We start from the raw sequence: 70917 nt of genomic DNA on the forward strand, positions 1-70917 counted from the left end.
CCGCCGCTGTCCATGGTGCTGAATCTCATTTTGCTGCTTTTAGCCTGTTTGTTTACTTGAACAACATCGTACCTTTCTACACTCGTGACAAAGTTCACGAAGACTTAGCCCTATCTTCAAACACCAATATAACATGTAAGACTTATCCCAACCAAAATCCAGGCAGCCTTTAGTAATGGGCTAGCTATTATGAGGTGAAAATGCATCAGCATCTTCATTCCTTCGCATAGTGCAAAGGTTTGTTAGGGGTGATGTGATTGTCCTCCACCAAGTCTAAAGCAAGTAAATACAATACACCCATATTTATGTGCACTTGAGTCTTCAAGCTTCAGATCCAAGGGCATAGTGATTGTAGTTTTGTGGCCATCAATTATGGAATTGGACAGCAAAACCAACATTGATTGCATTTGGAGACTTCACAAGGTTTGACAGGTGAGTTTAGGGTTCTAACAAGTGTCATATAAAACTATTTTTACTTTTGTATACTTTTGGTTGGCATAACAAAACCCTTTACATGTTCGGTTATGATCCATCAGGAGCTAGTTCACTCCCACTTTGTTCACCTACAGGTTTACTCACTAACTAAGTGTCTGAAGGTTGTTGTCACATACAGTGCCTATCATAAGTATTCATCCCCTTGGATTTCTTCACATTTTATTGGGTTAAAAATTGGAATAAAAATGGATTTAATTGTCAACTATCTACACTAAATACTCTGTAATGTCAAAGTGGAAGAAAAATCAATTAAAATGTTTTATTTCTATTAATGAAAAATAAAACACTAATTTACTGTATCTCGCCCCCTGAGTCCATACATGATAGAAACACCTCTGGCAGTGATCACAGCTATGAGCATTTTTAGGTAAGTCTCTAAGAGCTTTGCACACCTGAATTGTTTGCCCATTTGCCCATTATTTTCTCAATTGTTCAAGCCGTGCCATAGATTTTCAAGTGTCGCCATAGATTTTCAAACAGATTTAAGTCAAAACTGTAACTTGGCCACTGTCTTCTTGGTAAGCAACTCTAGTGTAGATTTGTCCTTGTGTTTTAGGTTATTGTCTAGTGTCTGGTGTAAAGCAGACTGAAGCTACTCCCCAGTCTTTGCCTATGTCAAGCATACCCATACCATGGTGCAGCCACCACCATGCTTGGAAATAAGGAGGCAGTTACTCAGCGATATGTTGGATTTGCCACAAACATAAAACTTTGCATTTAGGCCAAAATTGTATTCCTTTGCCATACTTTAGCAATACTTACAGGATGGATGTTTTGGAATATTTGTATTCTGTATATTTGTATTTTTGTGGAGACACTACAATGTTGTTGATCCATCTTCAGTTTCTCCCATCACAGCCATTGAACTCTGTAGCTGTTTTAAAATTACCAATGGCCTAATAGTGACGTCCCTGATCAGTTTCCTTACTGTCCTGCAGCTCAGTTCAGAAGGACGACTGTATCTGGGTGGTTTAATATATAATCCACAGCATGCTTAAAGAGATATTCAATGTCTGATTTGTTGTTGTTACCCATCTACCAATCACTGCCCTTCTTTATGAGGCTTTCGAAAAGCTCCCTGATCTTTGTAGTTGAATCTGTGCTTGAAATTCAATACTTGACTGAGGGAACTTACAGATGTTGTATGTATAGTATGGGGGACAGAGAAAGGGTTAGTCATTAAAAAATCACGTCAACCCCTATTATTTCATGAGTCCATGTACATTTTACTCCTGAACTAATTTATGCTTGCCTAAACAAAGGGGGGGAATACTTATGCAACAACTATATTTTAGTTATTTAATTGTTGTACATTTTAATTTTATTTTCACTTTGAAATTATCAAGTATTTTGTATAGATCAATGACAAAAAAATATCACACAATGAAATATATTTCAATCAAAATTTGTAACGCAACATACTGAAAAAAACAAGGAGGTTGAATCAATCAATCAATCAAATGTATTTATAAAGGCCTTTTTACATCAGCCGATGTCACAAAGTGTTATACAGAAACCCAGCCTAAAACCCCAAACAGCAAGCAATGCAGATGTAGAAGCACGGCTAGGAAAAACTCCCTAGAAAGGCAGGAAACTAGGAAGAAATCTAGAGAGGAACCAGGCTCTGAGGGGTGGCCAGTCCTCTTCTGGCTGTGCCGGGTAGAGATTATAACAGTACATGTCCAAGATGTTCAAATGTTCATAGATTACCAGCAGGGTCAAATAATAATAATCACAGTGGTTGTAGAGGGTGCAACAGGTCAGCACCTCTGGAGTAAATGTCAGTTGGCTTTTCATAGCCGATCATTCATAGTTAGAGACAGCAGGTGCGGTAGAGAGAGAGTCGAAAACAGCAGGTGCGGGACAAGGTAGCACATCCGGTGAACAGGTCAGGGTTCCATAGCCGCAGGCAGAACAGTTGAAACTGGAGCAGCAGCAAGACCAGGTAGACTAGGGACAGTCTCTTAAGTGAATACTTATGATACCCACTGTAAAGGGCTCTACAAGTCTAAGCAAACGGATCCGACCAAGGTCCATTTGCATCGCATTCCAAAAATGCAGACACATAAATGTACATAGACTACGTAGAGAGTGACACAAAAGGACTCCGTCAGCTCTGTTTGCATGGACTGTTTAGACCACTTAAATATTTGCGATGTAAATTTACTCACTCTTGAAAAGCGACTGCCCACAGCCAGCCCATAAGTCATATTGGAACCTGTGATTGAACAATGCTGTATATCAGCGTTATACTATATCACAAAATTTATATTTTGATTTACAAGATACTTATAGATTTGAATAGCGGTGCCAATATAGCACTGTGTTTGTGTGTGTGCACATATTCGCTTGTGCTTGCATGAGTCATGCGTATGTGTGTCCTGCCTGTTTTCATTTACATGTTCAGTCCAGTAGAGCAATCAACGCAATTTTTTCACATTTCAATTTTGGAACAATAAATACAGTCGTTTTTTTATGCTCTAGCAAAGGTCACAGGTTAAAGTAGAGAGGTTGATCTACCAACACCTCCTTTTGCCTTTTATTGGTCACCTTGGAAACAGTTACCATGACATCTGGAGATTGTCGATTATGCAAGAGACCCAGGTGCAGAGAAGAGGCTGTGGAAGGGGTATGTAGGCGTTTCAACAATGGGGCAAATCCTGGAACAAAAGTGGAATACAGCTTGGGGCTTCCCCAATAGAGATTCATATCAAATCTAACATCTAATTGTATTTGTCACATGCTTCATAAACAACAGGTTTAGACTAACAGTGAAATGCTTACTTACTGGTCCTTTTCCAACAATGCAGAGTTTAAAAAAATAAGTACCGCAACCAAGTTGATGACTAGGCAACAGGATAGATAAGACAGTAGTTGCTGTGTGTGTGTGTGTGTGTGTGTGTGTGTGTGTGTGTGTGTGTGTGTGTGTGTGTGTGTGTGTGTGTGTGTGTGTGTGTGTGTGTGTGTGTGTGTGTGTGTGTGTAGTCAGTATGCATGTCGAAGCATGTGTGGGCATATGTAGTGTGTGTATGTTGGGGTGTCAGTGTAAGTATATGTGCATGTGTGGGTAGAGTCAGAGCAAGAGAGATAGAGTATAAAATGGTCAATGCAGTACTCTGGTTATCCATGTGATTAGCTATTTATCAGTCTTGTTTAGCATTCTTATGGCTTGGGATAGAAGCTGTTTAGGATCCTGTTGGTTCCAGATTTGGTGAACAGGTACCGCTTGCCATGCGGTAGCAGAGACAACAGTCTATTGCTTGGGAGTTATTTACAATTTTTTGGGCCTTCCTCTGACACTGCCTGGTATAGAGGTCCTAGATTGCAGGGAGCTTGGCCCCAGTGATGTACTGGGCCGTACTTACCACCTTCTGTAGCGCCTTGCGGTCGGCTGCCATGCAGTTGCCGTAACAAGCGGTGATGCAGCCAGTCAAGATGCTTTCAAAGGTGCAGCTTTTTGAGGATTTCAGGGCCCATACCAAATCTTTTCAGCCTCCTGAAGGGGAAGAGGCAATGTCGTGACCACTTCACAACTGTGTGAGTGTGTGTGGACCATGTTAATTCCTTAGTGATGTGGACACAGAGGAACTTGAAGCTCTCGACCCGCTCCACTTCAGACCCATCAATGTGGATGGGGACGTGCTCGCCCTTCCGTTTCCTGTAGTCTACGATCAGCTCATTTGTCTTGCTGACAATGAGGTAGAGGTTGTTGTCCTGGCACCACACTGCCAGGTCTCTGACCTCCTCCCTATAGGCTGCCTCATCGTCATCTTCTATCAGTCCTACCACCGTCTTGTTGTCAGCAAACTTGATGAGGGTGTTGGAGTTGTGTGGGGCCTCACAGTCATGGGTGAACAGGGAGCACAGGAGGGGACTAGGTTCGCACCCCTGAGGGGCCCCCGTGTTGTAGGCTGAGTATCTTGCACTGACCCTACGCACATTCACTGGACTTTATATACACACCATATACACACTCACACACACTACACTGTCACTCCCACACAAATCTCCCATATGCATAGCTGCAGGAAGATGTTTGGTGGTGGAGGGTGCTGTGAATTGCCTGCGCTACAGACGGTCCGCTAATACAGGACTAGTAAAGGCCCAGTGCCCTACTTGTCTACAACAACAAAAAAGGGTGCAGGAGGACCCGGGTGCTGTAGCACCCTCAGCACCCCTACTTCCCGTGGCTATGCTCACACATTCTGTCCATAGGACAACAATCAGTCGTATATTGCACAAATCTGGCCTTTATGGAAGAGTGGCAAGAAGAAAGCCATTTCTTAAAGATATCCATAAAAAGTGTCGTTTAAAGTTTGCCACAAGCCACCTGGGAGACACACCAAACATGTGGAAGAAGGTGCTCTGGTCAGATGAAACCAAAATTGAACTTTTTGGCAACAATGCAAAACGTTATGTTTGGCGTAAAAGTAACACAGCTCATCACCTTGAACACACCATCCCCACTGTCAAACATGGTGGTGGCAGCATCATGGTTTGGGCCTGCTTTTCTTCAGCAGGGACAGGGAAGATGGTTAAAATTGATGGGAAGATGGATGGAGCCAAATACAGGACCATTCTGGAAGAAAAGAAAAAGACCTGAGACTGGGACGGAGATTTGTCATCCAACAAGACAATGATCCAAAACATAAAGCAAAATCTACAATGGAATGGTTCAAAAATAAACATATCCAGATGTTAGAATGGCCAAGTCAAAGTCCAGACCTGAATCCAATCGAGAATCTGTGGAAAGAACTGAAAACTGCTGTTCACAAATGCTCTCCATCCAACCTCACTGAGCTCGAGCTGTTTTGCAAGGAGGAATGGGAAAAAATTTCAGTCTCTCGATGTGCAAAACTGATAGAGACATACCCCAAGCGACTTACAGCTGTAATCGCAGCAAAAGGTGGCGCTACAAAGTATTAACTTAAGGGGGCTGAATAATTTTGCACGCCCAATTTTTCAGTTTTTGATTTGTTCAAAAAGTTTGAAATATCCAATAAATGTCGTTCCACTTCATGATTGTGTCCCACTTGTTGTTGATTCTTCACAAAAAAATACAGTTCTATATCTTTATGTTTGAAGCCTGAAATGTGGCAAAAGGTCGCAAAGTTCAAGGGGGCCGAATACTTTCGCAAGGCACTGTACATACGTACACACACTCACACACACTTGGAACTGGTACTCCCTGTATATAGCTCCATTCTTGTGTATTTTATTTTATTTGTATGGTGTTGGTTAATATTATTTATTTAGTTTACTCTGCATCATTGGGAAATGTTTGTAAGCAAGCATTTCACTGTAAAGTCTATAACAGTTGTATTCGGTGCAAATTTGATTTGATGGTCAGCGTGGCGGATGTGTTGTTGCCTACCTTCACCGCCTGGGGCCGGCCCGTCAGGAAGTCCAGAATCCAGTTGCAGAGGAAGGTGTTCAATCCCAGGGTCCTGAGCTTGGTGATGACCTTGGAGTGGACTATGGTGTTGAATGCTGAGCTGTAGTCAATGAACAACATTCTTAGATAGGTATTCCTTTTGTATAGGTGGGTGAGGGCAGTGTGGAGTGCAATAGAGATTGCGTCATCTGTGGATCTGTTGCGGTGGAATGCGAATTGGAGTTGGTCCAGGGTGTCTGGGATGATGGTGTTGATGTGAGCCATGACCAGCCTTTCAAAGAATTTCATGGCTATAGATGTGATTGCTATATGGGGGCGATAGTCACTTAGGCCGGTTACATTAACATTCTTAGGCACATGAATATGATGGTCTGCTTGAAACAAGTTGGTATTACAGACCGGGTCAGGGATAGGTTGAAAATGTCAGTGAAGACACTTGCCAGCTGGTCAGCGCATACTCTGAGTACGAGTCCTGGTATTTCGTCTGGCCCCGCAGCCTTTCGAATGTTATCTGTTCATCTGTTCTTACTCACATCGGCTACGGAGAGCGAGATTACACAGTCGTTTGGAATAGCTGGTGTTCTCATGCATGGTTCAGGGTTGTTTGCCTCAATGTGAGCTTGTCTGGTAGGCTTGGGTCACTGGGCAGCGTCACTACTCCTTGTCATGTGTTGTACTTGTATCAATGGGACCTATGCTTACAGATCTATAACACTTTTCAGGGCAGGGAGGGAGCTGTGAGGACATCTACTAGAGGTGAGTGATGTCTCCCAGAGGCCCACATACAAATTACAGACTTCACAGTCAATCAGCCAATCATCATAACTCTTGGATTTAAGCCATGTCAACCGAAGGTAAACACTGCATCCGTGCATGTGTGTATGCATTTGTTTACTGTTCATTGCATTTGCGTTGGTCTATTATAGCTGAACTGGGGCCTTGTGGATTGACAGCTTGTGGATATTGGCTTCTATACCCAATAGTGCTACTGTGTATGTTATCTGTGTTATCAGTGGAGATTTTAGCATATACATCTTGGTAGGGTAAACTAAAAAAGTGTGGCCAGCAAGGCCACCACACAACACAACACTAAACAATACATGAATTGGTCTTTAACGGTGACAAACGGTGCCCACAAACTGTTAGGGCCTACATAAAGCTGTACCAACAGCAGTCCCAACACCTTACCACTGCTTCACCTGGCTATCAGTGGAGCCTTGTCTGGCAGTGAAACAGTTCATTCAGACTCATTTACTGCCTTTTAAAAAAACACACTACCGTTCAAAAGTTTGGGGTCACTTAGCAATGTCCTTGTTTTTGAAAGAAAAGCAAATTTTTTGTCCATTAAAATAACATCAAATTGATCAGAAATACAGTGTAGACATTGTTAGTGTTGTAAATGACTATTGTAGCTGGAAACGGCTGATTTTTAATGGAATATCTACATAGGCATACAGAGGCCCATTATCAGCAACCATCACTCCTGTGTTCCAATGGCACATTGTGTTAGTTAATCCAAGTTTATCATTTTAAAAACTGAAGATCTCGTACAACGCTGTTAACTACTCTTTTCACAGAACAGTGCAAACTGGCTCTAACCAGAATAGAAAGAGGAGTGGGAGGCCCCGGTGCACAACTGAGCAAGAGGACAAGTACATTACATTGTCCTCAACTGGCAGCTTCATTAAATAGTACCCGCAAAACACCCGTCTCAAAGTCAACAGTGAAGAGGCAACTCCGGGATGCTGGCCTTCTAGGCAGAGTTCCTCTGTCCAGTGTCTGTGTTCTTTTGCCCATCTTAATATTTTATTTTTATTGGCCCGTCTGAGATATGGCTTTTTCTTTGCAACTCTGCCTAGAAGGCCAGCATCCCGGAGTCGCCTCTTCACTGTTGACGTTGAGACTGGTGTTTTGTGGGTACTATTTAATGATTTATGTATTATTTATTTATTCAGCACTTTTGAACTGTACAGTGACAGAATTCAGAACATGGGCCGTTCTTACAGTATTCCAAGTCAGGGGGCATATAAGCAGACAATGAAAGCTCTTACAATATTTGATGATGACATTTCTCTAAAACATGGGCATGTACATGTGCACCAACAGATCAGAACAGTAGGCTAAATTATGAGAGGAAAAGTGACCAAATTATTAGGGTGAGGCACATAGTCTACTAACAGCTTACTACACAACATACGCTTAGAATTTTTTCTTCGCTACAGTATACATATATCCCTGGCATATTACATCATTTATGCAGCAGCATACAATAAAAAAATGTCTGACCTTGTTGTGCTGTGCTCACTTGAACAGGAAGGTGGCGCGGCAGTCCTTTGTGGGCAAATTGTATCATCAAAGTCTGGCATTCTCTGGATTTATGGTGCTTTCAAGACAACTGGGAACTCGGAAAAAAGCGAGGTCTAATCATGACGTTAGTGATCTTCAGGGCGGAGCTCTAGAAAGAGGCCTGAGTTCCCGACTTGGAATTCTGAGTTGGATGACCGTTCAAAACGTATTTTCCCAGTTTTTTTTACGAGTTCCCAGTTGTCTTCAACTCACTGAAGTCTGAGATTTCCCAGTTCCGAGTTTCCAGTTGTTTTGAAAGCGGCAGAAGTCATGCTGGATTGACAGCATGGCCAATGTTGAATGTTTATCCTTTTAAGCTTGGAAAAGAGACCCTTAAACCTAGACTTGGATCACACATCCACTCCCCTGAATAGCATGCTAGTGATTGCTTTGCAATGCTTGCAGTTAGCCACCGATTCCTTCCAAACCACTCATTGTTGAATTTGCGATTTCCAACTTGTTGTGTATTGTTTATGTCCAATGGCCGATGAGCACCAATACGTATTATCTATCATTTCTCTTCATAATTTATCTTCGTATGACAAGAATTGAAAAGGATTTGCCAGTAGATTGTCGACTTAATTCATGATGATGACTGCTAGCTTGCTAGCTAAGATTTTTTAAATATGATGTAGACATTATCAGTCCAATCAAAGCTACTGTAGATATAACATGATTTGACAATTTTATCTGTGGCCAATAACCTTGAGACTTCTTGGAAGGGCACTTCTAATGTAACTCTATGGCAGCACCCAAGGGGCTTGAATTTTTGAGCTCTCCCTATAGATTTTGCAAAACAGGCACACAAAAAAAAAATAGAGGGCCTGTCGGGAATGGCGGGTCACCACTGTGTGTTGTACATGGCGAAATGAAATAAACATTCTATCAAATTACCCTACAATAAGAGTGTGATTGGGGCAAGTCTGTATATGCAATTAAATTATTATTTAATGAGGCTATACATATTTCGGTTGAAAAACATCATCCTATTTCCTTTAGAAACCATTGTCGTTTTTCCAATCTTGTACTTATCTTGTTTGTTTTTTGGTTACATGTACTGTAGAAGAAATATGTCTTCTTTTAGCTATTTTAGAAGCCCCTTGCTGTGTAATTAATGGCCGGAGTGCCATATTTGAAACCATTTTTGCATACAGCTGGAGGTGTAGACATTCCCCAGCCAAACTGCAGAAGGCTTTCATTTCCAATTCAGATCATTCCTGTCCATTCAACTGTTACATAAAACTACACTGTCCCAGTCCCAGATTCTTGCAATATACTATATAATTCCCTAACCATCACACAAATAGGTGCACAGACACCTTCTGGATATCAGATCCCCAATTATTTTAAGAGATTTAAAGCATGTTCTCTGTTGGTTCAATGTTGAGATGAGCCTATGTTTCATGCCATCTGTTGTGTAGATCAAGTTACAGTTTATGCATCAATTCCATATGAATAGGGAAACAAAATAGGCACCATCTCATGTAATAATTTTAGCACCTATCTTTCCTATTAATTCGGGATAGAGGCATGCAGCTTGATAACAGATAGCCTAGCATCACATGGGACCTGGAACTATTTTGACATTAGATAATTATCCTTGATATTTTAACAAGATGGAAAACAATCATGTGCCAAAAATTCGACAGATGTTCCTCAATGGTATTTAAAGAAAACAACCCATAAAACGCATTTAAGAGTTTATAGAATAATACTCATATTCTTGAAATACTGTGTTTTGCAATAGTGAAAGACCCAGGCGTACTATTGACAAGATAGTCGAGTGACCACTCCAACAATGGAAATACATGTCCTCAAAGATGGAAGGCAGCGGGAGGAGGCGCGATCAGGTGGGGCCATTCTAGCCAATGAGAGGGCAGATACGCGTGTGAACAAGAGGCACAACTCCAATATAAAGTCGTTTTTTAAAAGTTGACGGAATACCACGTTTGTCCACTTATATCAGTGCATTCGCAACAACCTAACCATTACGAAAGTTAAATTCTATCAAATAATCCTCACGTAGCAAATTAGCAAAAAATACTCACTTCTTGGTCTGATTTTCGTGGGACAGATTTTGAGCGAAGTAAACCCTCTCGCTTAGCCTCTTCTTCTCTGTCCATTATTGGGGGCTCGGCGCATCGTACCAGAGTCAGAGGGAGCGCGCTTGACTGAAGCACGCGCCAGGCAGTGATGTGTCGCAGATTTTTAAAACTCAGAAAGAGAACCTAAAATACCGCTCAACTATCTAATACTTGCATGTGAGTAAGTGATAAAGACTCCAAGAATAGAACATGGTTGTAGAGTAGGTAAAAAGCTTGTTTTAGCCGCTGCAGTGAGTTTGGGGGATTTGGGGGGATTTGTCTTGGAAAGAACGAGAAACATTCCGCGTTCCCTGTTTTGAGCGTGCGACTAGCAACCTAGGAGCGATGGAACTGTCATCTATAGGCGAACAAGTGTTTGCAGTTGAATCAATAACCAAGAAGAGAGTCAGAAAGGTAAGCAATGTAGCCGTGTTTCCGAATAGAAATGTAGTCTACCTATCATTGGTGTCTTATGGTTTTAACAGCCAATGTTCTACCTGTACTCTTACAGAGTATATATCAGCCATTACACAAAAGTATTGCTACGCACTTTCCGTAGTTTACGCAATATCTTAATATTGTCATTCTGCTGCGTGAAAGCTGCTAATTATAACACGCAAAAAGTTGATAATAGATTCTGCACAGAATGTTGCCTGTTGGCTACATCATTTTGAATAAAGAGATTGTGGAATCTTTTCGTTTTCCTTGGTTTGTGTATGTTGTATGTTCTGAATATAGACTGCTACCTCAAGTAGTAAAATGTAGAAGGGGTGTGTTTACCAAAATCGGGTCTCCATCGTGGGGTATCACTGGTGGGATTGTCCGCGCGGCCAATGTGTGTGAGCTACGCAGTTTTTTTGTACGTTACGCCAACAGGAGGAGAACAGAGGACGGGATGATGGATTGGGGTATCTGCGTGAGAACAAAAACTGCTGCGTAATGTTACACCTCGCATGATCCATTCAATATAGTCCTATTATGTTGTTGTAGTATGATCATCACAATGAGCCTATGTTTTTGTTTTTTATGGTATGAATCTTACTATGCATTTATTTATGCTTTAATGTGGTAAAGTTGGTTTGAAAATTGAAGATTATAATACAGTAATGTTTCATTCTATGTATTGAGTATTCTATACACGCACGCCGTACAATTATATTTTGTCAATGGGTGGTCCAAAGCGGAGACCTTCGATGTGCAGCACGTTGCGCAATACAAGTTGTTTACATGTAAAGTCCTACCTATTTTCATCGCTTTTTGACGTTCAATAAAACTATTTGACATAAAACCCATCCATGTGCGATCACGTCATCACCATAGTAGAGTTCGAGGCCTTTACATTGACGTCATCTCGTACAATCTCCATTTGAAAATTAAAAATTACCCCAATGATCTCGACACCGACCCTTTAAAGCGACAGTCATCTTTTTATGCTCCATGAACTACCGTGCAAAGAGTACTAATTGTGTTATTTGCTCTCTTGCTAAATGTGCCTTTCTCTTTTGCTTCTTAGGGTAATGTGGAATACTTATTGAAGTGGCAGGGATGGCCACCAAAGTAAGTATTCTTCTTATTAATTAGTGAATGCATTACAAATGTTTATGAGTCATGTATGTATGACTGATGTTTTATCCTCCCACTGACCTGGGTACATATAGTGCCATCAGAAATTATTTACACCCATTGACCTTTTCCATATTTTGCTGTGTTACAGGCCAAATATTTTTGTTTGTTCACAATACCCCATAATATCAAAGTAGAATTATATTTTTAGAAAAGTTTACAAATTAATTAAAAATTAAAAGCGCAAATGTATTGTGCCAATAAGTATTCAACCCTTTTGTTATGGCAAGCCTAAATAAGTAAACATTTGCTTAACATGTCACATAATGAGTTGCTTGGACTCACTCTGTGTGCAATAATAGTGTTGAACATAAAATGTGTTATTACTACCTCATCTTTGTACTGTACACATACAGTTATCTGTAAGGTCCCTCCGGTGAGCAGTGAATGTCAAACACAGATTAAACCACAAAGACCAGGGAAGTTTACCAATGCCTCGCCAAGAAGGGCCCCTATTGGTAGATGGGTAAAAAAAAAATGTAGGTGTCCTTCCTAACTTAGTTGTTGGAGAGGAAGGAAACCGCTCAGGGATTTCACCATGATGCCAATGGTGACTTTAAAACATATTAATGGCTGTGATAGGAGAAAACTAAGGATGGATCCACAACGTTGTAGTTACTCCACAATACTAACCTAATTGACAGAGTGAAAAGAAGGAAGCCTGTACAGAATAAAAAATATTCCAAAACATGCATCCTGTTTGCAACAAGGCACTAAAGTAACACTGCAAAAAATGTGGCAAAGCAATTCACTTTTTGTCCGGAATACAAAGTGTTATGTTTTGGAAAAATCCAATACAACACATTAATGAGTACAACTCTCCTAATTTCAAGCATAGTGGTGGCTGCCTCATGTTATGTGTATGCTTGTAATCGTTAAGGACTGGGGAGTTTTTCAGGATTAAAAAAATGGAATGGAGCTAAGCACATGCAAAATCCTTGAGGAAAAGCTGGTTCATGCTGCTTTCCACCAGACACTGGAAGATGAATTCACCTTTCAGCAGGACAATAACCTAAAACACAAGGCCAGTGGCCGAGTTACAGTTTTGACTTAAATCTATAGCAAGATCTGAAAATGCTTGTCTAGCAATGATCAATAACCAATTTAACAGAATTTAAATAATTTTGAAAACAATAACCAATTTAACAGAATTTAAATAATTTTGAAAACAATAATGGGCAAATGTTGCATAATCCAGGTGTGGAAAGAGACTTACCCAGAAAGAATTACAGCTGAAATCGCTGCCAAAGGTGATTCTAACATGTATTGACTCAGGGGGTTGAATACCTATGTAAATTAAAATGTCTAAAAACATGTTTTGTGGGGTATTGTGTGTAGATGGGTGAGAAAATATATTGAATCCATTTTGAATTCAGGCTGTAACACAACAAAATGTGGAATAAGTCAACGGGTGTGAATACTTTCTGAAGGCACTGTAATGTTCCCTCTGCTTCTGATGTCTTAGTAAAAACCTCATATCATTGGTTAAAGTGCATCTTATATTTAACACCCCTAATTCCGATTTCCTTAATCAAGGAAGTACACTGACAGGAGAACTGGCAACCACCGTACGCCATTTGGTGCATTTTCGTAATGTGAAGAGTCCGTCCAGATCCAGCGTTAATCCGATTCCGCACGCATCTAAAACTGAAGGGTACCCTTGTTTACCAACACTTTCAATAGAAATAGAGGGGTATACAACGACGCTAGCTAGATCTACTCAGGATTTTCCAAAGTTAGCTAGCTTCACATTCCAGCTCAGGCTTCATCCATGTTACGACTATGCATTTAGATTCTTCAGCTGCCGCTAACTCCAGCCAGGTTTGTAACTGCGCTTGCATGTCGCACGTGACTAGTCGAACGCCGAAATCTTCATTGATAAAATGCTGAAACAGGAATCCATCAGCAAGTCTGTGCCACATTTGACTTTTTTGCTGAAATGAAAGAACTTATCCTGCAAATTCAGCAGACTATGGTGTGAAATAGGTTATTAGAAGTGGTGTCTTTTATTACACAATTGTTAATGCTGTCTTTGGGTGCACGAGCACCTTTTTTCCCCCCACACCTATCGATAAAATTATTGTATTAAGTCATATGAAAATTGTACTGTGTGTGACGTTTCAAATTCTCACTACACATTACTAAATGTGTAGTGAGATACTGTAGGGTATTTGAATATTATTAACACAATAAAAAATTCAATCAGTCCTCTTAAATGGTTTCGGAGAATGAAGGGGATGATGACTTGCTCTTTGCAGGAGGGAGGGAATCTGATTTGATTGGTCCTCAACTCTCAGCTCAAGCACTTCATTTAGGATAAAGTGAAGTTAGCCTGCCCCAGAGCACGTTAGAGCTAAAGTATTCGTTGCCATATAAATCTACCTGGCTAAAAGGTGAGCCACCTTCGTGTCAACAGTTATCGAGAGTTGAACTCAGAATTGACCAAAGTTAGCTCGCTAACTCCTCTATCCCCCTTAGCAGTATACCCCTCAGGAGTCAAGACAAGTGGGGAAACCATAACAAATTCCAGAACGACTCACTTGCGCAATAGAGGTTGACATTTAAATGTGTCTGGTGATTGATTTGGTGTATTTGTAATGATATCTAATGACAATTTACATTCTGCCAGGGTTTTAAAAGGTAAGGTATAACCGCTAGCAGTCTCTATACATAAATTCATTGAATGTTCACAAATGATTCTATAACAACTCCTGTCATTGTACCTCCTTGCCTTATTCAAGGGGATCATGCCATGATGATCCTGCATAAACGGTGCTTATAGAGTGTGATTGTTTTACAGGTACAGCACCTGGGAACCAGAGGACCACATACTGGACCCACGCCTGGTGCTGGCTTATGAAGAGAAGTGAGTAGTACTGAGAGTGCTGTTAGTATGAATACCGCATACTAGTTTTGCTCCAGCCATTGCAATTTCATATTGTCTGTGTCTTATCAGGGAGGAGAAGGACCGAGCCCTGGCATACCGCAGGAAAGGACTCAGACCACGGAGACTCGTCTTGCGGGTACAGCGCTTACCTTTCTCCTTGTCCAGAACATCCACTTTCTTAATCCATTTTTATGTCCCTTACATTAACATAGCAATTACAAAAATGACTAAACTTAACTTAATATACTTTTATCTTAAGCCTGTGTCACACAAAGCAATTGATGTGTCATCTCAAGCAACTTTGCTGATACATGAAGCAGTTCAAACGCAATTGAAATTGCATGCAATGTCCAATCTTGTCATCATGGTTGCATAAATTATTTGATATCCAAATGTTTACTAATTGTAACAACATCGATATACAGTGCATTCGGAAAGTATTCAGATCCCTTGACTTTTTCAACATTTTGTTACGTTACAGCCTTATTCTAAAATTGATTAAATAAAAACATTTCCTAATCAATCTACACACATACCCCATAATGACAAAGTGAAAACAGGTTTTTAGAAATGTTTGCAAATGTAATAAAAAACAGATACCTTATTTACGTAAGTATTCAGACCCTTTGCTATGAGACTAGACATTTTGCTCAGGTGCATCCTGTTTCCATTGATCATCCGTGAGAGGTTTCTACAACTTGATTGGAGTCCACCTGTGGTAAATTCAATTGATGGGATATGATTTGGAAAGGCACACACCTGTCTATATAAGGTCCCACAGTTGACAGTACATGTCAGAGCAAAAACCAAGCCATGAGGTCAAAGGAATTGTCCGTAGAGCTCTGAGACAGGATTGTGTTGAGGCACAGGTCTGGGGAAGGGTACACAAAAAAATGTTTGCAGCATTGAAGGTCCCCAAGAACACAGTGGCTTCCATTATTCTTAAATGGAAGAAGTTTGGAACCACCAAGACTCTTCCTCGAGCTGGCCGCAAGGCCAAACTGAGAAATCGGGGGAGAAGGGCCTTGGACAGGGAGGTGACCAAGAAGCCGATGGTCACTCTGACAGAGCTCCAGAGTTCCTCTGTGGAGATGGGAGAACCTTACAGAAGGACAACCATCTCTGCAGCACAATCAGGCCTTTATGGTAGAGTGGCCAGATGGAAGCCACTCCTCAGTAAAAGGCACAACAGCCCACTTGGAGTTTGCCAAAAGGCACCTAAAGGACTTTCAGACCATGAGAAGCAAGATTCTCTGGTCTGATGAAACCAAGATGGAACTCTTTGGCCTGAATGCCAAGCGTCACGTCTGGCGGAAACCTGGCACCATCCCTACGGTGAAGCATGGATGTGGCAGCATCATGCTGTAGGGATGTTTTTCAGTGGCTGTGGGGATGTTTTTCAGTGTAGCGACTCTCCCCATCCAACCTGACAGAGCTTGAGAGGATCTGCAGAGAAGATTGGGAGAAACTCCCCAAATACAGGTGTGCCAAGCTTGTAGTGTCATACCCATGAAGACTCAAGGCTGTAATCGCTGCCAAAGCTGCTTAAACAAAGTACTGAGTAAAGGGTCTGAATACTTATGCAAATGTAATATTCCCAAAAACCTGTTTTTGCTTCCTCATTATGGTGTATTGTGTGTAGATGGATAAGGGGAAAAAAGCTATTTAATCCATTTTAGAATAAGGCTGTAACATAACAAAATGTGGAAAAAGTCAAGAGGTCTGAATACTTTCTGAATGCACTGTATATTTACAGCCCTCTTTTCCCCAATAAAACGAAATGTGCAACGTTGATTCAAAGTCTCTGAGGTGACCAGGACATGGGTGTGTCCTAACAGGGTGAGGAGACAAAGTAGCCAGTGGTGGTTGTAGTTCTGGGGCCTGACCAGCTTGCACAATATCCTTCCTGTATGACTGGCGGGGTATTGGGGCTGTGGGCGGGGATCAGTTTCCATTTCTATAGTTCAGTATAGGCAGTCAGCAAATGCAGCTTGCATGCCAATGAGACCCATTGACTAACTGGATATAGCACCGCTCCAGACACATGTACATGGGCATTGATGGACAGTTGGTGGGTTGCAGAGGAAGTGGAGCTGATCAAGCATGGTGCACAAAGACCACTATCTCAGTCAATCCCCAGCCACCATAAACAATCACATACAGCAAGTTTTACCATCCTGATGTGCCTCTTGTTTGCCATAAATGGCATATTTTCTTTATAGGTATGTTGGAATTACTGCACAGTTTTCCAGACCAATGCATATGTCACCCCAGCATAAGAGCTCATTCTTTACGATGCAGCCCATTTCAGGTCTCACATGGGCTGGCCAGCCATGGTTGGTAGCTAAATAGGTATGAGGACAATGCACGCCATCAATTTCCAGACAGCATGTTGGCTGTTGAATGGCCTCTAGACATGTGGCAGTCCAGTTCCATGGTGTCTCTGTCTCTAGTAACTGCCTGAGGAGAGGACTGATTGTGGAGTGGGCCTATCAGTGCAATTCCTATGACATGCCCACTAAGTTGATGGTATTTCTTGTCAATGAGTGTTCATTGTAGTGAACCTTATGCGCTTGTGACGTGTGGTTGCCTCCTCCCCATACACCATAATGTCAAAAAGTCAACATATACGGCAACTCCAGGGCAGACAGCCAGGATGGTGGACATGATTGTCTGGAAGAAGCAGCTCAACCTGAACAGTATAAGAGTGCACTGGAACATCCCAATGTGCATCATTAATGCAGTGAGCCAGAGGAAGGTCATGTTCGATTCAGGCAACGTATTGTACTAGCAATGAATCAAAGCTCACTTCTAAATGATAAGGATGTGACTTAAGAGCCCAATCCTGGAAGTGCAAGTTATGAGGGCAAGTTGTAGAACTAGGGAGAGGGTGCCAGAGTCCAGGGTTGGATGTTTCTCTTTCCTTTCATTGGAGCCTCCCAGTTGCCTCATTGACACTCATAGGCTTGTGGGGTTGCCATCCCAAGCAGTCTGCTGCCTTTTTATACAGTGCCTTCAGAAAGTATTTATTCAACATTTTGTTACAAGCTGGATTCAAAATTGATTAAAAAAATTTCTCTCACATATCTACACACTACCCCATAATGACAAAGTGAAAACATGTTTTTTGAAATTGTTGCAAATATATTGAAAATAAAGTACAGAAATATCTGACAAGGTCAATACATGTTAGAATCTCTTTTGGCAGTGATTACAGCTGTGAGTCTTTAAGAGCTTTGCACACCTGGATTAGCACATTATTTATTTGTTTATTCTTCAAGCTTTGTCAAGTTGGTTGTTGAATTTAGCTAGACAGCCATTTTCAAGTCTTGCTATAGATTTTCAAGCTGATTTAAGCAAAAACTGAAACTAGGCCAATGAGGAACATTCAGTGTTTTCTTGGTAAGGCTCGTCCAAACTGGCATCAAATCACCTCTATCACCTGTGGCTGGATACGCCACTCCGCAGACTGAGGCTATCCTCTCGACAATAGGTCTGCACCTAGATTCAACTGGCATGGAATGTGCGCTGCTGACAGTGAGCGCAGGTGTGTGTGCCCACAGATGATCCGTGATGCCACTTGTGGCATGGCCAGTGAGCGGACTCCGCCCTGGCGATTGACGTACGCGATCGAGGTTGAGTTGTTGGAATGAATCAGAACGTGATTCATTCCGAAAAACTAATTTTGCCTCTCTCCTGGGGGCAAAATGTAATAGAATCAGCCGAATCGCTTCCAGCTCCAAAACATTTATATGAAGATTTGTGTTCTTCCCACTGACTGTTCGTTATGCGTCCATCTTAAACTGCCCCCCCATCCCTTCAGGGAGGTGTCGGTCTTTATGACAACCTGCAAGACTACTGGACCCAGCTGAGAGTATCCTTGGGATTTGCCAGAAGGATAGGCTGTGGTGACATTGCCACGTAATGGTTATCATTCGATAACGGTCTCTGTTCGGATGAATGCGTTGGCTTATAAACCATTGTTGGATAGGTCTCATGCGTAATAGGCCAAGTGGTAAAACTGCTGATGCCACAACCATCAGCCCCTGTAAAACCATAACCCGGCGAGCCCTGAAAGTACGGCTCCGGTGGAGTGTGCATGCTGCAGTCAGAATGCACCTCTGTCTGGTGACTGTTAGACGTGAGTGCATAGAGTTCAGTTCCAAGCCTAAGAAGCTTGTCTGTTGGTGAAGAGTGAGAGAACTCTTTTCACAGTTTATCAGGAAAACCAGATTGTGGATATGATTTATCACTATCCTGGTGTGTGTCTCGACCAATTCTCTCGACTTCGCTATTATAAGACAGTCGTCTAGATAGCACAATATCCGTATCTTGTCTGTCTGACTACTTTGAATAGACGGCGGTGTGTTAACATGCGAAAAGTTTTTGTAATGATTTATTCAACACCCTCAAATCTGAGATCAGTCTCATGCCACTGTCTTTCTTGGCACACGAAAATATGGCTGATAATGATCCGTAATTTTGTCTGCTTCCATAACTGGGCGAATAGCTCCTTTTCCTACAAGGTTATTTCCTGTTCTAGAATAGGGGCCGCTTGAGCTGAAACTGTCGTGGGCGTGACACCAGCAAACTGCAACGCGTAACCCTTCCAAATTGTATTCATTACCCAAGGGGAAGCTGTGCATTCGTGTTTCCATACACTCAGTCTGCTGGACAGGTCTGCTCTTTCTATTAGAGAGGGCAGGGCTGTCATTTGATTTGGAATAGCTAACTGGGCTACAGGCAGAGGCTGCTGTGCAGTTTGACGATTTATATTTTTGACTGTTTAGCCAAGTCACAGGCAGAGGCTGCTGTATGACTGGAATTAAACTGTGTGTCTCTGTGAAACCTAACTGTCCCAGCCCTATGTTTTGCCTTGTGCTCATAGAATCTTTGTCTAAGGCCATGGCGCTCATAAGAACGAGTGGAAAGGAGAATGGATGGGAGACACAGGAGTGTGTACACTTAGTGTGCGCTGGAGGGATGAGTGGAAGTGTGTGTCTTGTGTGCACATATACCGGGCGGCTTTTGCTGGCAGTGGGCAATGTGTAGCTAGTCTTCTCTTTCATGTTGCTACCAGGCGTGGAGCAGGATTCTCTGACTGTAGGATACAACACAAAGTCCCTCACAGGAAGGCTCACAGGCCCTCAGTGGTTTATCCACTCTGTACGCCTGGGCAGCGTGCTGTTGCTGAGGGCGGAGAGGATTGCAGTTCTAGCATCTCGCACCAGCGTGGGACACCTCAGGCGACTGAGTGGGTCTTTCCTGGGCCTGGGAAGCACTAACAGAGCAATGGCGAGCCTCCCCTGTCTTGGTCGAGGCTGGTTGGAATGGGGCAGGGAAAGGAGCCCGGGGCCTGAGTGGCATATATAGCCTTGAAGGCTGCAGAGCCCTTCTGTTGCTGCTCAAACTTTTGTGTGATGGTCTCCACGATAGGCCTGAATAGCCCAAATACTGTGACAGGAGCATTCAGCAGCACGTTCTTCTCCCTTTCTGACATTTGGGTGTATCACACCCATGAACTCCTTGTTGTAAGGGTCCTTGTCAGAGATCGGAGGGGCAGCCGGCGTCTCCTCATTGTCCTCTTCCTCTATGTCTCTTCCTCACTCTGAGCCCTTTCATCTGAGCCAGGATCTCCATAGGCGTCCCATTGGCTGGCATGGAAGTCTCTCAGCTCCCGGTGTGCCGCATCCTCGAAATAAGCAGCAGGTTCGGGAAGGGCAGAGGTGTGGAAACTGTAGAGTATTGGAGAGCTGCTCCTCACCCCCCGTCTGTAGGCTCCCGGGAGCTATACGGGACGAGCTGGGTGGTGGAGAGATAGAGACCAGCTGCAGTTGATGATGGAGGGAAGGCAGAGGAACCCCGGGGCAGTGGATACATAAGAAGGGGTCCGTAAGAGCCAGCTCAGTGCTCTGGTCCAAGCCATCGGGCGCAGTCTCTGTGACGTCCCTCCCCGACATGTGTGCCTTGCACTTGAAGCACTATTTTATCCCGGGAGGGAATGACATCTCTGCCTGAGGAGAAAAAATAATTGAAAAACCTGATGGAATCCCTCTGGTACCTTCACTCAAAGCTTACGAACACTCTTTGAGTGTGATTGGGAAGGCGATTATTTAATAATGACCTCAGAATCTTTGGTCTCCTGCAAATGCGACGCATTAGCTAGCTAGCTAGAAGGACCACTAGCAAAGAGTGGCTAGCAAGCTAGCTGACTCAGGCTACTAAACGGACCGATGTTGAAGGAATCTAAAGAAAAATATATATATACAGTACCAGTCAAAAGTTTGGACATACCTACTCATTCAAGGGTTTTTCTTTATTTTGACTATTTTCTACATTGTAGAATAATAGTGAAGACTTCAAAACTATGACATAACACATATGGAGTCATGTAGCAACCAACAAAGTGTTAAACAAATCAAAATATATTTTTGATTCTTCAAAGTAGCCACCCTTTGCCTTGATGACAGCTTTGCACACTCTTGGCATTCTCTCCACCAGCTTCACCTGGAATGCTTTTCCAACAGTCTTGAAGGATTTCCCACATATGCTGAGCACTTGTTGGCTGCTTTTCCGTCACTCTGCAGTCCAACTCATCCCAAACCATCTCAATTGGGTTGAGGTTGGTTGATTGTGGAGACCAGGTCATCTGATGCAGCCCTCCATCACTCTCCTTCTTGGTCAAATAGCCCTTACACAGCCTGGAGGTGTGTTGGGTCATTGTCCTGTTGAAAAACAAATCATAGTTCCACTAAGCGCAAACCAGATGGGATGGCGTATCGCTGCAGAATGCTGTGGTAGCCATGCTAGTTAAGTGTGCCTTGAATTCTAAATAAATCACAGACAGTGTCACCAGCAAAGCACCATCACACCACCTCCTCCATGCTTCACAGTGGGCACCACACATGTGGAGATCATCCGTTCACCTACTCTGCGTCTCACAAAGCCATGGTGGTTGGAACAAAAAATGTGTACTCATCAGGCCAAAGTACAGATTTCGACTTGTCTAATGCCCATCGCTCGTGTTTCTTTACCCAAGCAAGACACTTCTTATTGGTGTCCTTTAGTAGTGGTTTCTTTGCAGCAATTCACCGATGAAGGCCTGATCCACGCAGTCTCTTCTGAACAGTTAATGTTGAGATGTGTCTGTTACTTGAAACATTTATTTGGGCTGCAATCTGAGGTGCAGTTAACTCTAATGATCTTATCCTCTGCAGCAGGGGTAACTCTGAGTCTTCCTTTCCTGTGACGGCCCTCATGAGAGCCAGTTTCATCATAGCGCTTGATGGTTTTTGCAATTGCACTTGAAGAAACGTTCAATGTTCTTGAAATGTTCCGCATTGACTGACCTTCATGTCTTAAAGTAATGATGGACTGTCATTTCTGCTTGCTTATTTGAGCTGTTCTTTACATAAAATGGACTTGGTCTTTTAGCAAATAGGGCTATCATATGTATACCACCCCTACCTTGTCACAACACAAATGATTGGAAAGAAATTCCATAAATTAACTTCTAACAAGGCAGACCTGTTAATTTAAATGCATTCCAGGTGACAACCCCATGAAGCTGGTTGAGAGAATGCCAAGAGTGTGCAAAACTGTTATTAAGGCATTTTCATTTCTTTAACACATTTTTGTTTACTAAATGATTCCATATGTGTTATTTCATAGTTTTGATGTCTTCACTATTATTCTACAATGATGAAAAATAAGTATAGATGGATGTACAGATGATAAGAATGGTGGCTTTGATAAACAACAGTGGCTGAATAAAGCAAGAGTGACACTCTCCGACAGGGCAGTGCATATTATACCCTTGTGGGAGGGGCCAATCACTGCCTGCCGTGGCAAAGACAGGACTTCGGTGGTTTCATAGTTGAATATGATTCAGTGGTGCTGTCTTACTACTTATAGCATAGTAAGAACTCGATTTCAAGATTAAGTAAAACTCCAACTGTTTTACATTCACCATTGACCTCATGGTGAAAACCCTGAGCGGTTTCCTTCCTCTCCGGCAACTGAGTTAGGAAGGACTACTCTTCTCTTTGTAGTGACTGGGTGTGTTGATACACCATCCACAATTTTTACCTATCTACCAATAGGTGCCCTTCTTTACGAGGCATTGGAAAACATCATTGGTCTTTGTGGTTGAATCGTTGTTTTGAAATTGGATTTGGAGGCAAATCTAGGGGGGCCCCCTAACGTAATTGCAAGAGTAGGGTCTGCACATGACAGTTTTCTGTATCTGAGCCCACTTGCCTTAGAGCCGATTTACAATAGCCACAACATCAATTAAAGTGTAACTGTATGCCTTTTTGTCAGGCATAACCATACAGCACTGAATGAGAGCAAATTTGACTTGGAAAGTTGTGAGGTTTCATTCCACATTCATAGTTGATATTTCCGCCTATTGTACCTGTGATATTTCCTAAATGCTTTAAGATGTCCTAATGTTTTTTTTTTAATGTAGGGCAGATAATTGACTGCTCATATTCCAAATGTTAGCAATATCAGAGCTTGCAATGTTGGATTAAATTAGTTTATGTGGCCCACTACCCCTCCAGCCAGGCATTATTCTGGACCTCTGTCAGTCTCTATGGGGGTGCCAAAGGGTTAATGTCTCAGGCAGACTCTTTTCTCTGTATACATCAATAATGTCGCTCTTGCTGCTGGTGATTCTCTGATCCACCTCTACGCAGACGACACCATTCTGTATACTTCTGGCCCTTCTTTGGACACTGTATTAACAAACCTCCAGTTAAGCTTCAATGCCATACAACTCTCCTTCCGTGGCCTCCGACTGCTCTTAAATGCTAGTAAAACTAAATGCATGCTCTTCAACCGATCGCTGCCTGCACATGCCCGCCCATCTAGCATCACTACTCTGGATGGTTCTGACTTAGAATATGTGGACAATTACAAATACCTAGGTGTCTGGTTAGACTGTAAACTCTCCTTCCAGACTCACATCAAGCATCTCCAATCCAAAATTAAATCTAGAATCGGCTTCCTATTTCGCAAACAAAGCATCCTTCATTCATGCTGCCAAACATACCCTTGTAAAACTGACTATCCTACCGATCCTTGACTTCGGCGATGTAATTTACAAAATATTTTCCAACACTCTACTCAGCAAATTGGATGCAGTCTATCACAGTGCCATCTGTTTTGTCACCACAGCCCTATATACTACCCACCTGTATGCTCTCGTTGGCTGGCCCATATTCGTCATCAAACCCATTGGCTCCAGGTCATCTATAAGTCTTTGCTAGGTAAAGCCCCACCTTATCTCAGCTCACTGGTCACCATAGCAGCACACACCCGTAGCACGCTCTCCAGCAGGTATATTTCACTGGTCACCCCCAAAGCCAACTCCCCCTTTGGCTGCCTTTCCTTCCAGTTCTCTGCTGCCAACGACTGGAGACTCATATCCTCCTCACTAACTTTAAGCATCAGCTGTCAGAGCAGCTTGCAGATCATTGCACCTGTACATAGCCCATCTTTAAATAGCCCACCCAACTACATCATACCCATATTTTATTTATTTTTTGCTCCTTTGCACCCCAGTATCTCTACTTGCACATTGATCTTCTGCACAGCTATCACTCCAGTGTTTTAATTGCTAAATTGTAATTATTTTGCCATTATGGACTATTTATTGCCTTACCTCCCTAATCTTACTTCATTTGCACACACTATATAGACTTCTATTGTGTTATTGACTGTACGTTTGTTTATTCCATGTATAACTCTGTGTTTGTGTCGCACTGCTTTGCTTTATCTTGGGCAGCTCGCAGTTGTAAATTAGAACTTGTTCTCAACTGGCCTACCTGGGTAAGTAAAGGTGAAATAAAAAATAAATAAAAACATTTGGGGAATTTCTCCCATTCTTCTCTGCGGATCCTCTCAAGCTCTGTCAGGTTGGATGTGGAGCATTGCTACACAGCTATTTTCAGGTCTCTCCAGAGATGTTCGATCGGGTTCAAGTCCGGGCTCTGGCTGAGACATTGAGACTTGTCCCGAAGCCAATCCTGGGTTGTCTTGGCTGTGTGCTTAAGGTCGTTGTCCTGTTGGAAGATGGACGTTCGCCCAAGTCTGAGGTCCTGACTGTTCTATTTTCATCAAGGATATCTCTGTGCTCCGTTCATCTTTCCCTTGATCCTGACTAGTCTCCCAGACCCTGCCGCTGAAAAACTTTGCCACAGCATGATGCTGCCACATCCATGCTTCACCGTAGGGATGGTGCCAGGTTTCCTCCAGACGTGACGCTTGGCATTCAGGCCAAAGAGTTCAATTTTGGCAAACTTCAAGTGGGCTGTCATGTGCCTTTTACTGAGGATGGTTGTCCTTCCGAAAGGTTCTCCCATCTCCACAGAGGAATGCTAGAGCTCTGTCAGAGTAACTATCTGGTTCTTGGTCACCTCTCTGACCAAGGACCTTCTCCCCCGATTGCTCAGTTTGGCCGGGTGGCCAGCTCTAGAAAGAGTCTTGGTGGTTCTAAACTTCTTCCATTTAAGAATGATGGAGGCCACGGTGTTCTTTGGGTCCTTCAATTTTGGTACCCTTCCCCAGATCTGTTCCTCGACACAACCCTGTCTCAGAGCTCTACGGACAATTCCTTCTACCTCATGGCTTGGATTTTGCTCTGACATGCACTGTCAACTGTGGGACCTTTATATAGACAGTTGTGTGCCTTTCCAAATCATGTCCAATCAATTGAATTTCCCACAGGTTGACTCCAATGACGTAGAAACATCTCATGGATGATCAATGGAAACAGAATGCACCTGAGCTCAATATCGAGCCTGATAGCAAAGGGTCTGAATACTTTTGTAAATATGGTATTTGCAAAAATTTGCTAACACTTGTTTTCGCTTTGTCATTATTGGGTATTGTGTGTAGATTGCTGAGGATTTTTTTTTCATCCATTTTAGAATAAGGCTGTAACAAAATGTGGAAGAAGTCAAGGGGTCTAAATACTTATCGAAGGCACTGTGTGGGAGACCTTAGAGATATGGAAAAACATGGTTGTGCTTTTTTTTATAACTCGGGTAGCGGTATCTCAAAGACTAAATCCCTTTTTGAAGATTGGCCATTAACGTACTGGGTTGGAGTTCCGAACGGAACGATATGACCATTCATGTAAACTTTTTTCTGTGCCCTGATTAGACATTGCATACAGTCAGTTGCGTGACAGGATTGATTTCTATCTCTTGCGTTGCAACTAAGTTGCTGGCAACTTTTGGGGTGACACACAGCATCATAAATGCCACTTTGTTGCAATCAACAGAAATTGCGTCCAGATTGCTTCGTGTGACATCGGCTTTAGTCTTCTCTTCTCCTACAGAATATCTATGCCATGGACCTCCGTAGTGCACACAAAGTCCCAGATACCCCACGTCTGCGCCTCTCCCTTACGCGCTCCATGGGCTCCGAGCTGGACCAGGGCAGTCTGCCATACAGGGCGGGGGAGGGAGGGAGTGTCTACCGCCGCCTGGCAAGACGCAAGAACAAGCAGCGGGTGTCCAAACCTGTGTCTGACAACAATTCCCTCCAACCACTGACCCGCATACAGGACCCCATGGAGCATGAATGGCAAGGCGCAGAGGAGAGACCGGAATCAGAGTTAACAACAGACACACGTGAAAACAGTCTATTCAGTTTGTTTTCTATCAAACATTTAATGAAACATTTGATCATCTATTTTTTTATCTCGGTTTGAAGGTCAGGATTGGTCCTATTTGTGGTATATTGATCTCATTTCCTGTCTCTTTCTCTCTTAAGGGCATAGCCGGTCAGAGTGCAGCTCTCCCATGATGGAGCAGGAAGTGGAGGAGCCGACTGACAGAGTGGAGTGTTGTGGTTCCGCACTGGGCTCTGGAGATGAGACATTGGGGGGTGGGGCCTTGTTGAGGGTGACAGGGGCATGGTACAGGTCAGAGGGTAGGACCTCTGAAACTGGACAGGAACAAATAGATAGGACTGACCAATCAGAGAGCTGTGTTTCTGCAGAGGGACCAAAAGACAACATTAGCAATAGGTTGGTGGACAGTGCCACCGAAGACGAATTGGGGACAGATACCTTGATTGACAAGGTAGAAAGGTTAGGCACAGCTAATGTTATTGAGAGGGTAGAGGGGTTGGGGACAGATTATTTTATTGACAGGGTAGAGGAGATGGGGGGACATATTCTGATTGACAGGGATAGCACTTCAGTGGTGGATGTTGGAGATGAAACCGTGGCTGATGGTTCTGTGGTCTGTACCGATGTTGAGGTTGCAGAGGAAGTGGTGGAGAATGACACAAAACAGCAAGGTGAAGAGGTTGTGACACAGTGTCCAGACAGTAGCGGCGCAGAAGTGAATCCTGGCAAAGTGATTGTGACCGATGTGACTATCAACTCTTTGACCGTAACTTTCAAAGAGGCCTTGGCAGCTGAAGGGTTTTTTAAGAGCTGAAGGACAGAGTTCTGAGAGAGGATTAGAGAACATGTGAGGTTATACATGAAATGCAGCCCATATGTTGAATTTACCACTTCAGAACATGTTTAGATAAACAACCACAATATAATTTGTCATTAAAGATGTTTACAAAGCCTATGAAAATAAATTGATACCAATTACTAGGGTTTTGGTGAGGTATTGTACCTTAGAGAATTGGGTGGTAATTTTCACATTGTGTTTGGTTCTGGAAAGAAGATTAGTAAGAGAGGATGAGGGAGAGAGCAGTTGACTCCTGAATGTCATATTTATAACATTACTACTTCTCCAACGTCTCTTATTCCAGGAGGCTCATTTCGGTTGCTCTTTTTTCTAAAACTTTTGTATTGTCGTCTGTCTTCCTCAGTATTAACAGTAAGTTCTGCATGTCCTGTATGTCATGCACACCCTTGTCCTCCATTCTATTTGTTAGTTTGATTTCTATAACAAAGAAATAGAAAGGAGAGAAGGAATGCCTGGAGGGATAGAAGTTTAGCATTTCAAGAATAAGGCTGGCTGCGTTGAAGTATTGTTGTTTTTCTTTATTTTACTTCTCAAATTTAAAGAGCCTACCTGAATCTATTTTTGTATTACCATTTGATAGTCCACCCCTCTTGCTAAGCCTTTGTGCATTTCTAAAGAGGGGATATCAGTTTACACCACTCATTCCCAAATGTGTTTTTTAGGTCTCATTTCATTTACTCCTTTTTCTAACGCTTTTGTATAAAGTCGATTGTCTTCCTCAGTATTTACAGTAAGTGCTGCATGTCTCCTGTCAATCACGCACAGCCTTGTCCTTCATTTCATTTAATATGTTTATTTCTATGACAAAAATTGAAAGGAAAGAAGGAATTCTTAAAAGGATAGAAGTTCAGCATTTCAAGAGGAAGGCTGGCTACGTTGAAGTATTGTTTTTACTTCCAGGTAAAACAAAACGACTAATTGATAGTCCACCCCTCGCACGAAGCCTTTGTGCATTTCTAAAGAGGAGATATCAGTTTACACCACTGTTGCAGTAGGAAATGTGCAAATTGAAGCAAATGTTCTCGGTTGTATTTATCGCATGTCACATGTAAAACCTAATTAAATGTCACGTGTTGAAAAATGTATCTTTGGTCACAATGACATGTCAAATGTCTTCTCTATACCATATGCCTAGAAATATAGTGTAAAATCTACTTGTGTTTGAGATTCATATAAACAGGATGGATATTACCTCAACATTTTAGCATGGAATAAAACATGTTAGCAGTAACAGAAGTGTCCTCACTGGTCCATTTTAGCAGCCGTTTTGGAAATGCATTTGCAGCAACTTGTGCCTCTTATCACCACTAGGGGTCAGTCTCCTCAGGGAACCATGTACAGTGGGGAGAACAAGTATTTGATACACTGCTGATTTTGCAGGTTTTCCTACTTACAAAGCATGTAGAGGTTTGTAATTTTTTATCATAGGTACACCTCAACTGTGAGATGAAATCTTTAAAAAAAATCCTGAAAATCACATTGTATGATTTAAGTAATTACATTTTTTTTATTTATTTTTTATGTTTACCTTTATTTTACTAGGCAAGTCAGTTAAGAACAAATTCTTATTTTCAATGACAGCCTAGGAACAGTGGGTTACTGCCTGTTCAGGGGCAGAACGACAGATTTGTACCTTGTCAGCTCGGGGATCTGAACTTGCAACCTTTCGGTTCCTAGTCCAACGCTCTAACCACTAGGCTACCCTGCCACCCCAATTTGCATTTTATTGCATGACATAAGTATTTGATACTTCAGAAAAGCCAAACTTAATATTTGGTACAGAAACCTTTGTTTGCAATTACAGAGATCATACGTTTCCTGTAGTTCTTGACCAGGTTTGCACACACTGCAGCAGGGATTTTGGCCCACTCCTCCATACAGACCTTCTCCAGTTCCTTCAGGTTTTGGGGCTGTCGCTGGGCAATATGGACTTTCAGCTCCCTCCAAAGATTTTCTATTGGGTTCAGGTCTGGAGACTGGCTAGGCCACTTCAGGACCTTGAGATGCTTCTTACGGAGCCACTCCTTAGTTGCCCTGGCTGTGTGATTCGGGTCGTTGTCATGCTGGAAGACCCAGCCACGACCAATCTTCAATGCTCTTAGTGAGGGAAGGAGGTTGGCCAAGATCTCGCGATACATGGCCCCACCCATCCTCCCCTCAATACGATGTAGTCATCCTGTCCCCTTTGCAGAAAAGCATCCCTAAAGAATGTTTCCACCTCCATGCTTCACAGTTGGGATGGTGTTCTTGGGGATGTACTCATCCTTCTTCATCCCCCAAACACAGCGAGTGGAGTTTAGACCAAAAAGCTCTATTTTTGTCTCATCAGACCACATGACTTTCTCCCATTCCTCCTCTGGATCATCCAGATGGTCATTGGCAAACTTCAGACGGGCCTGGACATGCACTGGCTTGAGCAGGGGGACCTTGCGTGCGAAAGGATTTTAATCGAGGATGGCGTAGTGTGTTACTAATGGTTTTCTTTGAGACTGTGGTCCCAGCTCTCTTCAGGTCATTGATTACTGCCGTGTAGTTCTGGCCTGATCCCTCACCTTCCTCATGATCATTGATGCCCCACGAGGTGCGATCTTGCATGGAGCCCCACAGCTCCCTAGTCTTGGCCATTGTGGAGAGGTTGGAGTCTGTTTGAGTGTGTGGACAGGTGTCTTTTATACAGGTAACGAGTTCAAACAGGTGCAGTTAATACAGGTAATGAGTGGAGAACAGGAGGGCTTCTTAAAGAAAAACTAACAGGTCTGTGAGAGCCGGAATTCTTACTGGTTGGTAGGTGATCAAATACTTATGTCATGCAATAAAATGCAAATTAATTACTTTGTATGATTCCTATGTGATTTTCTGGATTTTTGTTTTAGATTCCGTCTCTCACAGTTGAAGTGTACCTATGATACATATTACAGACCTCTACATGCTTTGTTAGTAGGAAAACCTGCAAAATCGGCAGTGTATCAAATACTTGTTCTCCCCACTGTATTTAGGTTGATCCCCCCACCCCAAAATAACATGCACTCTTAATTTGACTAGTCACAAGAAAAAAAATATTCAGCACATCATTCATTTTCATTTTATTATAAAAAACAGTATTTGAGTCCACAGTTCTTTGTACAGTAAAAAATATTAAATTAAACTCTCAAAGTTCTGAGCAGAAAGATAAATTGGGGTTGGGAGGAGGGACAGCAATTATTCTGGGGCAGGAGAAGGGGACCAGTGCATTGGGCTCTTGAGCTGCTGGGGTTAAGTCCAGAGGGAAAAGTAAGGGTGAGGCAGTGTGACTGGTCACAACTCTCCTCTTCCCCAGTTCTATGCAGCACCGTTCATTTGGATCCATTCCCTCTGTTTTACAAGAACCGTAATGTCCTATGCACTGGCGGACCCCATACCTCATGTACTATAAACTTTACAGGCATATAGGTATGTGCCCCCACCTCCAATACTAAGTGTCTTACAGGAGTGGTCACACATGAGGGTGGGCATGTGTGGTCAGTGAGAGGGATGGCCCTTCCAGTATTGATGTCCAATGGTTCAGCATTTCAAATGTAGTCTCCATTGGCCACTGAAACTTGCAGCAGGCCCTCAACCACAAAAACACTCATTTTATTCCAGATTGAAAGCCCAACCCAGACATCAGTGAAATGAAATAACCCCACCCCCATTTCAATAACAAAAATATATTCTATGTGAATTGTAGCAGTCTTCAGGTATATGCCAACAAACCATCAAAAAACTAAAATAAATAAAGTAAACCCAAACTTAAAAGATATGCATGATGTTGGGATTTATAATAATATTAATCCAAATCACCTCTGCTAAACTGATTTATGGATAAATTACAATAAGTCCATTGCATTAAATCATTTGCTCTTACATTTTTATTTTTTAGATTTTTTTAATCTTAAACATTTCTTAAAAAGGCAAATACTCCCATAGTCCCAAACCCCAAAAATATTACCTGCGTTGTATTCTCTAAGGGAGATACCATCCCCCTATTTGTACACAATTGGCCAAAAATATATTAACAGCAATAACTTACCATTCATTTATTAATTAATCGATGTGTTGATTTATAGTTGCATCTCCCATAGGAAGTTCACTTCAATGTATTTTTTTATTGAAAACATTAAATAATAGTAAAAAAAAGAAAAGAAAAGAAAAAAAAGAAAGGCTAACACTGTCCCAGGTGCAGTCCCGAAAGCACGGCGAGGCTACATGTCTAAAGTGTTATGATTAATGTTCTGCCCAAGGTCCTGGCTGTTCCCAGACAGCATGTCAGGTCCTCCAGGCCCATGGAGACCACCCATCCCACTGAGTTGAGACAGCATGGCATTCTGGTCTGACCCAAAGTGGTCCATTGAGTTCTGCTGCTGAGGCGGCTGTTGAGAGGGGACCACCATACCAGGGTGGTGCTGGGGTAGCTGGCCCGGGTGCGGGGAGCCTGTCTGGGTCTGTGGGGAGATATGGTGAGGGGAAGGCTGGGGCTGCATGCGCGGGGAGGGGCTAGAGTGTGGTGGCTGGGACTGGGGTCGCGGGGAGGGCTGTGGCGAGCGCACTTGGTTGCTGAGGGATGTAGACAGCGTCTGGCCCTGCAGGTGAGGGGACTGGGCCATCTGCTGCTGGGGGCTCATGGGGCTGCTGTGCTGGGCCGGAGAGCCCCCACCCAGGTGCTGCTGCTGTTGAAGCAGCCTCTGGTGCAGTGCCTGCTGGAGCAGAGCCTGGGAGGACTGCGGCTGGGGGGCGCCCTGCGGGGGCTGGGGCTGCTGAGGGGGGCCTCCTACTCCAGTACCCAGACCCCCCTCAGCAGTCTGGTGGCCCACCATGGCATTCTGGTGTTGTTGTTGCTGCTGCATCTGGAGTTGGTGCTGATGCTGGAGCCTCTGCTGGAGCACTGCAGCAGCCTGCTGCTGGGCCACCGTGCTGGGATAACCCTGCTGCTGCTGCCCTGGCTGGGCTCCAGGCTGCAGTCCAGACTGGCCCTGACCAGGCTGCTGGGGGGCCATGCCTGGCTGGCCCATGTAGCCATGCTGCTGGAACTGGGCATGGTTCCCAATCTGTTGCTGCTGCTGTTGCTGTTGAAGTTGGAGATGCCTCCTCATAAGGAGCTCTCTGAACTGGGGGTTTATGTTGGCCATGTTAGGTGCCTGCTGGCCTGGCATCCCTCCTTGCTGATGCTGCTGATGCTGCTGCTGCTGAAGTGCTGCCACCTGTTGCTGCTGCAAACTACTAAGCATAGGACGCTGCTGCTGCGGTTGTTGCGGTTGTTGCTGTTGTTGCTGCTGCTGCTGCTGCTGTTGTAGCTGCTGTACTTGCTGTAGCTGGGTCATGGTGGGCATGTTGACTCCCTGACCCATGTGCATAGCTGGCTGACCAGCCACAGCATTCACATTGACCTGTTGGCCACCCATACCTCCTGGAACTCTGCCTGGACTTGGCCCGCCAGGGTTTCCCGGGGGTCCTGGGCCCCCCTTATACTTGGAGGCTCTCTGCTTGATAAAGGCAGCCATTAGCTGAGGGTTTGAGCGGAGGATGTTGAGCACCTGCTGTTGCTGCTCAGGTGAGCTGGGGGAGCGAAGGGTACGCAGCAGTTCCTGAAGGGCAGCCTGCGGGAGGTTCCCACCCCCAGCTGCACCACCTTGCTGCACCATACCAATCAACCCACCAGGTCCCTGAGCCTGCTGCCGCTGTTGCATTTGCTGCGGTTGTTGCTGCTGAGGCGCCACCATGCCTGGATGTCCCATCATGGCTTGCCTCTGCTGGGGTGGCATTCCCTGGCCGGCCCACTGTTGCTGGGGGTTCTGAAGCGGGGGACCGACCCTCTGCTGCTGCACCTGTGGAGGCAGCTGGCCCTGGGGGTTAGGCTGCTGGGGCTGCTGCATGGGGCCAGGGCCCACCATCATACCTGGAGGACCCTGCTGCTGCTGTTGTTGTTGTTGCTGCTGCTGCTCCATGTGAGCCCTGGCAGCAGCCTGAGCCTGGGGAGGCATCCCCTGGGCCCCCACCATGCCCACCCCAGGGTGGGCCATGCCCATCTGGCCCTGGGGCTGTTGGTGGTGAGCGTGCGGAGGCATCATGCCAGCTGCCTGCACCGCCTGCCTCTGGAGGGACATCTTCCTTTGGGCGTCTGCCACTTGTTGAATCTTCATGGCGATCTCCACAGCCGCTGGAGGAGGCCCTGAAGGAGGTTGCTGCTGCTGCGGCATAGAAGGCTGGCCAGGGTTGGGCTGCTGTTGTGGTGGTTGCTGCTGAGGTGGTGTGGCTGGTCCCAGGCCCGGTTTGCCTTGGGACTGAGGGTGCGGTGAGGAGCCTGGAGGCCTGTTGGTGTAAGGGGACAGGCTGTTGGGGTGTTGCTGGAGCTGTTGAGGGTTTGAGGCTTGGGACTGCTGCTGGACCTGAGGAACCATCTGCTGTTGCTGGGGGGAGTTCATCATCCCCCCTCCTCCAGGCATCTGCTGAAACTGGTGGTGAAGCTGGTGGTGCTGCTGAGGCATCCCACCTTGCTGCAAAGTTCCTCCACCACCCATCCCTGGCTGGGGCCCAGGAGGCATATTGGGCTGGATGGGTGTCTGTGGTGTTGGGGGCTGGGTGCCTCCTGATGTGGGTGTACTGGGGGCTGTGGTGCCATTGTTACCTGGTGATGGCAGCCCCCCAGGAGGTCCTCCTCCACCGCAGGCAGGCTGGCCCACCCTCTGCATGCTGGCCATCCTTCTCCGAAGCATCTGAGCCTGCTGGAGACGGTGCTGGAGTTGCTGCTGGCGGAGCTTGTGCTTGATGTTGAGGCAGAAGGGTACAGGGCACTTGTTCTCCTGGCAGTGCTTGGCATGGTAGCAGCACAGAGCAATGAGTTGCTTGCAGATGGGGCAGCCACCGTTGGTCTTGCGCTTGCATCCCTTGGTGTGCTGCACCACGCGTTTCATCTTCTGGCAGGACGGCAGGGAGCAGTTGGCATTGCGGCATTGGCAGGCATGGACCAGGGACTGAATGCAGCGCTGAATGCTGAGGCGGCGGGAGTCCCCGGGGCTCTGAGTGGCAGCGGCCGCTGCGCTGTTGCTCTCGTCGTCCAGGCCCAGGCCCAGCTTCTCCATCTTGTGTTCATGGCCCTTAGTGTTATAGCAGGTGATACACAGGTCGTAGTCCTCGCAGACGGTGCAGTGGAAGCGTGTCTCCACGCTGGCCTTGCACTCGTTGCAGGTGTAGACGAAGCGGTCCTGGCTCTGATTGTGTAGCTCCACCAGCATGCACATGGAGCTCCACTTGGCTCTCCTCAGGGAGGAGAACTCCAGGTGCTTGTCCCGGGCCAGCGTCAGGAAGGCGTCACGCCCATCCATCAGGTCGCAGGCCATTAGGGGGTCCGGGTCCGTGATGGGGGGCAGGGAGTTGGCAGTGGGGCCGGCGATGAGACGGATCACAAAGAACACCTGTATGGGGCAGAGAAGAAAGTATGAGCACTGGGACTGAGAATATGTGTGTTTGTGGCTTTATTTAGAAGATGGCGACAGCATCAAATACCTCCTTGTGTTTCTCCATACAAGCGTAGAGCTTCTGGGAGAGGTCATTGGACACATTGGGCATCCCTGGTTTCTTCTTATTGGCTCGGATCAGGCTGCTGTTCTTGTTCTTGCTCGTCTTCTTACTGTTCTTCTTTTTGGCATTCTTGCTGTCACTTTTCGGGGTCTATGTGTGGAGAACACCAGATGAACGCCAATACATTCCATTAAAGCACTGAATCTGAAGCAGCCTCGAAATGGACCCAATTAGCAATGGTTCAATATCTATCCTCTAAGCAATACTTAACATCTACTCCTATCATGTTATTATTGAGGACAACCAATATCCCACACCCTGTACCATATTCACAAAAACACGCCTCTCTCCTGTTGTATTGAAGTCCTTACACTCACATCTACGCTCTCGCTGGAGGTGCTGTTCTCCTCCCTCTTCCTCTCCTCCTCCTCCTGCTCCAGCTCCTTGATGCTCTCCTCCAGCACGTTGGGCCAGAAGTCCCCCTCAAAGTATGGTAGTTCGTTGGCACTGGTGAGACGGTCCTCTGTGGCCTGCTTGAAGACATCCTGAAACAGAGCATGAATAAGATGTGTCAAGAGGGGGTGGGGGGGACATGCATACAATTACCTCAGAAGAAAGCAGTTGGATTTCTGCCTGGCACAGCCTATGCTATGTCTGACAAAACAAAACTGATTGTAGTCACCTTGTAGTCATGCACAATGCGCTCAACTACGGCCTTGTCCAGCATCTTCTTGTACCACTCCTGTAGACGCTTGGGCTTGGGGATCTTCTGGTCCACAGGATGACAGTGGAAGATGTAGTCGTCCCCTTCACTTGGGGGACAAGCCCAGATGTGCCCCGTTGTAAACCTGCCATGGGAGAGGTAGGGTTGAAGAATCAGACCAGCAACTGGAAAGAGTGAATCTTATTAGAACAATAAAGTAGAATGAAATCTGCAACCGACCCTTTAGAGATTTAGTACATATCATTACACTATGTTTAGAGTGATGAGGTCAAGTCATGTTCTCAAGAATCTATGCCCACTAATAGGTTGAGTTTAGTATATAAAAAAAAAGAGGAAAAAAGGGCCTAGTCTCTTACCCCAACTTCTTGACGTACTCCAGGTACCCTATGAGTATCTCATGGTAGACGCCTGTGCGGAGGTGTCGAGGTTGGAAGAAGTGCACGCTGTCCAGGTAAGAGATATACACGCGTCTCTGGTTGGGAGGAGGGCTGTCTGAACCGTACTCCTGCACATGCATGCCGAAGAAGCAGACGTCAGCCCCGTCTATGTCCTCAAACGCAAACAGCGCCTTCGTCCTGTAGGGAAAGGACTCGGACATCTCCCCGGTGTCCACAAACCTGTATCAGTTAAAGGAGAGCATAAGTAGACACACCCACACAAACCTGTATCAGTTAAAGGAGAGCATAAGTAGACGCACCCACACAAACACTGTATAGGCGCTGTCCCACGAGAACAGATAACGTTGTTAGGATAAGTCTAACTCTCCAGTCTACAATGGGACTAATTGAAATCCCACATGAACCGTGAGTCCATTTACGCTAGGATCAATTTGACATCTTCCTTGGTAGTCTATATTTGACTCCACATTAAAGAATCACTACCCCTCAAGACTCTCACCTGGACTTCATGCCTGGCTTGACCTCCACCACCTTGTCGGAGACATGGACCACACGGATAGTGACGTCACCGGACTCTGGATGGTTCTGCCGCCTGAGGTAGTCATTCACTCGCCCCTCTAGGAAGCTGCCCAACTTAGTTTGGGGGAGCCCTGTGAAAATTAAGTAGGGGAAGAATAGAATGGGAGAGGGAGGGAGAAAGAGTAGGAATGATGGAGGACAGAAGAGAGGAAATGGGTGATAAGAGATTAGAGGAAAGGTCACATGGTTTCGGTAAAAGCCAACCCAGTCTGGGGTGGTAGGTGGGTGTATGGGGGTTATGTCTGTTAAGTAGCTCAGAGCAGAGAACTTCACTAGTGACATTAAAGACGGAAGAACCACTGGGCTCTAATCTGACAGTTAAAAAATGTTTATAAAAGGGCAAGTCAGAAGTATACAAACTCAACAACTGACTGCTTCTAGAGTGTTTCAGAGTACTCAGTCTAAGGCACTTGGGTCAATTAATATCTAAAATGCCCTGATAGCGTTGTCAATTTGGCAACTAACAACATATCTGAGACTTGGACTAATCCTCTGCTCTGAACACTCAATAAATCAGAAGATATGACAAGGTGTAAACTAGATCTGACACCATATAAGGACATTTCCCCCTCTTCCATTCAAGACATATTTCATTGAGATCCTTGTAGGAGTGTAGGCCAGTTGGTCCTTTTAATTTGCACGCCCGCTCGCCTACCTGTGGCTCCCTAAAAACTTTGCCTTCATTGACGGTGTGGAGAATGGGATGTGGGAGATAAGATTTTCCACACATGGAAGGATTTTAGGCTCTCAAAAACAGGACAACTGTCAAAATGTTGGGGGGAAAAGCGTGAGTATCGATGCCATTGCAAACTGAAAAGAATTCACCCAAAATATGATGATTTCTGGACAGTGGACACCCACTGAGGAAAAAAAGATGACATAAATAAGGCACCAACAAGATAAAAAAATATATATATTTTTTAAAGGCCTCGGTGACACATAAACCTTAAAAACAGCAAACCGAGAAACCCTAAATGACAATGTTTTGCCATGGCCAGTGTGTACAGGCCTGGGATAAGAGTGAAATCGAACCAGAAAAAGCTGCAGCGGACTGGTAGCGGCAACTATTGTCTGAGGACTGGCTTCTGAAATACAAAAATAGGGTTGGTTACATATAACATTTTCATTGGGGAGGGAGGGGGAGATACGAAAGGGTTGGGTCATGGAAATGGAAAAAGGTAGAATGTGTGTTAACTGGAACAATTGTCCTCTCGAGTAGTGTATCAGGGCGTAGGGAATTAAACCAGACTGCCTCGGAGGAAATAAGAAAATTATTTGGAATACACAGTGCACCAAATCATAAATTTAAACAAAGATTTTAAGGGGGGAAAAAGTCAATTGCGTCTTCACATGAAAGTATGGTGTTATACTTGTGTTTAGGAAATTAGCATGTGTCAGTAACAGCACCAAAGGAGAAGAGGGATAAAGAGAACACAGAAAAGAAACGGCTGAGTGACTGGAGAGGGGAGGGGAGACACAGACTGACACCCCGGATGAAGATGACGGTAGATGAGCGCCCCCCGTTTGTCACTTACTCCACTTACTTCTGGCCGCGTATTTGTTCTCTTTCCGCGTCTTATTGGCCTTCTTAAGGCAGCTGTCACATACAAAGCTGTGGAGATGAGAGGAAAAGGAACACACTTTATTTCATTACTTCAAATACATCATACATGCATTTGTTATTTACCGTTTCTCAGTGGCCTTCAGCTTCACTTCTTTGCCCTACTGAATAAGTTGTCTGCAATGAATGTTGTAAGGTATTGCTGAGGGTCATGATGGCAAACGGGCAACACAACCACAGTAAGATTGAACCTGGAACTGCACCTTGGAATAAAGTGGGCGGTTTCACAGTTCTAACAGTCGCGTTAACGTAAGATGTACAGAACGTGTATGCAAGTTGGCTCACCCTGCCGGCCATATGGTGTCATTATGCAGGACACAGATTTGGTGCATTTTACGCCCGCAGTCGGTACATTCCACAAGCCTACAGAAAAGAGAGAGGTGGACAGAGAGAGAGTCACAGGTTATTGATACCATGTGTCACACACGGAAAAAGTCATTATCTTCTCAACAGGAGGTTCAACTAGCAGAACAGTTCAAACACAAAAGCCATGACGATAACCTAAAGTAACTGACTAAAGCACAGTAAAGATTAAATATTACAGTATCTAAAGTTCATGCAAATGTACCACATGGAAAACATATGGTTTGACACCAAGTACAGATCAAATGTGAAGGAAAAAAAAAAGAGTCGGTACCATTCTGGGTCGAGCGTGTCATTCTTCTTCCTCTGAAACTGATCTTTGCTGATGGACCTGTGAAGAGGAGGGAGAGAGGCCCAGGAGTGTGGGAGGTAAGAACAGACTCAAGCCAATCACTGGGCCAGAAATGCAATGTACTATATTACAGCCACAAAGAAGTCACAAGCAATAAGAGCAGGCTCTGGCTTTATACAGGCTAGGATTCAGCCATTTTGAAAACATCATCTAACACTTCTGGAACATTAGGAGCCCTCAGTACGTTGGGGTTTTAGCTGAGAAGAGGCAGAAATCAAGTAAAAGGATGGAGACGGCAGTTGAGGTGAACTGCTGCCTTAAGAGGTAGAGGAGAGAGAAATGAATTTGATTTTTATTTTAAGTTGACCATTTCACTAAGGGAGAGACTGAAAAGGTATTCAGTGATGGGGAGAAAGAGAAGTCCTATTGTAGAGCTTAAACATTTCTCAAACTCATTGATAAATCAAGGGAACCAAACAATATTTACATGTTATCAAAATGAGCAATAGAAGAACCATGTCAGTTTTAACATGGGGGGGGGGGGGGGGGGGGGGGCTGGTACTCACGTCTGAGGCTGAGAAGGATCATCCCCCAGGGACACGCACTCGCCCTGGATTTCGTTGAAACACTTCTCACAGAAGTGGTACCTGTCAGCAAGAAGCCCAAATTGTGGTGAACTAGACCATTCGCCAACCGCACAGCCAATCACAGAGAAGGCACGAGGAAGCAGTCACCAATCAGGCAGGGCAGGACAGGCCAGGCCAGGAGAAGAGCAGAGGGCAAGGTCGTCGCCAGGTAGCAGCCAATCATTATGCAGGGTTTTTGTGTGGGCAGGTGTTTTGATTTTGCAGTTAAAATTTGGAGTGGATGATTGGTCACACCAAAGCAGGCCAATGCAGACATCACAAGCGTTAAAAAAGGAGGGAGAGAAGGGAAGAGATGGGGGAAGGGAGGGCAAAATGAATATTAAAAAAGCGTGAAATAAATCGTTACAGGTCAGACGAGGACGATGGAGGGATGAATAGGATGGGAAGAGTGAGGAACATGGAGAACATAACATCAACGAGGACAGAGATCCAATGCAAAGCACAGATTAGTGTCAGTCAGTGAGTGGACAAAAACATAATTAAAGGGATACTCCGAGATTTTGGGAGCGAGGCCCTTTATCTACTTCCCAAGAATCTGATGAACTCGTCGATAACATTTTTTATGCCTCAGTGTGGTTACGGAAGTTAACTAGCGCAAATGCTAACTAGCATTAGCACAATGACTGGAAGACTATGGGTAATTGTGCTACTGCTAGTTAGCATTGCCTCATGAAACTACCTCTATCTTCCTTCATACTCGACAGACATAAAATTCATCCACAAGTTAATCTGCCAAAATCCCAAAGTATCCCTTTAAGTTAACACAGTAACAAAGGGGGGCTCAAAAAACAGTGTGGATGAGGAAAAGCAAGTGGTAGTGCAACAGCGACCCATCATCCTTCTGCTCCATTTATAAAGAGGGTTCCTTTCTTGTGTTGGAGAGGAATTATCATACATGTAGTGAGGTTGTTAATACTATGTTGCCCTAACGTAACTACACTATAGTGATTATGTCTTGACGGTGAAATGAATCAAGCCAATCAGCTCCACAGCTTTGTTCACTGAAATGTTCTGCAAATCAAAGTGTTCACTGCAGCTGTGCAGCAATAAATCACCCTGGGTCTTATTTGAAGTATTGTGTCCAAAAGCAATTATCTGTCCATTTGCCAAATATCAGTTTGATTCAATTCCTTACCTGTAATTGATCAATACATTTCTCTATGCATTCTAAGTAGACTAGTGGAAACATGTAGATTTCAAAATAATCTCAAAACAGGGAACCCACTTTGTAAATGTCAAAAGTGAAAATTAAATTGATGAAGATGAAAACGGTGGCAGGGTGTAACCATTTAAAGCCATATTAAAACTTAACTCATCTGTGATTGAACAATGCTATATTGCAGAGAATATCAGCATGCACAATAAGACAATCACTCAAGTAGATTTGTGAAATGTGGATTTATATAAAATATGCAGAAAACAAGACTTGTGTATGTGGGTGTGTGTGTGAGCGAGAACCCTTGAGGGTGTGAATGACCCTGCTCCTTTCAATGTCTGGGTATGTGAGTTTGTTTGTGCTTCTGTACGCCCCTTACCTGTTCTGGTAGCTAAAATAAGCAGCGTCGCGCGGGATGGTGCATAACTGTTTCCCATAGCAGCATAGCGTTTGAGGGGAAAACTCAAGCTGCAAACATAAGAGGACATAGTAAGAGATAGTCTATGTACTGAAAAAGACAACCAGGAAGCCAATTATTTTGTAAGATAGTATGTTTAACACGCAGTGGTAAGGAGAGAAGGTAAAAGCTGTGCTGACTTCAATGACTGATGTTACACACATCCACTCACCTTCCTCCCGCAGCAGTAGCCCAGGCCCTGCATGACAGGGTCGATTTCGGCTTCGAACACCTCGGCCAGCTTGGAGCAGTACTTGTACACGCGGGACGTCTTGCGGTTGTACAGCCAGGCGTTGTTAAACATGAGCCAGATGTCATCCACATATTGCCAGGGCTCCTGGTACTGTCCCGTGTCCAGCTTACGCTTTATCGTCGACAGGTCTATGGGGTTCTTTACAATGTCAAAGTAGTCCTGGAGAGGACCAAGTCCAGGTGTCAGCGAGAGTACGGTTCAGTCCGGAAAGGAAGGTGGGGAGAAAAGGGATGTGGTCATTGATGGGGGGGGGGGGGGGGGGGGGGGGGGGGGGGTAGAGATGACCATGGTCGTCATCATCATCATTGTAGTTGTTGTTGAAGTAGCAGAAGTTGTGGTGGACATCCAGGTGGAACCAGAGCAGGGGAGAGAAGAGGGTGCAGGGGACATTGTTGACGGCTGCAGAGAGGTTCACATGCAGACAGAGAGACATGACAGCTTCTCCCCTTCACCACTCAAACTTTGCACCATTTCTACATTAAAATGGGTAACAGGCCAAGGAAGGACACTGGGGTGGCCAGGCTTGTCCCCTCCCATTCTGCCCAAATTCAAACTTCTCCTCAAATCAAGACTAGATTAGTACTCTAAAGGCAGACCAACTTTTACATCCAACAGTTATCAGAAACGACAGGAAAAGCACCTGTTGTGCACTGTAAATGTGTGTTTGTTTTTCAAGCAGTGAGACGGTTCCAGTGCAACCGCTTTCTCCTCTATAGACTCTCCTGAAGGAGAGCAATTTCATGGCATGAGTCAGGGTGCAAAGCTGAGGTGAACAGAGCAGTAACATCAGTCAGTCAGGCAGTAACAACACACACACTGGTAAACTGGCAGCATGGAGGTTGGCAACACGGCAGTCAAAGCCAAGAACACTGAGACAAAGGGGCAAAGCCAAGGATCTCTCTCCGTCTCCAGGGAAACACAAACAGGAAATGAGATCCTTCACTTTGACAAATAAAGGACACAGCAGCCTGTGATGCATGAACACATGGCACAAAGTATGCTGCATTCCATTAATCTGAGCTCAATTACAACAACTATGAGTGTTGTTTCTACAAGTGTATTGGAAATTGAGGTGTGATAATCCCATTGTGGATGGATAAATCCCTGTACTTATAAAAGGTGTGGTATTGCTAGTTATTTGAGCATGTTAAAAGTATTTGAGCAGTTTCTGAGCCTGGTTGTGTGTCCATGTTGAATACCCAGGTGGTGTTCTGGGGTCAGGTGCATCACTGGGGCTATTGAGGGTTACTGAGGAGAAGTGTGCCAATGACCTCTGAGAATGGAATAAGTGTGCCCTAGCACTGCTTGAGGATAATTAAAACTATGGTGAGGACCATACGATATTAAGTCCCCCTCTCAGGCTGTATTTACAGTCAGCCTATAGTTCTGATCTTTTTCTACTAATTGGTCTTTTGACCAATCAGATCAGCTCCTCTGCCAATAATTGTGGAAAAAATATCAGAATTGGGCTGCCTGTGTACATGCAGCCTCAATTGCGTACAAACAATTATTGTAATTAGTGCCAGACATTGCCTGGGTATCTCTTCACGGGTATTCAATAAGAGGTCTGAGATATTTGATTTGCTAGCTATTAGCATTATCTGAGACACACTACTGCTGCATTGGCACATCTCTTCACATAACTCACAATCAACTTCAACAATACTTATTACTGGCGAGGAACTGTCTAGAAAGCTTCTATGAATAGGCATATGTGGGAGTGAAAAAAAATGCAATTGAAAGAAGGCAGTTGAAAGAATAAAAGAAAGTAATGGGCTATGAACATTTTTGGCTAGTAAATTTCCCTTTTAGGGTATGTTACTTTAAACGCAGAACGGTGATGTGCCACTGATAAAATGGCTGCTTATTTTAGGCCTTTTGAAGTCTGATGAAAGGCAAAAACACAAGCCGCCATTAACAAGGCCCAGGGGTCTAACATTGATGGCCAGGGCCAAACCACCTCTCAAGTGTTGATTTTAATCAAAACTGACCGGTAGAAACCAATCCAAAGATATTTGGCAGAAAGGTTTAAATTTGCATCTCTTAAATGTTACTGACAGACTTATTGATTTCTGCTAACTTGGTTTACAAGCAAAACAAGTTTAAAAAAATGTACATAGCATTGATGTGGTTTTTTTTGTGGTGGAAGAGAATTCGAGAGAAGCAAGCATGAGCTGACACACACACACCTACCCAAGAACCTACAGTAAAAACCAACTGACCTACGTTTGATGTATGGTATACTCTACCTGAGCAGAGACATAACACTCAAATTCAGGATTGAGACAGCTTTCTCTAACACACACACAGTATCGCTACAACTCCCCTAGCCAACAGTCACTCCCTCAGCCCACTCTTGCACACATGTGGCAGTGGTAAGGATGAAGAGAGGGATGAAATAAAAAGGAAAAAGGAATGAGAGAAAAATGAACTAAAAAGAACGGTAAGAACGTTTTTAGAGGGAAGCAAAATGGAAGCCAGCGCAGTCCCTTACCAGGTTAGTTTTGTTACTAGTTCGAATACGTACGGGTATTCCCAGTAACTGGGGGTCCACCGGTTGGCGGAAGGGCAGAGACTCAGGGTCTTGGCGGTACAAGGCCTCCAGGGTGGGCATCAGAGCCTGACGCAGCTCCTCAGGCTTAAAGACTGGGGTAGTGGAAAGAGGAGGAGAGAGGGAGTGACAGAGGAGAGGAAGTGGGGATGTTGGCAGTGCAAGTAGTGGAAAAGGAGGAGCAAGAAAGATGTGAAAAATGGTTTTTGATTAGGTTGATTAGGTTGTTTACCGGTGAATATACACGTCGCTTCAAAGATTCATAGCCTAGATCTATACACCATGTCTGACATAGGTGAGAAACAAATGTTGAGGTACATTACTCCTACTCCAGGTACATTACTCCTATGAAGAAGAGAGGAAAGAGTGAATATAAGAGGGGTGGGGGTCTTACTTTTCCTCTTGCTTTGAGCGCTGGCGGGGGAGCTGTGCGTGCCCGATGCCCCAGACCTCTCCTCTTCGTCCTTGGGCTCAGTCTTCACCTCTGCCTTCCTGTCTCTGTCCTCCATCTTTGGCGTTGCTACCGATGACGATGTGTCCATAGGCTCGCCCTTGCAGCCGTCGCCTGAAGGCTTCTCCTTCTTAATCTGAGAGGGGACATCATGTTCAATATCCTATACACATTTCCAGACATCATCCTGAATGTAATAAAATCTGTTAGCTGTGTGAAAATAATCTTCACCACGCTGGCTAGCTAGCACTGTCTTTTGCTTTTGGACCCCTGCCTTAGAACAACTGGAAGCCTCACCTCAGGTTTCTCCTCTGACTTGATGTCTGCCTGTCCCTTGCCCATCTTCCCAGAGGCCTTCCCTTCTCCCTGGTCCTCGGCATCCTCATCGTCCTGCTGTTTCACCTCCATCTTGGGCTCAGCTGGGGCAGGGGCGTCAGACGAGGTCAGCTGGGAGCTAGGGTCCACACTGCTCACTGAGGCCGGAGTGGAAGCCTGGCCGTCTGCCGTCAGTGAAGACTTCTGAGAAAGCTGGGAGGACAGAGAGAGAAAAGTTAATGGAAAGGAAATGAATAACAGAACCAGCCAAAAAAGATAGTGAAAAGAGTGAACAGGCAAAGACATAGACCAACAAGGAACAGAGGGCAAGAGAACGGCTAAGGTGTCTGTCCAGGCAACGAGGGAAATCTCAGAGACGTGACGGTATATGGAGGTATAGCCAGAGATCAGCGATCAGCTTAGAAATCCAAAGAAAAGAACTTCTGACAACCACAAGGAGTTGGGTTAGTGAGACTATGGGGGAAAACTACTCACTGGAGTTCGCGGAAGCTGGGTTGGCACATGGGCATTCTGGGTAGGCACAGACTGAGCCTGCCCCGTCTGGAGGACTCCAGAAGCTCCACCACCGTTTGTCTGCTGTTGGAGCTGACTGGGCTTCTCCGAGTTCATTCCTTGCCCCATTGGCTGTGACGACGGTAGCTGCTGCTGCGGGAGCGGAGCGGCAACCTGGGGCGGGTTGGGCGTGTGAGGCTGGGGGGTTTGCGAGCCTGGCAGACCAGGCGGCGTCTGATGAGGGGTTGGCGTGAGGCTGCGTGCCGGGGAGGGGGAGTTCTGTCGGATGGGGGGGCAGTGCGGGTGTGAGTTGATCTGAGAGGAGTTGGGCAGTTGCAGGTTGGAAGGAGGGCCTCCACCTACACTGCCTGGCCCCATAGAGCCCTGGGAGGGCCCCGATCCTGCCACTGAGCCTGGCTGGGCTGCAGGGCTGCTGACCGGGAGCGAGGGCGGCGTGGGCATCTGGGCCTGCTGGAAAACACCATGGAGGAGACGGTTAGAGTCTATAGCCAACAACTACTTTACTTATAGCATTGGTTCCAGTATCTATTTACCTGTGCCACGCCTCCTTGTGGCCCTGGATGGTTCATGCCGACTGTGCCAGCCCCGAGGCCAGGACTGGACCCAGGAAACTGACCAGGAGGGAGGTACTGGGGCACGTTGGGCTGCCCCATCCGCATTGGCCCCATACCCATCTGAGTGAGACCGAACAAGATAAATTACTCCATTTTGTTCTAATGAGACCATGGTTAAAATATAATACATGTCTATCAATATTGAATGCAGTTAAACTTAAATGTGGATATTTGTAATGAGAGATGGCGACAAACCTGATTTAGAGGTCCACCAAGTGGGAGGGGAGGCGTTGACCTCTGACCTAATGACTGCATACCCATTTGTCCAAACTGATTCATCCCTGAGACAGACGAGAGAGAGCAAACCAGTAACAGACATTAGCCACCAGTATATGTCCACCCTTCAGACTGGTTTCGGGTTGTGCCAAGCAGCAAACTAAGCTGAGCATATACAGTTGAAGTCGAAAGTTTACATACACTTTGGTTGGAGTCATTAAAACTTGTTTTTCAACCACTCCACAAATTTCTTGTAAACAAACTAGTTTTGGCAAGTCGGTTAGGACATCTACTTAGTGCATGACATGTACTTTTTCCAACAATTATTCACAAACAGATTATTTCACTGTATCACAATCCCAGTTGGTCAGAAGTTTACATACACTAAGTTGACTGTGCCTTGAAACAGCTTGGAAAATTCCAGAAAATTATGTCATGGCTTTAGAAGCTTCTGATAGGCTAATTGACATCATTTGAGTCAATTGGAGGTGTACCTGTGGATGTATTTCAAGGCCTACCTTCAAACTCAGTGCCTCTTTGCTTGACATCATGGGAAAATCAAAAAGAAGTCAGCCAAGACCTCCGAACAAAATGTAGAACGCCACAAGTCTGGTTCATCCTTGGGAGCAATTTCCAAATGCCTGAAGGTACCACGTTCATCTGTACAAACAATGTCACACAAGTATAAACACCATGGGACCACGCAGCCGTCATACCGCTCAGGAAGGAGACGCGTTGTCTCCTAGAGATGAACGTACTTTAGTGCGAAAAGTGCAAATCAATCCCAGAACAGCAGCAAAGAACCTTGTGAAGATGCTGGAGGAAACCAGTACAAAAGTATCTGTATCCACAGTAAAACGAGTCCCTATATCAACATAACCTGAAAGGTCGCCCAGCAAGGAAGAAGCCACTGCTCCAAAACCGCCATAAAAAAAAGCCAGACTGCGGTTTGCAACTACACATGGGTACAAAGATCGTACTTTTTGGAGAAATGTCCTCTGGTCTGATGAAACAAAAATAGAACTGTTTGGCCATAATGACCATCGTTATGTTTGGAGGAAAAAGGGGGATACTTTCAAGCTGAAGAACACCATCCCAACCATGAAGGACGGGGGTGGCAAAATGTTGTGGGGGTGCTTTGCTGCAGGAGGGACTGGTGCACTTCACAAAATAGATGGCATCATGAGGGAAGAAAATTATGTGGATATATTGAAGCAACATCTCAAGACATCAGTCAGGAAGTTAAAGCTTGGTCGCAAAAGGGTCTTCCAAATGGATGACCCCAAGCAAACTTCCAAAGTTGTGGCAAAATGGCTTAAGGACAACAAAGTCAAGGTATTGGAGTGGCCATCACAAAGCTCTGACCTCAATCCTATAGAAAATGTGTGGGCAGAACTGAAAAAGCGTGTGCGAGCAAGGAGGTCTACAAACCTGACTCTGTTACACCAGCTCTGTTTGGAGGAATGGGCCAAAATTCACCCAACTTATTGTGGGAAACTTGTGGAAGGCTACCCGAAACGTTAAACAATTTAAAGGCAATGCTACCAAATACTAATTTGGTGTATGTAAACTTCTGACCCACTGTGAATGTGATGAAAGAAATAAAATCTGAAAGAAATCATTCTCTACTATTATTCTGACATTTCACATTCTAAAAATAAAGTGGTGATCCTAACTGACCTAAGACAGGGAAATTTTACTAGGATTAAATGCCAGGAATTGTGAAAAACTGAGTTTAAATGTACTTAGCTAAGGTGTATGTAAACTTCCGACTTCAACTGTAGGAACAACTTACCTGCAGGGTTCTGCATCCTGTTCACCATCAGATTGGGTCCGGTGGGTCGAACCATGGAGGGGTCAGCATGAGAACCATCTGAGAGTGAAGAGAAACACATTCATTAGCTTTGCATCTATGGCTACAGTAACCAGGTTTCCATCCAACCATTGCATGCGGATGAATTAACTGACGGCCTGATGGAAACAGGAAATGTGTCGGTAAAATATCCTCATTTCCAAAAACAAAATACGCTAGAAAAGGGTGGATAACTGATTAAGCGACAATTCCGGTAGAAATATTGATATAATAACCATCATATCGAAGTAAACTCAGAGTAACGCAATGGTATGTTACATCGTAGGCCACCACAACACGACGTGAAAAAGCATGAAGAGTTTATTTGCAGATTAAACAAGCTATGACCAACTTCACATGGTGGTTAAGTGCACGGTGATCTTACAAGTTTCCAAAATATTGACGGTATGCCATTATTTGAATGTTGGTGACAAGATGATTGGTGCTTGGCTGCCAATTAACAAATAAAAGGATCTTGTTCTTATTCATATCATATAACCCATCCTGTCCACTTTACCAGCATACTTGTGTAATTAACAGTTTCTGTGACAAACCCATCAGTAGAGTTGAAAATGTGATTGAAACACATTGAACTTCTGTTATTAGTTACCGTTACTGAGAATTAACCGCAAAAGTAAATTTTATATGCATTCTGTCATTACACATAGAATTTCATGCAGTTTAAAAGCTATTTGTCACATGTGCAGAATACAACAGGTGTAGACTTTACAGTGAAATTATTGTTTTCAAGCCCTTCCCAATGATGCAGAGTTTAAAAAACTAAGAAATTAACTTTTAAAAAACACACACACAAGAGGAATAAAATAAGTTTGATGGACACAAACCTCTGCTGGGAGAATGCTAATTTAGTTTTTATGCTGATTTTTGAAGTCTTGAAAATCTGTTGCCCATTGGATGAAAATCTAGCTATTGAAGTAAATAGAGCCAGGCAATTGGGATCAAGCAGTGCAAATCACACCTATGTTGAAAGAGAGTAGCGACAGCTGTAGTCGGAAGTTTACATACACTTTTGTTGGAGTCATTAAAACTCGTTTTTCAACCACTCCACAAATTTCTTGTTAACAAACTATAGTTTTGGCAAGTCGGTTAGGACATCTACTTTGTGCATGACAAGCAATTTTTCCACCAATTGTTTACAGACAGACTATTTCAGTGTATCACAATTCCAGTGGGTCAGAAGTTTACCTACACTAAGTTGACTGTGCCTTTAAACAGCTTGGAAAATTCCAGAAAATTATGTCATGGCTTTAGAAGCTTCTGATAAGCTAATTGACATTTGAGTCAATTGGAGGTGTACCTGTGGATGTAGGACGGAAAATGATGTAGATATATAGAAGCAACATATCAAGAAATCAGTCAGGAAGTTAAAGCTTGGTCGCAAATGGGTCTTCCAAATGGACAATGACCCCAAGCAAACTTCAAAAGTTGTGACAAAATGGCGTAAGGACAACAAAATCAAGGTATTGCAGTGGCCATCACAAAGCCCTGACCTCAATCCTATAGAACATTTGTGGGCAGAACTGAAAAAGTGTGTGCGAGCTAGGAGGCCAACAAACCTGACTCAGTTACACCAGCTCTGTCAGGAGGAACGGGCCAAAATTCACCCAACTTATTGTGGGAAACTTGTGGAAGGCTACCTGAAACTTTTGACCCAAGTTAAACAATTTAAAGGCAATGCTACCAAATACTAATTGAGTGTATGTAAACTTCTGACCCACTGGGAATGTGATGAAAGAAATAAAAGCTGAAATAAATCACTCTACTATTATTCTGACATTTCACATTCTTAAAATAAAGTGGTGATCCTAACTGACCTAAGACACTGACTTTTTACTCGGATTAGATGTCAGGAATTGTGAAAAACTGAGTTTAAATGTACTTGGCTAAGGTGTATGTAAACTTCTGACTTCAACTGTATGTTGTCAAATGTATGTGTGTGTGTGTGTTTAAAGTGTCTACTCACTGGACGGCTGTCCGGGGGCCAGAGGTGACTGGCCCATGCCAAGGGGTCCCTGTGGCAGGCCTGAGGGGGGCATGCCGGGTTGCGTGGGCATCATGCCCTGCTTCTGTAGCCGCGTCCGCCGCTTCTCCTCCAGTTCCTTCTGGATTTTATAGATCTTCTCAGCCAGGAGGTGGTAGTACTCCGCCTGGTAGCGATTTAGGAAATTCAGTAAATGTATATACACCCTCTAGTCCGCCATTACTTGTTGTGGTCAGTTATTGAACACGGTGATTTAAACTTTCTGGTATACTACTGTAATACCAGTCTTCACCCACAACATCGAGGAGTCAGTTCTCACCCTGCTGTTGGCCGACTCGTACATGTCCCCCTCTACTTTACGAGCGTAAGCCACGAGGTTCTCCATCCGCCGGTCCTTCAGCGCAGCCGGGTCCGGGGTGGGGAAGATGGCCTGCACACTGCTCACCCAGCAGACGGATAAAGAGATACAGAGAGATAAGCCAAAAGACACTGACAGCCTGCAATGAACCATAATTGTGTGGTGTGGGTGCAGTCCAGAGTCACATATACAGAGTACCCGTCTAATAGCAACAGCAGATAAAACACTTTTTTGTTTAAACTGCAATGGCCTACGTGTCCCCCTCTGTGACTCTGGTGCAGTCAGGGCAGACTCACAGCTTGTGGACGAGGTGGTTGCGCAGGTCCTGAGTGATGTCCTCGTGCCAGTTCTTCCTCATGCCCGCGGCTGAGGGAGGGGTCGCCATGGGCATGGAGCCCAGGCTGCCCACCCCGCTGCCGTCGTTCAGCAAACTGAGAGACGACGAGAGATGGAAAGAAACGACAAGCTGGAAGTCATAATTTTTCTCAAGATAGTCAATGAAGTAACTTTGTGAACTTGTGAGTGTGTTGCTGTGTAAAATAATGTTTTAAGTCTTTAGAGCTGGCAGGACCATAAAAAAAAATCAGGATTGAATTCCAAGGATAGTGAGTTCTTACCTCGATTAACCTCTACCCCTGCACATTGACTCAGTACCGGTACCCCCTGTATACAGCCTCATTATTGTTATGTATATGTCTTGTTACTTTTTGATTGATTCAATTATTATTTATTCTTTTACTTTAGTTTATTTAGTAAATATTTTCTTAACTCTATTTCTTGAACTTCATTATTGGTTAAGTGCTTGTAAGTAAGCATTTCATGTTAAGGTCTACCTACACCTGCTGTATTCGGCACATGTGACAAATAAAATATGATTTCAGGGGGAGGGTATGAGTGTGTTGTTGTACCTTTGCACATTCATATTGTTGTGAAGCATGGCGTCTGGTAGCAGGTTGGACTGATTGGGGGGCTGCACCCCCACCCCTCCATTCATCCCCATGGGGTTCCCTCCTACAGGGGCAGATAAAGAGAGGACAGGTTCAAAGCAGTTCCTTTCCTCGGAATCACAACCATTCACTTTAAAAATGTTCTACTGCTCAATCAATGACTAAACAAGAAGTCTGCTACACTGCCCCTGGTCGTTGTTCATTTTTCCTCCTCTTCACCAACACTGTTGTTGACGAGCCAATGCCCACTCACCCATGGCGTTTAACGACCGCATGCCAGGCTGGTTGGGCAGGTTGGACTGCGGCGGTTGCTGAGGCATCTGGTTGCCCTGGTAGGTGAGGCCAAGGGCGGCGTAGGCCCTCTCAATGGAGCTGGGGTCGATCTGGCTCGGTGGGGTGAGGTTAGGGGTGCTGGGCTGACCCCCTGGCACTGCCCCTAATGAGTTGCCCAGGCCAACCCCAGCACTGCTTAGTAAAGCTGTGGAGATGGAGGGAGAGGGAAAAGAAGTGAGAATGAGAGATAATCAATTTGCCATGATCGATGACGGGAACAGATGCTGAACAGGTAGCCATCTTGGTTCAAACAAACGTAGTACATCACAATGCAGAGGACGGACACATAGCTCAATACAAACCACACTCACACTGCTGGTTCCTTTTGTCTCCAGCGTTCTTTAGCGGCAGGCAGACAGGACAGTCGTGCCGAGTACAGTTCTTCCAGTGAGAGATGATCTGTCGTGACGAGGCACAGTGTGCCACTGAGGGGGAAGAGAAAGTGAGACAACTGACAGCGCAACACAATGACCAAGTCCCAGTAGAGACCTAATGTCAGCAATAAGGCGGGAAATCTAACTGTAAAAACAAAGGAACCCCCAGAGCATGATTGGCCTGATTGTTGAAAAGCAACCTACAGAAACATGAATGAAATTAAGCTCAAACCAAGATGAAGGATGCATCTCAATAGTCTAAAGTAGCTTCCTCTAAGGAGAGAGTGGAAGCCACTTAAGAATATTAACAAACCAAGAATAACAGTATTGAAAAGGACTACCAACTCACCCTGGCAGGACTTGCCAGCCTGGCAGTGGGTCATGTGGTTGAGGACGTTCTTCATGGTGCGGCAGTGGGGCAGGCTGCACTGGCGCACCTCCCCGTTGGCCTGCTCCCGCCGCTGGCACTTGTGGGCGTGGAGCAGGAGCACCAGCTGCTGCTGAATCAGCTTGCGCTTCTCCGGGTCGGCAGTGGGAGGCGCTGCCCCCGGACCTGTTGCCACAGTACCAAGGCCAGCCTGCACCCCGGCTCCAACCACCGACACTGGCCCTACTGCCGAGGTCTGCTGTGAGGCCTGATGACACAGAGTGAAAAGAGAGTGCGTTAACCAGAGGGGATAGGGGGATATAGAAGGAAGATGGCTGGGATAGAGGGGCTGTATGGAGGATTAAAGACAAGGGAGGGCCTTTAAAAAGGGAGATCAATTTGACAAGGAGGGATGGGCCGAACTAAGAGCAGTGGGTTGTGAGTTGATTACCACTTAAGTCCAGAGGGTCTTTAATCTAGTATTTTAGTAGGACTGACAATACCAGTATCGCAATGTTTTTTCCATGGCAAAAATGAAAACACAAAGCAGACCAAACTCTTTAGTTCTTTAAAAACCTGCTGTATGTAAAATTGTCTGTTATAGCTTGGGAAACAAATAAATGTGACTCTGGATGACAACATAATGACACTTGTTTCCAACACTAGGGCTGTTAGCCTAAATAAGTTAAATCCACTTCATGTTTTGTTTCCTTGCCACAACACGTATTGCAATAATGGTATTGTCTCGGGCCCTATATTTTTCACAAAAATAAGAGGAACAGAAAAAGATAGAAGACTGAAGGAGCATGCCCTCACCATCCCAGCCATGCCCTGTATAGGCGGTGTCTTCTTGTCCAGGTTGAACTGGGCCAGGCTGTTGGCCAGACCAGCCTTGTTCTGGTGCTGTGGGCCCAGCCCAGCACCACCCAGAACCTGGCCTGCTAACTGACCGTACGGACCACCATAGGGGCCCGCATTAGCCATCATATTCATCTGAGAGAGAGACGGGGGCAGAGGAAGGGATGGGGAGAAATTAAGGGAATGTTAGGTGAGTAGATCTGGTTTACACTCATGTTCCTAGTTTTCTTAATTGGACAAAAATAAATAATTGCCAGATTTTTTAGAGCAGATTAAACGACACTAATGAAGCTTCATTAACTTTAAAGTCACTAGCAACCTGAGATAAGTTGTTGACAGATAATAGAGTTCAATCTCTGGACCATTAGGCATTACACTGCTTTGAGCAGTAGTCAGTCTGGTCTTATTCACAGAGGTTGTTAAGAAAGCATTAACGCTGACATACTTACAAAAACATAATTCAACAAATAGCTTGAATTTTCCTAGCCTTTTCACACAAACACCAAGCTCTGTTGAAGACAATAGTGATCTAGGGGTGACAATGAGAGAACAGCTGCTTGCTAAGGGGGAGAAAGACCCAGCAGCTTGCTCCAGCAGCTTTCATCATCTGTTAACCCTTATCCTTACAAAATATCATCAGCCTAAAGGAATGTAATCAACTACTTCCAACAAAAGACAGATACAGCCAACAGATAAATAAGCTGGTCACTGCTCAGCTGGGTCCCATCAGGATCGTTTTGGATGGAACTTTACGGCTGTAAGTCTGCACCCTTCTTACTCCCCACTGTTTTAGACACCTTATGGAAACGCATGTAGACACTGCCCAACTGACAATGAACATCTATGCTCTTAGCTGCCCAAACACTAAAAGAGAACATGCACTGATGGTTTGTGCTTTTAGCCTGAGCCAGTCTACAGCTCTGGAGGTGTTAAGCAAAGCAGCCTGAACATGACAGCATCCACTGCACCCAGCAATCCCCGGCCCTCGTGAAAACAGCTCTGACAACTGATTGGATTGTCATATTTACAGCACCAACAAACAAGCATTTAAACTGAAAAGCACCGACATACTGATCCAATTATTTTCATAGCAATGTGAAGTGTGTATTTAAAATTAGCCTATGGCAACATGATAGCTGGGATACACAATAACAGGGTTAAAGGTTGATGAATCTGCTCTGCTGCCGTCAGACATACTTGATCAGTTCCGAAAGAGGCACTTCACGGTTCACACACCAAATACTCTTCTCGATTCTGGTCAATTAATGTTCATTCAGAGCAATCTTGAAACCATCTAATGACATATTAAACATAGCATCTCACTGTTGTCTGGTGTCAAGACAGCTAGCATAGCCAGATGCACTGAACACAAAGACCAGCACAGAGCTAAAGTGCATTAACGTCAATATGTGTAAAAGACGATCCTGCTCCTGTAGACATTTATGAACACAAGTCCATCTACAAAACAATTAGCAGGTCTTACCTTGTTCAGTGCTCCAGGTTGCTGTGGCCTCATCCCAGCCTGCCCCCCTGCCCCCATTTGCTGCCCCCCCTGCTGCTGCAGGGTTTCTGCCAGCAGGTTACTGTTACTTCCCATGCCCGGGTTGACCTGGTAACCCATTCGGGGCGAGCCATTCATCACCTGGCCTCCCATCATGCCCTGGGGCGTGGGCCCTTGCTGTTGTCCATTGCCCTTCTGGGCCCCCATCATGGCCCTGTTCAGTCCACCCACCATACCTGCCTGTTGCATCATGCCAGCCTGCTGGGGTGAGGGGTGCTGCCCCTGGGGACCCATACTCTGGGGCCCAGGGGAGGCATTCATGCTGCCCAGGAGTCCCATGGAGCCACCGGGGCTGTTGGTGGCTCCCTGTTGACCCGAGGGTGGCAGCGCTCCAGCCCGGAGAAGCTCCGAGAGCTGTTTGTGTTTGGCAGCAGCGTCCTGGCCTCCTCCCATTCCTCCTCCCAGGCTGGTGTGCAGCTGGCTGAGGTCCCCTCCGTTGACCAGGCCCAGCTCCGACGAGTTGATGAGCTCATCTGGTAGGTCGTGCTCCAGGTCAAAGAGTGAACCGAAATCTGGGAGGGTGTAAAAGGAGGAAAGAGAAGGCAGAGTAAGTGGGATATCCTGAGGTGTACATTGAGAGCAGTAGCAAAAAAATGCACTTGTGCCCCTTGACATTGCAAGCTCACTAACAAAGCTCTAACCTCCTTAAAATGTAGGTGCAGCAATAATTCATTCTGGAAAGAGAAATAACTCCATCTAAAAAGAACCAACTAAATGAATCCCTTCTCTTTCTGGACCCCAACGGCATCTGCATACTATGTTCCGTTTTCTCCTAGCAAAACTTGGTTAGGCGAGATGAACGTCTGTGCCTCGCATACTCCCTTAAAAGATATTTGCTTAAAAGATATTAGCCAGTATACACTTCCTCAAAATGGCCTGAATTAATTTAAGATATCACAAGAAATCTGTAATTCACTTTGATGTTTTTGCTGAGGTGGTCTTAGTCATGCAATTTTACATCTAACTAAGATGTTTGTTGCAGTATTTCGCAAGTGAAAAAACGTGCATGAAAACAATTAGTCTCTCGTTTAATGACAAACACTTTATTGAAGAATCCGTACGGTTGACCAATCAGCGACAAAGGGGCGTAGACTTCGGCTTGCCTCACGAAAAACTGTGGTGTGCACAAACAGCCGAACAAACCCTTGCCGAACACAAAATGTCATCATAATATATGCACAAACTGTTTCAGATGGGAAGCATGAGGACGCCTCAAGTCAGTGCAGCAGCTGGCTGCAACCAACTAAATTAATCCCTCCCCTTTCTGGACCCTAAGTCAGTGCAGCGGCTGGCTGCAGCCTCCCACCAAAGAGTTTCCTCTCCTGAGCCAGTTTGTGGTTTGATGGGGTGCCAAACAGGGTGGACAGTGTAGGGTCAGAGTGCGAAGCCACAGAAGTAAACACTGACTGAACAGCAGGTGGAGGTGTGTGTATAGAGGACATTTCTCTGCCTCTTCATATAGAAAGGGAAATAGCAAGAGCGAAGTTGCGAGATCTACTTGAATTGCCCGTCTGAGACACGTGCATTCACTTACAGTGCATGGTGGATACCAAACTAAGGCAAACCTTTGCCATAAAGGACACAAACAAACACCTCTGGATATAGAACTTCAGAAACAGGGGGGCAAGTGGTCCATTTATGACACCAGGTTGAGGATGTACTTGGCAGAGACTTGAAACGCCTACGGCACCAGAAGCATCTCACAGTCTCACCTCTTGCCATCTCTAGCTTAGAGCAGCAGCAGACTGCAGCCATCTTAGAGGGGGGGGGAAATCTAACATGAAACACACAAGAGCTGATCCGCTCAAATATGCAAGCATGCATCCTCAGTCAAGCTCAAGTCTCTTTTAGAGAAACAGGTGGGTGTGTTTATTTCTACACTATCCTCCAAGTTGCAGTGACTATAGCACAGGCAACACTCAAATTGTTCTTCTGCACGGCATGGATACAACATCCGTACGTGTAGTTTAAGACAAGAGGAGCTACATACAGACGTTGAACCCCGTCAGTCTCATAAACAGGAAAGAGAGCCTTCTCAATTTACCTCATATCTCCCGACTCTTACTAAAATGAAGATCTAGGCTAATCCCCCCCACCATGACCAATGAGAAACATGGTAAGTTGTGTCTGGGGGATGATGAATGACAGAAACTACCTCTAAAAGAAGTGATTTTGCAAATGCTTGGTTGTGCAAATGCTACTGTGAGCTACACAAGATTCAGTCCAGCACCAACACCTCAGACTCCCATCACAATGGGAGGCAACAGACAGCAGAGGTTTACTGGACTGACATCACAATTTTCACAGCCCAACGGATTGATCCTTCACAGGGTGAAAAGTCGTTTTTTTAGGAAAGGAGGGGGGTCGCATGTTGCATTTGCTCTTCCCTTTCCAAACAGAATCAACTTTTCACCACAGAGTGGTTTGTTAGACCTGTGCAGAGCCTTTCTTAGAATTCCAGTAATGACTCAGTTGGTACAACAGAACTTGGATGACACTTAAATCAGAGCTGTATGTTGAGAGAACATGCTTGTACAAGGCATATTCTTCATGTGTAATGGCGACTTGGTTGAGCTAACACAGTACAGATTCTGATCTTTTGCCGAATTGTGTCCATAGTGCTCCAAAAAAGTTACATCTCGACTTCGTGTCATGTGAGAAATTGCATTTAAACGAAAGCTACAATTTATGGAGGGACCTATTTGGGCAATCCTGAATTGTTTCACTTGTGAATAAAAGCATCCTGATGACAGACATAACATGGAGAAACAAACAAAATGGGGAATCATGGGTGCCAACTACCAGCTAATTTAGCATACCCATTGAATAAATATGAATTGCATGCGGAGTGGGGTCTGCACAATTAGGAAATCTGATGTGTTTTTCAATCTGGCCTATAATCATTTAAGCTTGACATCTAACTTTTACCATGTTATCAAAATATTCAAAGGAGTTAAGATTGTAGCAGTCCTGCAAATTAGGGGGGAAAAAAACAACGACATGACGCAATGGTAGGAATAACGTCCAAACAATTCAGACTTTAAAACAACGGGTATGAAAAAGCTAGACACATGCATACAAACGCATAAAATAACATTACGCTGCCACATATGTAGCGACAAAAGGCACTACAACTTTCGTCTGCTCACGAGCAACTTGACTCTCGCTATCAAGTGTAGCCACTAGACAACAATGCAGCAGAAGTGGTGATGGCTCGGTCACAACGCTAACTAACTGCCGTAAGTATAACAACACTTCAGACACCATCTTACAGCGAAGTTGTCTGAACAGGTTCAAATAAATGAACCCCTACACCAATCCAATACTGAAAATGTACATGGTGTCTCCTATCTGATAAGCTAGCTATGCCATCTTACCTAAGATTTATAAGAGCCAACGTTCAGCTAGTTAGCTACCCACACATCAAAAGCATACATCTTTATTGCTTGCAACCCTCAAGTTAAATAGCTAACGTTAGCTAACTATCCATAAATGGTAGCAAGCTGCAGCTAGTTAAATAGGAGAAGTAACGTTAACTAGCTAAATTGGCTAACTAGCTACTGTAGCTACCTAATACATTCCCATACTGTGAGTTCACAACTTGCTATACGTGGACTATCCCATTGTTTCAAGCGGGAAGATAACTTTAAACTTTCACTTCAGACCATCACACTGGGAGGGCAATTAGCCAGTCAACTTTACTTTGACCAGTTGGGTAACAAGCAAACCTTTACTACTACCACCTAATTGGTAGCTAACGTTGGCATCACAACTTGGCCGATGATGGATGTGGCTCATTCTTGTGAACTTAGTAAAACAAGCAGGTTAACTTGCTAGGCAATATAACATCCCTGAACAGCTAGGCAGGACTGTTATAACATTTAAAATGTTTACCGTTTCCATCACTGGCGGAGACTGAGAGGGCAGGGGATGATAGTTTAGGCCTCTTGGCTGAAGGCGGGCCGGACTCCAGAACATTATCGGCCATATTTTTTCAAGAATTAAAAAATAGCTATATATCCACAAAGGATTGGCTTATTCCCTTCTTTGCGTCTGAGTTCTTTCAAACTTCCCTCCTGTAAATGTTTGTGATTCTTCCCCCACCGTTTAGGGACGGTAGGGGGAAAGGAGGCAATTGCGATACACTCTTCCTTTCAGGGTTCCCACTCTCGATCTATGCTTAGCCGTCGCTATCAATCCCCCTCCCCTGTCGGAGATGTTGTTCCTTTATAGATTTCTCCGAGTTTAGAAGGAGGGAAGGTAGAGTCGATGAAAAAGACAAGCAAGTATGCCTTCGACAATCTCATTTAGCCTCTTTGGCGTCGGAAAAATTGTCCCAAGACCTGTCCTCCATGGCAGCATCAGTCTTTTCCGCCATAATCGCCGGCGAAATCGAGTGTTTAATTCTAGAGCACTCCACTGAGGGATCGTGTCCAGGGAAGCAAAATGGGAAACGCGATAAAGACCGCAAGCAAACCGTACCCCAGTGGTACCTTTGGAGGCCTCGTCTCATGCAACAGTTATGAGGGACCCGAAAACTGATCAATCTTCCACTTTGTCTGAATTGCCATTGCAGTCAATGCAATTTGATCCCAACAGTACCACAAAGTAATGAGTTGTCAAAGAATACAATTATGGCGTTAGGTCCTTAGTCTAATAAAAAAAAACACGGATGAATGTGTCCGACAGTGACAGAATATCAAAATCATCCCCATACGTAAATTGGGATCGTCAAGAAACAAGAACTGGATAGGCTTATCTATATTTGGGGCTATGAAACCGGGATACCCAGTCCCAATGAGTGATAGTGGTTTAAGAGGCATTTAAAGCATCGGTTAAAAACCTCATTCAACATTGAAAACAATTCGCATTGTCTTTTAGATAAATACCATTGTATAGGGGTGCAATTCAGATCTGAAAAAATAATACAGTGAAGCTGACTGATCAAGTTCTGTTCTCCAATAGGCTGTACTACACCTATGGGCTCCTATTCGATAAATTAATTCCATGCATTTAATACATTTCCCTTACCATCTACTTGTAGTCTACATCGTGTCATTAGTTTGTTAGTTTGTCAATGCAAGGCACTGAATTGGAAAAAATAACGGACATGTGAATGCACATTTGGATGTTGCAACCTTTGCGCGATTATGCCAATTACATGCAATGAGGTTAAATTTAAGCAATACAATTTTGAGCAATTAGTTTGTGTTATGACAAATAATTTAGGCTAAATTCTGAAATTTGATGTTGCAAAAATCGTTTGAGTTATAGCCCAATGTGCCAATTAATGTCCTATCAAATTGATTCAATTAGTCCTAGTTTTATTTTGCAGAGGACGTTTGGTTTACTTGCCCAAGTGTTGAGATTTAAAGCTTACCCAAGAAAGCTCTTCAAAGGTAATCATGTAACCTACTGCAATAAGATCACCATTGATTAGAAAGATGAAATTGGTTGATAAATATAAGAAATCATCGGTCACTGCGTATACTGATTTAGGTTGCAATGTATGTGAAGAAAAAAATCCCGACCAAGAACAAGAGAACACAGCGATGAGCGAAAATCTGATAAAGCGAGGGGGTCGCTACAACATTATGGCTATTTTAGAAAAGTGTCAAGCTTCGTCCATAAAATAATGATAGCAACACCCCCAAACATATGTGGTCCACAAAATCCTTTGAGTCTTTGTGGTGGTAAATGCCCCCCTTCACGATTATCCTAATTTATATTTTCCTTTAAACCTTCCTTTTTACTTCCCCCTCAAATACCCAATATACAATTATCGGTATATTTGTCTATGCGGGCATTTTTTCATCTGTGGCGATGGGTAAATTACGATTTTTTTTTCATGTTGTATTTTTCTTTCGCTCGCAGGTTTTTTCTTCGTTAAATATATTGCCTTCTTCCGCCTCTCCGCTCCACTCCGTAAAAACACCCCTTCCTTGGATTTTCAGAGAATTTCCCTTTTATTCACTCCCTCATTCTTCTTCTGCCTTATCTTTTATTTTTACTTTCTTCCCTCTTTTCGCACCGACACGACATTGCCACTCTTTCACCGGCGGGTCTCGGAGTCGCTATTATCGGTGCTGAAGTCGCTTTCTTTCTCGGTATCTCCTGCCTCTCTCCGTCTGTCCGCACAAACAAAATGGCGGCTTGTTGTTTCTACTCCTCTGATACGGGGGAGGTGAGGTACAGCAACATTAGGCGTGAAGGGGGTTGGTACTCGGGTTTGCCCGGAAAATCCTTTCGTATTTTTTCGGAGCGGCAATACTAGTGCTATCATCTGTAGAGGGCAGTCGTGTTCCACCAACATATCAGAATATATTTAAGAGGGCGCTTCGCTTCTATCGATACAAATAAGATTATCATTGCGGCAAACGATGCTCATATAGGCTATATCAGGTGTCTCATTTAGGTAGATTTAGGACCACCCGTTACAAATAATAGAACTGAATATTCTGTTATAACAGCATTTTCAATTAGACATGACTACGTATAAAAACTAACACACACAATCCTAATAAATGAGACAATTCTTGCACAATAGAGCCATTATCTAATGCTCTCCTATCCAGCAAGGAACCTGTGAATTGTATTAGTTGTGAGAACAGACATTTTCAATTTTTACAATAGAAAAGACTATGAAAACATTACCACATTCAGATCCATGAGGAATAATCAAGCAGTCCTCCAGAAACCCATATAAATAATTGGGAAAACAAGTGATGCTAGTGAAAACATGGTAGTGGATGTACCACCGCCTGTAGTAAATGTTTGCTGCCAGTCAAAAGATACCCTGTGTTAAAAAGGTGGATATTGTGGTGCTCAACTCAACTCTCAAAGAAGTCTAAGAAACTGAACATTATTGTGGCTTGCAGCAGAAACGTTTTTGGGACTTAAGGATTTTATACTGAACAAAAAATATAAACGCAACAATTGCAAAGATTTCACTGAGTTACAGTACATAGAAGGAAATCAGTCAATTGAAATAAATTCATTAGGCCCTAATCTATGGATTTCACATGACCCGGCAGGGGCACAGCCAATTGGGAGCCAGGCCCACCGCCAATTGGGAGCCAGGCCCACCCACTGGAGAGCCAGGCCCAGCCAATCAGAATGAGTTTTCCCCCACAAAAGGGCTTTATTACAGACAGAAATACAACCCCCCCCCCCCCCCTTCTCAGACAATCCCCCGGCAAGAAGCCAGATGTGGAGGTCCTGGTCTGGCATTGTTAAACGTGGTCTGTGGTTGAGGCCGGTTGGATGTACTGACAAATTCTATAAAACAACGTCGGAGGTGGCTTATGGTAGAGAAATTAACAGTAAATTCTCTGGCAACAGCTCTGTTTGGACATTCCTGCCGTGTCAGCATGCCAATTGCACACTCCCTCAAAACATGAGACATCTGTGGCATTGTGTTGTGTGACAAAACTGCACATTTTAGAGTGGCCTTTTATTGTTCCCAGCACAAAGTGCACCAGTTTAATGAGCATGCTGTTTAATCAGCTTCTTGATATGCCACACCTGTCAGGTGGATTGATTATCTTTGCAAAAGAGAAATGCTCACTAACAGAGCTTTAGATGTTGCGTTTATATTTTTGTTTAGTTTACACATCTGAAGCACTTGGAAGGGGTATTGGCGCCAGAAGACAGCCCGCCCTCCCAGGCTCCCCCTGAGCCTGTGTAGGGATCAGATTAGTTAATTTTTTTAACAGTGAAGTTGTTTGATATTTATTTTTGGTAGTTTGTTCGTTTTTGTTGGTAGTTCCATTTTTTGGGGAAACCCTGTTTCCATCCCACACAGTAGGTGGCAGGATGCACATTAAATTGTGCAATCGCCAATATACTGAAGACGAACCCACTGAAATGTGACCAGTCACTCGAGAGGGATGAACACTCACTCTTTCTCACACTTAGCATTTTGAGGAGTGTATACAGTCACACTCCAGTTGGGAGCAAGGTATATACCCTCCCCATGTCTAGTCTCTCTCAGCCCCAACTCTGTGCACAGGCTCTTTCAACATCAGCAATGGTTTTGGGTGTGTCAGAGGACAGGATCAAGGGGTTTATCTCTTCTCGGATCACAACGTCGTCCTCTATTCTCACCCCAAGTCCACGGAATCGATCTGGAACCTGGTCATCGTCCTCACATATGTACAGCCCTGAAAGAGAGAGATGGACTGGAGTGTAGTCACTTGATGCATTCATGCACACACATGCATTAAACACTGGAACAGTAGTGCTTCAGTGTTTGTATAGGAATCTCTGGCAGTTTCACTGGGAAGGCTGTGTTTACACTACACAAAACATTCTCCTTAGCAAACATAAATGATGCTTGTGTAAAGTTACAAATTCTACCATGCAAACTATGTGGAGCCCACCATGTGTGCGGTGAGTGGTACAGTAATAAAGTGTTGCCTCTAAGGCAGAATACCCCTAGTGGAGTGTTAATCCAGCCTAAAAAGTGCACCGTTTTTCAAAGTTTGTCAATCAGTTGAATATGACTAATATGAAGAACTGAGTGAGTGACAGAGAGATTGTACCCTGGCTCATGGATACAGTACCTGGCTCTATTGTGATTGCCATTCCAGGCTGGAGGGGCTGAGAGCGGGAAAGCTCAGGGGTATCATGTACATCCATGCCCAGGTAGTGACCAACATGGTGGGGGCAGTAGCGCCGTGCCGCCTGGAAGCAGCAATACAGGTCACTGAAGCAACAAAGTACACTGCATGCTCAAGCGCTGAACTGAATGTGACTGTTTGATAGGGTCCCTTCTTTCAGTTCTGTGTCTGCCTTTTATTTTGACATATTTGGCACATACACCGGATAGGTGCAGTGAAATGTGTTGTTTTACAGGGTCAGCCATAGTAGTACAGCACCCCAGGAGTAAATTAGGGTTAAGTGCTTTGCTCAAGGGCACAGTCAGATTTTCACCTTGTCGTCTCAGGTATTTGAACCAGCGACCTTTCAGTTCCTGGACTAACGCGCTGATCGCTAGGCTACCTGCCATCATGGGTAGGCCTAACACTTTATAATAACGGTCAGTAATAAACCATTTACAAACAGTTTGTTCAACATTTATTAATCATTACTCCAACATTAGTACATCACACTACTACAACAGTGTGATTGTTCTGGAATAAAATGTTCAATATATTTCCTTAAACATCCTGTGTTGTGTTCTTACTCCTTTAACATTGACATGTTCTAGGCCAGGTTTTCCCAAACTAGGGGTCACGACCCCATGTGTGGTCACCTGATTTGTATTGGGGTCGTGAGAGAATTCGCATTTAGTTAATAGAAACGGGGTTACATCAGTAACCACCGGTATCCGCTAAATGCAGTTGTAATGAACAGAGCGGTTTCTGTTTTCTTCCTACAACCGAGTGGACAAGATTAGGCACTAAATCAGACTTGAGGTGGTGATGTTCTTTTCTACACAGAAGATCATACAACATTATTGCCTGATAATCTTCTGAATTTCCCAATACCTTTCTGATGCATTTCAGTCATTTCAAACCATACCGATTGAAATACTGTCAAAAATACTGTCAGACTGATATGACTGACTGTTATAGCCCAATTTTAAAAAGTTTACATTGGCCGTTGATTACATTATTTTTTTTTTTACATGGTGGGGTCACTATTTTTGTTTTTTTTATCAAAATGGGGTCGCAGGCCAAAAGTTTGAGAACCCCTATTCTAGGCCATTTTGAGACCATCTGGTACATTTAGAATGCCTAACATGGCAATGGCATGTCCATCTTTTGCTGAGAAATTACACAGGTCACTCTAAACATTTATAAAGAACTATAAATCGAGAACAGATATCAATCACTTCGGTGCCATTGCTGAAAGCTCCTCCACCACGCACCAGTCTTGCTGAATGCCTTCTCTCCTACCCAGCCTCCCAACACAAGCGTCACCCAAGCAGGTGTGATACCTAGGCTACTCCTGTGGTGTGCTGCAATCCTTGTCCCCCACCTTTCGGTCTTCTCCCAACTACCACCCAGGCCTGATTATTTTGCAACCTCATAGGCCTAATATTTTAAATCGGAGTCTTAGAAAACGTATGGCTATTTCTCAAGTTGATCTGTAGGCTACAAATGAACATGTTGCTATTGTCTACCCTAGACTTACACTGAGGATGATGAATTTAGGGCCCGATGTCTCATAAACGCGGAGAGATTTGAGTGTTTTTACAATGTTGCATCATGGGAGAAACGATACGCTTGCCCAAGTATTGCACTAGAGAACTCTGCGTGTTTTTCACATTCGACACGGAAAAAACTGCACGTTTGCGTTTACATATCTAGATTGTTCTGTCGGTAATTAACCATGTCTCTGGAATGTACGCACCTTTTGAAATCAGTGGTGTTAAAGACTGATTCTAGTACTGTCTGAATCAAAATGTAAAATCCGAACTAGACTTGACATTATTTTTGTTGCTTTTAAAAATGTTTATTTAACCTTTATTTTATTGGGGCGGCAGATAGCCTAGTGGTTAGAGCGTTGGACTAGTAACCGGAAGGTTGTCAGCTCAGGGATTCGATCTTGCAAGGTCAAAATCTGTCGTTCTGCCCCTGAACAAGGCAGTTAACCCACTGTTCCTAGGCCGTCATTGAAAATAAGAATTTGTTCTTAACAGACTTGCCTAGTTAAATAAAAGGTAAAAAAAAAAAAAACATTTAACTAGGCAAGTCAGTTAAGAACAAATTCTTATTTAAAATGACAGCCTACCCTAACCCAGACGACGCTGGGAAAGTTGTGCGCCACCCTATGGGACTCCCAATCACAGCCAGTTGTGATACAGCCGGAAATCAAACCAGTGTCACCTCTTGCACTGAAATGCAGTGCCTTAGACCGCTGCGCCACTCGGGAGACCATTTACTGTCAGGAAATGTGCAATCAAACTCAGATCCTGACATTTCTTACCCATCTGAATTAAAAAGGGCAGCACATAAATTTAAGGATTATAAAGAACCTAAATGGTTTATTACTGAACGTTATTAGTATTAAAGTGTTTGTTATACAATAGGGTTTTTGATAAACAGCATTAACCTCTAATACCCTTTCCTAGCCATTGAGTCTACGTGGTTAAGTCCCCTTAAGCCACAAAATATAACCTATTACTTTCAGTTAAATATTACTATTAAAACATTTGAGTTAATAAGTGATATTATCATTTACGTTGATGCAAAACACCCTTCAGTTATCTATGGATGCATTTGATACCATTATCAGTTAACCTGGACATGGAGTTATTTTCTCCAACCATGGCCATGGAACTACTTTGAGCAGAAGGACACAGCGACACTGAGCGTACCTTAAGTGTATCAGCATCACTGGTGGAGCCCTTCACGATACCCAGCTGTTTGAGTTGGCGTCCCAGCAGAGCCAACATGGTGCTGTAGATGTGGTCCAGACTGGCTCCTGGGGAGCACAGAGACAGACAGGCCTTCTGCACCTCCAACACCCCCTCATACAACTCTGCCTGGGCAGGGCTGAACCTGGGCTCACCATGCAAGAGAGGGGTAGAAAAGGAGACTTAAAAGAATGGAGAGAAGGAGCGAATATCCAAAATGGTATCTCTGTTGATGCAACTCACTTTCCGTTCACCGGCCAGGTGCGAGTAATATCACTGACATAACAGAAGTATTCACACCCTCCATCAAGTAGCACCATCTCCCCATTCTGAGAGAAAGAAAAGACAAGGAATTGGGCAAAGTCTTGTTTGTCTGGACACAGACAGAGAGTTACTGTTATAGATGTAGTATGTACCATCGTGGCAAAGCTGGGGTGTTAATAATTCTAAAACTTCTAACCTCAATTGGGGGCCCACATTCAGCAGCAACATTACATATGTCCCTTCACCTTGACAATCTGGTTGTTGTTTATGTAATGAAGTGTATTGGCTCGGTTTCCACCAGCAACCACAGGAGGATAGGCCAAGAAATTGGCTCCATGGGCACGGCACTCAAAATCAAACTAGGGTTGAGAAAGAGATTCACATTAACATTTCATCATTATCGTTGCTACCATAGGTGTTAAACCATATTTTCAATGACAACACACCATAATTATAAAGTGTCTAAAGACCTGTAACTCACCTTAGCATACAGTAGAGCTTCATCAATGTCCCCTTGAGACATACCCATAGTCTTCTTGAATGCCTGAAAGAGGGGATGCAAAGGGTTACGTGAACAGTTGAGAGTGCTTCACTCATGGCGTGTGAGGTGACTCACCTGTGCTGTGATGCGACCAGCCTCCTTCATGAGAGCCACCTCGGCTGGGCTCTTGAGGGCCCTGAGGGAGTGTGTAAGGGGTCTGAGAGAGCGCACCATGGGCCCCCCTTCCAACAGGGGCCGAACATGGGTCTGGTGGAGCCCAGGGTGGCAGGGCTTGGAGCCATCATACCACACAGTGCTACCTGAGAGGGAACAATCAAAGTAGAATTGTTAGTGATATAGTTTGTCTAATTTCTTTACATCACTTTAAAATGGTTCAAACAGTTGCATTTGTTCGGAATGAAAATTTGATCCACAATTTGGAGCTATGTTCCTCAGGCTTTTAATCCCTAATCTTTCATCCCAATAATAAAATTTACTCTAAAATATATATGTTCAAATTACTTTCTCCTAGTTACGCCTACCTTTAAGGCTTTTGAGTACAAGTCCCAACTCTTCTGTGCAGTGGACCCTCTCCACCCCCGTCAACGCTGCCGCCCCGTCCTTCCCTGACCTGGGCCCGTCCCACAGCTCCCTGGCCGGGTCCCTGCGGGGTACAAAGAGGATGGCTTGGTCCGGGCGGCCGGTACCACACAGAACCAGGGCGCTGTCTGGCTCAAGGATGCCTGTGAGGTAGAGGAAGTCCTGGTTCTGGTGGAAGGGGTAGGGGATGTCATTGGTCATGTAGCGGATTGGGTGGGAGAGGACTATGACGAGGTGTTTGTTGGACGAAACAGTGGGTCCCAGCCGATCTGCCTGAACCTCAATGAGAGAGGCCAGTCTTTGCCGACGGAGATCAAACTCTGTTTGGGTTAAGCCAGGGGTCACCTCACCTGTGACAGAGAGCAAGAAGGGGAAGAAGTTATAAACCCACCATTCAAAACTCCCTGAAGTGACTGCTCTGTACTACACAACAGTATTCATAGCCATAGTTTGTGGTTGTGAATAGGATAACAATGAGCTTTGATTTCGGGTAAATGCTGTAGAGTAACTGATTGGCAGAAATGGGAAATAGCTGTATGCCCATGAGTACATAAACCATTTTTTATGAGGTGTGGATGAGTGAAGGGGCTTAGCTGGCCGAGGTATCTTGGTGGAACCTTCTGCGGTTTCCACCCTTCTGGTTTAACGGAGACATTCCGGCATGGGCACCACAGATGCCCTGCAGAGAGGTTACCAGTGAGGGAAAAGTTTGTTCTTTTTCAGTTCTTTTTCACATAGGTCTTAAAGAATCTTCCACAATCAGCTGGCCATACAAATCTACCTTATTTAAGACCTATAATAAAAGTATGACATTATTGGGGAATAACATGCATTATGCCTTCCATCTTGCTGAGGCAAGCATTTGTGTTATACAAACATAACATGTGAAATTAGCTTGCATAAATCACGGGGAAGATCTCAATTGCATACTCCACGCGTCCTCTCTAAAAACCCATTGGGTGAGAAAGCAAGAGGTCCCTCCCCTCAGACCTTCTCCTCCAATAGGATTTGAGAAAAAGACGCCAGAAGTACACAATTGTGACCCTGACTACAGTAGTTAGATAAGCTAATTTGTCTGTACAGTGGCAATATATAAAAATGACCTTCTACCATTGTAATACATTAAATACAAATAACCAAATATTTCACCACTCACCTTGACTCCAAAACTTTGAGTATGACACCAATCGGGTAGCGGATCTGGTCAAAATGTTAGGTGAGGGCAACATTGTTGCAACTCGGTCAGACTATCAGCGACAGTTAACTCCCATCATCATGATGTCGCTAAATTGTATTGAGGTATATACAATTACATCAAATATAAATACTTTAGCAGACTAAAAACCAAACATAAACTATATAACACAACTACCTCTTCATACCACAGCCAACATTTAAGAATCTGTGACTATATCATGTCGCTAAATGCGTCTGTCGTGCTTGAGGTGACAAGTTTCAGCCTCCCCTGTAAGACAATCGTTACCATTGGTGGAAGTACAATTTTACGTTTTTTGATTGGATAGCAATTATATGACCTCTTTTGTTTGCGACTTGATCCATTCACGCAGGACCTCATCGCTTGTTTTGTTTGTCATATGTTTCTATCTAATTAATGCCTGCGTTAAAGAAATCTACGGAACAACATACACCATCGACTAGTATTTTAAAGCGATTGTTGTAGAGGCTTGATTGCACCCCTCTACTCGCAGCTACCCGTCGTTGAAGAGCTGTCTGGGCATACAGGTAGCTAATCTAACCCTCATATGCTGTGTTTTATTGGAAATATTTAACATTTCTGGTTTGTTTTCTCTGGTTTTATCATGCATTCAAATAATCCCCACGGCATGACTAACTCGACAGAATTCCAGAATATTCTATCCTCACAATCCATGCTACATTTATGCACGTGCCCTGGGACAAACTATGTTTTCTGAGATAAAGGAGTTAGCTAGTTTACTAATAATACTAAATGAGGCTGTGCAGCACAAGTGTATGCTATCAATGCTCATATTTAACTAGCTACCTAGCTAGCAGTTTCATTTTTACTTCCTCGCACTTTCTTTTTGTGTAGCGTGTTCTGGACCTGTGAAGTGAGAATGGACCCGCGGAAAGTGCATGAGTTGAAGGCCTTCGTGAAGTTGTGCGACGAAAATCCCTCCATATTGCACCTTCCCGAGCTCGGCTTCCTCCGGGCCTGGTTGCAAGGGTCAGTTGATAATCCTTCTGTTTATCGCATAGCGTCAAGCGTGCACTTGGTCTTTATCGTTAAAATTCGCGGGCCACTATCTGTTGGGAGTCGGATCAACCCATGTTCAAAACCCGGTTTATTCCCCGGATATCAAGAGTATTAGAGTTAAATGAATGAATTCATTGTTAATGCATTTTCGTGTGATTTTTGTTGTTGCCAATTCTCCAACTACCCTGAACGAGAATGCCGCAGTCACACCCACTCGCTGCTGCTAAGTATCAGGCATATTTATCTGTCTGATAAGTCAGTACAACGTACTTTATTAATTGAATAAAAAATAGAAATTCCTACTGTACTAAGTAATACACCAACATGTACTGACAGCAGTTGGCAAAATTGAAATGCTTATATTGGAAAGAATGAAAAATTGAAAGAAGATCTTTTTTTTTCAGAATGGGAGCTACAATTCCACAAGCCCCCCAAAATGACTCCTCATGCAAGGTATAAGTATGACTTGTTTCATATATCCATCCAGTTGCTATATTTGACAGCCTACCAGTACAGTTCAGCGAATAAAACTTCATTCATTTCAGGGTGGGTGTCCATGTGCTGGCACTCCTCCCCCTGCCTCTGCTCCTGAGCCCCATGCCCCCTCTGAGAGTGAGGAGAGTGAACTAGGTATGTCCATGGCAGCTTTCTCACACCTGGCCCACACATTTTCCCACAGTCACCCATCGAGTTCATAAAGAAAATGAGTACACAGGCCAAAGGGTTATTATCCTCTGAAAAGGAAATTATTTTTTAGACTCGCACACCATACCAATAAATCATCACCCAGACATTTAGTTCCATTCCATCTAATACATTGAGTGATACAGTGAAGACCGCAGATCAACAAACAATCTGTTGCATGACCACAGTTTGTAACGCTGCCTTATAAACTGATTGCCAAGCTCTTGAGCAGTGCTTATACAACCAGTGGCGATTACAACATGTAAATCTTGGTGGGGCAAAAAAAATAATGTTGCTCCACTAAACGATGCCCACAAACTGTTAGGGCCTACATAAAGCTGTCCCTACAGCAGTTCCAACACCTTACCACTGCTACACCTGGCTATCAGCGGAGCCTTGTCTGGCAGCAAAGCAGTTCATTCAGCCTCATTTACTGCCTTTAAAAAAAAACTGCTGATATGACTGACTTGCTTAACCAAATGTGGTTTCTACTGACAATTGAGAGGTACAAACTATGGCATAAGGGGACAAGCGGATAAGAGGTAATCAGTAATTTCGATTAAAACAATGAGTGAACCAGGACGGATGTAGTCAATAT

General features: G+C 44.2%; 4 protein-coding genes across 7 annotated transcripts in view; 2 read left to right on the forward strand and 2 right to left on the reverse strand.

Moving 5' to 3' along the window:
• Window positions 1–10353: 10353 nt before the first annotated feature.
• LOC109898575 (uncharacterized) lies at window positions 10354–28564 on the forward strand. Of its 2 annotated transcripts, none has more exons than XM_020493594.2 (6): window positions 10354–10734; window positions 11834–11877; window positions 14744–14809; window positions 14900–14966; window positions 26178–26472; window positions 26615–28564. In XM_020493594.2, the coding sequence occupies exons 1-6, from the start codon at window positions 10666–10668 to the stop codon at window positions 27286–27288; spliced, it is 1215 nt and encodes a 404-aa protein (XP_020349183.1). In that variant the 5' UTR covers window positions 10354–10665; the 3' UTR covers window positions 27289–28564. The 2 variants fall into 2 exon arrangements, with proteins under 2 accessions (XP_020349183.1, XP_020349182.1); XM_020493593.2 differs by having other exon boundaries at window positions 10361–10734; window positions 26160–26472.
• A 1835-nt stretch (window positions 28565–30399) lies between these two features.
• Window positions 30400–55442, reverse strand: LOC109897345 (histone acetyltransferase p300). Its single transcript, XM_031827562.1, has 29 exons — window positions 55331–55442; window positions 54612–55201; window positions 53087–53263; window positions 52253–52538; window positions 51841–51954; window positions 51450–51674; window positions 51158–51260; window positions 50546–50680; window positions 50211–50337; window positions 49874–50057; window positions 47833–47910; window positions 46017–46102; window positions 45741–45881; window positions 45169–45657; window positions 44656–44886; window positions 44302–44494; window positions 43851–44002; window positions 41276–41515; window positions 41026–41114; window positions 39410–39520; window positions 38826–38882; window positions 38474–38551; window positions 38103–38179; window positions 36488–36638; window positions 35947–36207; window positions 35549–35714; window positions 35238–35411; window positions 34852–35016; window positions 30400–34760 (listed from the first exon to the last, which is right to left on the reverse strand). Exons 2-29 carry the CDS (start codon window positions 55080–55082, stop codon window positions 31554–31556), a joined length of 7968 nt encoding a protein of 2655 aa, XP_031683422.1. The 5' UTR covers window positions 55083–55201; window positions 55331–55442; the 3' UTR covers window positions 30400–31553.
• Window positions 55443–60234: 4792 nt separating this feature from the next.
• On the reverse strand, window positions 60235–68881 carry LOC109898576 (xaa-Pro aminopeptidase 3-like). Of its 2 annotated transcripts, none has more exons than XM_031827563.1 (10): window positions 68556–68668; window positions 67994–68078; window positions 67342–67749; window positions 66935–67119; window positions 66800–66862; window positions 66564–66677; window positions 66298–66383; window positions 66016–66199; window positions 63254–63374; window positions 60235–62851 (listed from the first exon to the last, which is right to left on the reverse strand). In XM_031827563.1, exons 2-10 carry the CDS (start codon window positions 68052–68054, stop codon window positions 62679–62681), a joined length of 1395 nt encoding a protein of 464 aa, XP_031683423.1. In that variant the 5' UTR covers window positions 68055–68078; window positions 68556–68668; the 3' UTR covers window positions 60235–62678. The 2 variants fall into 2 exon arrangements, with proteins under 2 accessions (XP_031683423.1, XP_020349184.2); XM_020493595.2 differs by having other exon boundaries at window positions 61146–62851; window positions 67956–68078; window positions 68556–68881.
• Window positions 68882–68942: 61 nt separating this feature from the next.
• LOC109887168 (hsc70-interacting protein) overlaps window positions 68943–70917 on the forward strand; it is a 6767-nt gene continuing 4792 nt past the window's right edge. Inside the window, exons 1-4 of one of the 2 annotated variants that reach the window (XM_020478641.2) lie at window positions 68943–69142; window positions 69471–69605; window positions 70040–70088; window positions 70181–70265. In XM_020478641.2, the coding sequence (XP_020334230.2) occupies window positions 69496–69605; window positions 70040–70088; window positions 70181–70265 (244 nt within the window). In that variant the 5' untranslated portion in view covers window positions 68943–69142; window positions 69471–69495. The remainder of the gene's footprint in view (window positions 69143–69470; window positions 69606–70039; window positions 70089–70180; window positions 70266–70917) is intronic. The other variant, XM_031827564.1, reaches the window with a different exon arrangement.

The sequence above is a fragment of the Oncorhynchus kisutch genome, linkage group LG6, assembly GCF_002021735.2.
Source record: "Oncorhynchus kisutch isolate 150728-3 linkage group LG6, Okis_V2, whole genome shotgun sequence".
Taxonomy (NCBI): Eukaryota; Metazoa; Chordata; class Actinopteri; order Salmoniformes; family Salmonidae; genus Oncorhynchus; species Oncorhynchus kisutch.

Coding starts and splice junctions, on each gene's coding strand:
- LOC109898576 (XM_020493595.2), bottom strand. CDS start 68,628: ATGTTGCCCTCACCTAACATTTTGACCAGATCCGCTACCCGATTGGTG. Junction 66,863..66,934: donor CTGGTCGCATCACAGCACAG/GTGAGTCACCTC, acceptor CCCCTCTTTCAG/GCATTCAAGAAGACTATGGG. Junction 66,200..66,297: donor ACCTGGCCGGTGAACGGAAA/GTGAGTTGCATC, acceptor TGGTGAGCCCAG/GTTCAGCCCTGCCCAGGCAG.
- LOC109897345 (XM_031827562.1), bottom strand. CDS start 55,082: ATGGGAGGAGGCCAGGACGCTGCTGCCAAACACAAACAGCTCTCGGAG. Junction 36,639..38,102: donor CGCGGCCAGAAGTAAGTGGA/GTAAGTGACAAA, acceptor TAATTTTCACAG/GGCTCCCCCAAACTAAGTTG. Junction 34,761..34,851: donor GTATGGAGAAACACAAGGAG/GTATTTGATGCT, acceptor TGCCCCATACAG/GTGTTCTTTGTGATCCGTCT.
- LOC109898575 (XM_020493593.2), top strand. CDS start 10,666: ATGGAACTGTCATCTATAGGCGAACAAGTGTTTGCAGTTGAATCAATA. Junction 11,878..14,743: donor TGGCAGGGATGGCCACCAAA/GTAAGTATTCTT, acceptor ATTGTTTTACAG/GTACAGCACCTGGGAACCAG. Junction 14,967..26,159: donor CACGGAGACTCGTCTTGCGG/GTACAGCGCTTA, acceptor CATCGGCTTTAG/TCTTCTCTTCTCCTACAGAA.